This window comes from Onychomys torridus, chromosome X, assembly GCF_903995425.1.
Source record: "Onychomys torridus chromosome X, mOncTor1.1, whole genome shotgun sequence".
Lineage (NCBI taxonomy): Eukaryota > Metazoa > Chordata > Mammalia > Rodentia > Cricetidae > Onychomys > Onychomys torridus.
This window is the reverse complement of record NC_050466.1, coordinates 104,727,780-104,799,868: the sequence shown is the minus strand read 5'-3', so window position 1 is coordinate 104,799,868 and position 72,089 is coordinate 104,727,780. Positions and strand designations below refer to the sequence as shown.

Genomic DNA, 72,089 nt, shown 5'->3' with positions numbered 1-72,089 from the left:
TACTTATTTTTGTTTAGCTTTTTAAATTATTTGGGCCTGAACATCTTTCTCTAAATCTGATATTTTCCACAGAAAGAATTAGGTTAATAAATACATGGAAAAACTCCAAAGGAAAAAAAATTGGAAACAAAAAATAATGCAAACACAAGAACAGTTCTTCTGTTTAAGCAGAAAAAAAGTTCTATTTTATTTTTTAATTTATTGTCATTTATCTATTAACTGTGTGCATGTGTGAAGGTGAAGGGAGATATTGCCTGGAATGGAATTCATGATATTGTAAGTCACTAAGGAAGACAACTATCAGCAAACTGTTTACCTAGCACTTTATATTTAATATATATTAACATTAGAGTGTCACATTTGAGCCAAAGATGAACAATGAATGAATGAATCTGGAAAATTTCCTAACAGAACTGGAAGGGACAGTTTTTTTTTTATTGTAATCATCTAAATGCAGACTGTGTTCTGAGTTTGGATTTCGAACAACATAATTTATTATTTACAATTTTCTTGTTTCTACCATAGTAAAATACAGAATGTTACTTTTATTTTTGTTTAACTTTTTTCTTTGTTAAAGTGAATGGGAAACTGGCTACTGGAAAACCACCATAAAATAACATAAGATGGGCTGGCAAATTGTCCTCTCTCACTTATCTTTGCTCTGTTTTTAAAATTCTATCTCCACTGGTCTGGCTGTTGACAGATTTGCCAGGTTATTCCTGTTGCCTAACTGTCCTGCTTCTGCTTTATGAATGCTAACCAGAGTGACCTTTTCACTGGAGACTTTGAGTGTTCTGAACACCACTTGGACATAAACTTAAGTTGGAATACTACAAAAATTGCAAATGGAATCTCAATGTTTTCTGCTATCCTATATTTTTATGTTTAGGTCATTTTTATGCTCATTTTGATTTATGAACTTATTTTAAATTAAACAAAATTAATAATCAGTTTCCATGATTAATGTATAGATGATTCATTGTAAATGAGATTATGACACAGTGGAAGCTGTGCCTTACAGAAAACTGGGTTTGAAATTAGACATGGTCACTTTTCATCACGTGGAGAGGTGGCTTAATCTCTGTGAATATACATCTATTACTTTCTAAAATGAGGTAAGTAATGAGATATGAATGGCCACACAAAATGTAAAGGAGCCCATTAGAAAGTCTGAGCTCTTGCTCCAGGTCTTTAGCCTTTGGGTGGGAAGAATTTCACTCCTGAGCCTTCTGATGCCAGACAGTCAGGCACCATTTTAATTTTTGGAAAAAGGGTCCTGTGAGATGCACAAGTGGCACCAGACAGATGGAGAGAGAGACAGAACAGTTCTTATCCTGTAGACAGGCATATCAGAAGAGGTGAAAGTGATGTGGACTGAGCTGATGTGGGTGGCTTGAGTGCCACCCATGGCCATGGAAATATCTGTGCCTGGGCTGCTGCCAGGGCCCATGTATGTGTTCTTGGCCCTGAGTAGCCATGGTCTGAGTTGATGTCCATGGCTCCTGTTCCATGGAAGGCCAAGAGGATAGAGCTGTAAAGAGTTGGCCCTGCTCCCTCACTGGCTTCAACACTAAGGAACATTAGTCCTGCCATTTCACCAGCTGAAGCACTCAGGAGGGAGTGTCCTACACCTCCAGGGCAACACAATAGATCTTGCCCTGTTTACAGGGGCAATGGTGAACTGGCCCTGAAGGCATGAGAACGGGATGGAAAGCCACATCTGCCATGTGGTGAGGGAAAGATGCCTCCTCTTACCTCTTGCCACCTGCAGCCTGACAAGAGGTGACCTGACTCAACCTCTCACCAGATGTAGCAGTCAGAAGAACAGGCCCTGTGGCTCCCCTGGACACCACAGTAAAATTGACCCTGTAAACAGGGGCACATGTGAGCCAGACCTGAAGGCAGGAAAGGGGAATTGCTGGAGTATCTGTGGTGTAGTTATTGATGGTAAGGGAAAGATGCCCTCCTCTCTTGCCCCTGTTGCTTCCAAATGGAGAGGAAGCTGACCCTCCCCTTCACCAGCTACAATTGGGAAAGTAAGCCCAGAAAATCATCTGAGAGGCACAACAGAGCTGACACTGTTGAAAGGGGCTGAGGTGAGCCACCCTGAGAACATGAGATCTGGCTCTGCCTCTCATCTGCCTATGGCAGCCTTGCCAAGTAAGAGATACCTTTCCCTCCATTCCTCGGGGCCTCTGGCAGTTAGTAGAGCTGGCCATGAGATCATAAGAGTGGAGAGCGATCCCTGCCCCTCACTAGCTGCAGCACCTTACCTGGGCAACACAGTAAAGCTGGCCCTGGTGGTACAACAGTGGGAAAGCCAACCATGAGGGCAAAAGCAGAATTGGCCCCACCCCTTGCTCATTGCTGCAAGAGGGGAACTAGCCAGAGCCCAGAACCAGGGTTATGAGTTGGCCCACCAAGACATTCAATCCACCTGTGATCTGCTGGAGCACATGAAATGCCCTGCAGACCTAAAGCTGCAGGATCTCCACAACACAGGGCAACAACAAAAATATCTATGAGGAGTCCTAGTGAGGGCACAACATCTATAGTGTAGCAGAAATCAGAGGCCTTGAACCAGACCAATAACTCTTTGCAATGAACACTTGGAAGAAATATATATGGATAAAAATGTTTACTATGTGACTCACTGTGTCACACTACAGCTTCCATGAGGAGATTTTTTTCCCTTTAAATTTAATTGTATTTTTTTCCAAGGGGAGGGTTTGCAAGAGCAGAGGGCAGATATAAAGGGACTGAGAAATTAATGTTATTAAGATGCATGATGTGAAAGACACAAAGCATTAATAAAAAGGAAGTTAAAAAAAGAAAATAAGAAAGGCTGAGCTCTGGAACTGATCCCCAGTACCATTTATACAAAACGTTCAAACTATAATTTCTGTTTGATTTAGTTATTGCAGTCTCCAAGTGTTCATAATAAAGAGTCTAGTAATTATGTGTATATAATATTTATATGTTAAAAATAATTACAAATCTATTATAACCTAGCCAGGTTGTTGGGGGAATTACTTTCAGCATGCTGTGAATATGTGTTACTCTGATTGGTTGATAAATAAAGAATTTGGCCTATGCCAAGGCAGCTTAGAGGCAGGCAGGAAATTCAAAGAGATAGACAGGAAGGCAGGGGACACCAGCAAGCTGCCCAAGGAGCAACATGTAATGGGACACAGGTATAACCACGGAACATGTGGCAATACATAGATTAGTAGTCATGCGCTAATTGAAGATATAAGAGCTATCTAGCAAAAGGCTTGAGCCATGGCCATGCAATTATAATTAATATAAGCCTCTGTGTGTTTACTTGGGGGATGTGAGGGAGAGAGATTTGTTCCAACCCCTGGCAGGCTGGGACAAAGGAAATCTTCCCACTGTATCTGGTGACTTATTTTTCATATCCTAAAGGTAGTGTATGAAAATTGTAAAATGTAAGTGAACAACTAAGAAAAATGGATTTACTATCTAAAATGTAAGGGTTTTCATGCTTTATTTAAAGTGTGACTTAAAAATCAACTGATAGGAGCTGGGCAGTGGTGGCACACGCCTTTAATCTCAGCACTCAGAGGCAGAAGACAGGCAGATCTTTGTGAGTTCGAGGCCAGCCTGGTCTCCAATGCAAATTGCAGGAAAGGCACAAAGCTACAAAGGGAAACCCTGTCTTGGAAAAAAAAAATCAACTGATAGGATTAAGCGGAATTCATGGTGAAAAGAAAATAGATGGTTTTAGCCCAACCCACTCTCTCTTTTTGAAGTTGCTGTGAATTGCACCTAGGCACTGATGGATTCTATTTAAGTGCTTTATGACTTAGCTCTTTGGAAATTTTAAAATAAAATATGTCATTTCTTTAATTAACCAAGAGAGTCTGGAACTTTGTTCATACTACAGTCAAGTTTTGTTATCTCCTGCCTCAGCTTAGTAGCTAATATTAGAGGCCTGCACCACAAATCCCACCTCTGATTACCAAAACTTATGTCAAACCTGAACATGGTATGTAAGGAAAAGGGGACACTTCTTTTCTCCTTTTACCCCAATTACTGATTATTGACACTAAATTCTCATTTAAATATTCCCATTGTTCACTCTCTATTTTCAAAATTGAAAAAGAAAGCACACACGGAGTAGAACAATACTAAAAGGGAGATGTAGGGGGATGGGACAAAAACATGTAAGCCATTTAATTTTGCACATAGATCTACAAGGTTTGATACTTGCTTCACTGGCTTTTGAGTTTGCTTTGCTTCAGTATTTCCCTACTTTGCCTCATTCTTGACTTTTGACTGAATGCATCTTTCATAAGATAGCCCTGAGCCTATAAGAGCAAAGGAACAGAATGTGGTGGATAGAGTGAGAAAATGTCCCCCATAGGCTTAAGCATTTGAACAAGCGTTCTTTAGTTGGTGGCACTGTTTGGGGACATTTAGGATATGCTAGCTTTCTGGAGATAGATAGCTCATTCATTAGGGTAGTCATTGACAGTGTGTGGTTCTGATCTACTTTCAGTTGACCCCATTTATTTTTATCTTGGATTATTATAGACAAATCAATCCCTTTATGTCAGTTTTATCATCTCCACAATGGAAATGAGCATGTTACATATTTGATAAGATTAGTGCAATGATTAAATAAGGAATTTATTTCACATATTAGTAATAATTTGTTTACATTTTATCATGAACTGCTTAACTATTTGGAATGGCTGACCATAGGAAGAAATACACTGTGTATTCTAGTAGAGGAAACAAAAATGAATCACAAGAAACAAGAAAAATACTCAGCAAGCAAAAGCACTACTTACCAAAATCAAGTTTGTGCCTTGGTGCCTCACAATGTAGAAGAGCAGTATGGATTTCAAGTTTGTCCTCTGACCTCCACAAGAAGGAGTTAAACAGTTCCCCTTCCCTCAACAGACACCAGAGCAAAAACCATATACAGGGAAATAAATATTTTCAGAATGTGACCACTAATAGAACTAAAATATAAATTACTTTAAATTATAAATTTTATAGAAATACATAGTATGAATAGAAAATAAATAATAACAGCAATGAACACTGAGAAATTTAGGACTTCTTGAGAACATGACATGAGTATAAAATCTGGAAGAGATATAGATAAACCTGTGGTGATATTTTATTTGTGCTGAAATGTGGTGATATTTTATTTGTGCTTTGATAAATAAAGCTTGCCTGGAGATTGGGGTGGGGGAAAGCCATTTTAAGTAAACAAAGTCAGGCAGCACATACCCTTAATCTGATCACTTAGCAGTCTGGTCTCTGTGTGTTCAAGGCCGTACTAGGGAACAGAGCCAATGTGGTGACAAATGCCTTTAATCGCAGTATCAACCATAGAGACTTGGAGGTCTATACAGACAGGCAGTGACAAGGAAATGAGGTAGCTGGGCTAAAAGCCAATGAGGGCAGAAACAGCATATAAAGGTATGGGTAGACAGGAAGTAGCTCACATTTGGAAGCTGCAAAGTTGGTAAGGTAAGGTTAGCTGGTGGCTCTTCCTATTTCCCTGATTTCTAAGGCTTTCACTCCTATATTTGTCTCGGTGTTTTTATTTAATAAAACCATTTAGAAATTTGTCTACGTAAACCCATGCACATGTGTACATAAAGAAAATTCAAAACAATGAATTTAAGTGGAAATTGTAGATTGAAGTTTCATATTGTTGATTTCTACAAACAAAGAAGAAAATATCGAGTCAGATTATATAATAGGTGATATGGAGAATGAGGTTAAAAATACAATTAAGTACAGATTATGAACATACTCATTAACTTTGATAAGAAGGTTTGAAGGATATAAACAATATAGTAGTATTTTCTATTTGTGTATGATGCTTTCATTCCTCTCAAACTTTCCTGTTTTGTAATTTCTCCCAGTCAGATAATTTAGACTATAAAATCATTAGTTCTAAGGGTTAGTGTGGATATAAGTTTTTTCTCCTATGATAGTGTTTTATTTCTATCATTTATCACATATATGTTCAGTATGACAATTTGAACCATCTATGTAGAACCATGGAGGTACTTTTGTAAGAGCACATCCCTAAAATCTTTTTAATAAAGTTATCAGCTTATAGAGAGTGCCAATTTTGACAGATACACAGTAAGATGAAACCTCATGAGGTTCAATGTGTAACATATCAATTAGTTGAATTGAAAATTATGAACCCCTCAAATAAAAAAAAACATGAGGAATATAGTGTAGTTTAAGGCAAAAATATTTAGTGCTAATTTTATAATAATTTGGAGGTGAGAGAATATGTGACAAACTGAATATATGAGAGCATGAAGAGGTCAATATAAAATACAGTTGGTTTGACTAAAAACAAGACTAAAACACTAAGCTCTTGTATCCAAACAATTCCCATCATAATTACAATTTGTTTACCAGAAGTGGAGTATAAGTTTCTAGTATTATCTTCCAAGGAGCCTCCTTGCTGTAGATATTGCTCTGTATAAATAAAATGCTGATTGGCCAGTAGCCAGGAAGGAAGTACAGGTGGGACAATCAAAGAAGAGAATTCTGGGAAGTGGGAGGCTGAGGCAGAGAGCTGTCAGCCGCTGCCATGACAAGCAACATGTAAAGATGCTGGTGGGCCCCAAGCCACGTGGCAACTTATAGATGAATAGAAATGGGTTAATTTAAGATAGAAGAACTAGATAGCAAGAAGCCTACCACGGCCATACAGTTTGTAAGTAATATAAGTCTCTGTGTGTTTACTTGGTTGGGTCTGAGTGGCTTCAGGACTGGCGAGTGAGAGATTTGTCCTGACCCTGGGCCAGGAAGAACCAGAAAAACTCTAGCTACACCTCCTTCTTTTAACTTTACTTCTGAAGCCTGGGTTAAGTTAAAAATTCCAGTTTCTACACAACATATTAGTTCATCTTCACACTTAGTACACATTTATGAATTGTTTATTTAAATTAAATCCTTTGCAACATGGCCCCTTTATTCTTTGTGTCATTCATTTTGTTCAAAATTACATGATACAAAACTTGAGTAATTTGAGATCAAAGAATATACATGACACAAATAATAAACCAACAGAATAAATGAAGACATATTCCAAGTTAAAATTATTACTTACTGAAAAAAAAATCCTAACTACTCTATAGGGCAGGCTAAAGTGCTTGTGCAGACCCTGACACAATGGATAACTGTAAGGATTTTAATAAACAGAGAAGAATTTGCATTGTAATACTATATAGCATGATTTGACTACTGTAACTCAGCCTTGTCATTTTTTTTGTAATATTCTATGTTGTATGAAATCTAAACTGTCTTACAATAAATAACCCATAGCCATATATTGGGGTAAATGTTGAAAGACCTGAGAGACAAAGGGACAAGCCACTGCCACATCTTACCGTATCTAAGACTTCTCAGCCTGATAAGCCTTTAGTTCCTGTCTTCTCATGCTTTATGTACCTTTATCCACCCAGTCATATAATTTCCTGTCTCAACTTTCCTAATGCTGGAATTAAAGGTGTGTGCCACCACTGCCTGGCTCTGTTTCTCTCCTAGACTGAATCAATGTCATGTAGTCCAGGGAGGCTTTGAACTCACAGAGATCCATACAGATCTCTGCCTCCTGAGTCCTAGGTTTAAAGGTGCGTGCCACTACTGCCTGGCATCTATGTTTAATCTAGTGCTTTGTTCTGTTCTCAGATCTTCTGGCAAATTTTATTACAGTACACAATATATCACTACAATTCTATACATTATAAACAAGGAAAAGAACAGGAAGCCTTAGGCTTAAAAAAAAAAAAAAAGCTCTGAAAATGACTGAGAGTCATTGTAGTTGGATTTTTTTTTTACACTTTGCTCTTTGTGGGCCCACTTCCTAGCTTCCAAATAAATACATAGACACTTAATTTTACAAATGTCTGGCGATAGCTTGACTTGTTTCTAGCCAAATTTTCTTTCTTTTTTAAATTATTTTTCATATATTTCATCTTTACTAAGACTTTTTAAATTCATTTTACATGCCAACCACAGATGTCCCTCTCATCCCTCCTCATGTTCCCACTCTCACCCTTTCCAACCCCCAACCCAACACCCATCCTCTCCTCTGAAACAGTAAGGCCTCCCATGGGAAGTCAGTAAAACCTGGTACTTTAGGTTGAGGAGTTGTCCAAGCTCCTCCTCTTGCATCAAGGCTGTACAAGGTGTCACACCATAGGTAATGGGCTCCAAAAAGCCACTTCATGTACCAGGGATGGATCCTGATCCCACTACCAGGAGCTTCTTAAACAGACCAAACTACACAACTGTCTCACTTATGCAGAGGGCATAGTCCAGTCCCACAGAGATTCCACAGCAGTTAGTCTAAAGTTTATGATTTCCCACTAGCTTGGTTCAATTGCCTGGGTAGATTTCCCCATCATGATATTGATGCCCCTTGCTCATAGAATTCCTCTTCCCTTTCTTCTACTCGACTCCTGGAGCTCAGCCTGGTGCTTGGCTGTGGATCTCTGCTTCCATCAGTTACTGGATGAAGGATCTTTGATGACAGTTAGGGTATTCACCATTCTGATTACCAGGATAGGCCAGTTCAGGCACCCTCTCCACTGTTGCTAGTAGTCTAAGCTGGGGTCATCTTTGTGGATTGCTGGTAATTTCCCTAGCATCATGTTTCTCATTGACCCCATAATGTCTCTCTTTATCAAGATATCTCTTTCCATTTCTCTCCCACTCAATCCTTGTTCCAGCTCAACAGTCCTGTTCCCTTATGTTCTCATCTCCCATCCTCTACCCTTTATTGACCATCTAGTTCCAGTTTATTCAGGAGATCAGGAGTATTTCCCCTTCCTAGAGTCATCCATGTGCCCTCTTAGGGTTCTCCTTGTTAGCTGGCTTCTCTGGAGCTGTGGATTGTAGTCTGGTTATCCTTTGCTTTACATCTAGTATTCACTTATGAGTGAGTATATACCATGTATCTTTCTGAGTCTCGGTTACCTCACTCAGGATGATATTTTCAAGTTCCATACCTGAAAATTTCATAATGTTATTGTTTTTTTTTTCTACTGAGTAGTACTTCATTGTATATATGTACCACATTTTTAATCCATTATTTGGTTGAAGGGCATCTAGGTTGTTTCCAGATTTGACCCAAGTTTCTTAAATTATCCCATCTACCTTTTACCTCTGGGCTTTTACATTTCTCTATTCTATATTCCTTTCTTTACTTCTTAATCCATGGTTTGTAGTGTAGCTGAATGGCTGGCGCATAGCATCTTTCTCTCCTTTTCCTTTTCTTGCTCCTACCTCTTCTTCTCTCAAGCCTATATTTCTTATTCTATTTGTTTTCTCTACCTGGTAGTCCCACCTATCCCTCTCTCCTGCCTAGCTTTTGGACATTCAGCTTTTTATTAGACCAACTGGGTTTTTTAGGCAGACAAAGTAACACAGCATTACAGAATTAAACAAACGCAACATAAAAGAATGCAATACATCTTTGCATCATTAAACAAATATTCCACAGCATAAACTAATGTAACACATTGTAAACTAATATTCCACAGCAAATCATGACTGTTAGTCATTACATAAATACCTTACTTTTCTAGTAAAAAAAAGTATGGAAACTATTCAAGCTATAGTAACCTATGGCAACATAACAATACTTCACAATTAGTTGTTATAAATATATTAACCATGTTGAAAGAATTTCAGACAAATTTTGTTTTTTTTTTTTCTAGACAAAGTTCCCTTTGCTGCCCTGGACTTCTTGGAACATACTTTATAAAACAAGCTGGCCATAAACTCAGAGATTCACCTTTAAATTTCCTGGAATGAGAGGTGTACGCCAGCTCATAAGAATTTAAAAGAAATTAAAAAATGCACCATATAATTATAAATATATTTCCTAATATTGAATTTATATGTTACTATTTTATTAGATAAATATGCCTATAAAAATAAGTATTGTTGATTTTACATATTAGTACATCTATTCATATACATATAATTGTGGATGTGTATATATGTTTAGAAACATGATTAATCACTCAAATAAAATATACACTGCACACCTTAGGATTTTTAATTTGATCTCATTTCAAATTAAAATAATGTAATTCTACATGTGGGTTGTGTATGTAATGGGTTTTTAATACTCAATGATTTTAGTTTTGATCAGTTAATTTCTGTGGCTGTTCCAACTATATATAACCTGGCTGATAGATATTTCACCTAGGAAATAGTTATTGCAAATCTGATTTTTATGTAAGAGCTATTGCAAAAGGAGGAAGTTTTCAAACTCCTTCTCTCATTGACAGAGATTACTTTGTGAGAAAATTTCATTAATATTAGGTGTATGCACAAAAATTGAAGCTTATTGTGTGGTGTTTGCACAGGAAATTATTAAAGAAGAAAATATATCCCCTATTTCTTTGACAAGACATGCATAAAAATTGATTTATTGTAAAGGTGTGCAGATGATATAACTTCCTCAGGGTAGACAAAAACAGAAATTTGATCTCTTTGGCAAATAAAGTCCTATATCATATGAAAACAAAAATGAAGAATTTGAAAAGTAAAGGAACAGAGGAATCACTTTCTGATGAAATAGCTATGTGGTTTTCATTATTTGAAATTATGAATAAATTAGTAGCTTAAATACTTTTCAACTTTCAAAAAATCACTTTGGAAAAAGATTGTGTACTTCTGGAATTTTGTGATTTCATTAATTTATTAATTGTGGAAGGTAAAAATTGCTACTTTTTAAAGCTGTTTCATTTTCCTCTTATGCATGCAGAATGCATACATTTCCTAATTTTGTGCAAAGATAGGTAAAAATAACTATTATTGGACTCAGGCCCATGAAACATAGCAAGGAAGAATAAATGCAACTTCCAGGCACAACTTATAAAAACATTCCAAATTTCCTTGACTTTTGTTCTTCTCCATGTATGATATTAAGATCTGGGATTATTTGGGAGCCAGGGAGTGATAAACTCAAAATCTACATAATTACGGGTTTTGCAAAATGGATGTAAACATTTGTGAATTGGAAGAGAGGGAGAAAAAAATCTTTTGTGTTAAGGCAGAGAAAGGAATAAAAGAGTGGGAATACTAAATGTTAAATTCTTCAAGGCCAAAGTACTTTCAATAAGGATGGACATCGTCTTCACTGGGCTTTTGACCCTCAGATTCATTTTTATCTGATTATGATGAATTTCCACTAGAAATCTCTTACCACTAGAGCCAGGACCGTTTATTGTAACTATGGTAACTGACTCAGGGAATGGCTGATATTGTCAGGTATAGGGGAGAGGGAACAGAATTATTTTAAATAAAGTGTTATTTGTTTAAACATCTGCCCACCGATTCTACCACTAACCCTATATAATTTTTCTACAACTTGATTTTGTTTTTTGCTGTGAGGAAAAATTAATTTGAAAGAGAGGGAAATGCCCAGATCTCTGGTTCAATGACAATCAAATCACTATCATCACTGGCTATCATCCTGGGTGAAAGAAGATTCCATGATTAGGTGAGAATTCTTATACCACAATAGATCTTAATTTGCCCAATACATTCAGTTGAGAAAGCATCAATAGCATTGTAAATGTTACTATTTCAATGATGAGTTTCCAATGTCAATTTTATAATCAATCTTAACCAAATATATTCTACTCTGATAATTGTGGGGAGCCATCCCACCCCAATTTTCCTCAGGGTACTCTTGAGCAGGAGCAGCAGAAAATATTAGAAAGATAGGTAGATAGATAGATAGATAGATAGATAGATAGATAGATGGATAGATAGATAGATAGACAGACAGACAGAATAGACTCAGGAGGGCCTGGATTCTAATCCATTGGGCCCAGAACTTTATTCAAATGGGCTTTTTATAGCAATACCAAGGGGAGGGGCAAAGGACCTACCCCTTGCTACATACAGTCATCTAGACCTTTTCAAACACCTGGTACTCAGGCCCATGGTCCAATCATCCTTTTCTGCAGTCCTGCTGGGTAAAACCACTAGGAAACCTAGATGGGCTCCAACAGACTATACAGTATTGAAAAATAATATTGAATTATTTAAAAATCTTTAGAAGAACATGTGCAATTGTGCAGAAAAGATGATGTTTAACAATTTACTTCTTTGAATGTTAAAAAAGCGGTAGTTTGGACAGACTCCTCTAGCTCTGAGTGGCTCAATTGTTGTAGGTCAGTAGGCAGGACTCCTGCAGGCAGACCAGATTACTACCATCCCCCACTAGACCCTATAACCTACAATCCCCATTCCATCCTCCAAACTCACCAGTCCTCTGAGGTCACAACTGCTCCTTGAGACATAGATTCTGCTGGCTCTAAGTGGACCAAGATCACCCCAGCATCTAGGCTTTAGGCCCAGGAGCACAACCTGTGCCCCCTTATCCCTACCCATTGCAGTGTAGTTGTAGGCCAGCAGGTAGGACTCCTGCAGGCAAGCTGAATTACCAGTATCCCTCACTAGACCATGTAACCTACAAGCCACACCACACCTTGGAAACCCACCCATTCTCTGAGATCACAGCTTTTACCCAAGACATAGACTCTGCCAGCTCCAAGTGGACAAAGAGTTCTGAGTGGACCAAGATCTCCCATTGGAACAAGAGCTCCCACTGGAGAATCCATTGCACCTAAGAAGGCTCCCTCAGACACAGACAGCATTTGCGTCAATTGGAGGAAGAGATGGGTAGAAGCCAGTGCAAAAATACATTCAACAACATAAAGGGCAATATGACATCACCAGAACCTAGTAGTTCTACATCAATAAGACCTGAAAATCCCAATGAGGAAGATGCAGAATTTGACCTTAAAAAATGACTTTAAGATGATAGAGGCCTTTAAAAAGGAAATGAAATATTCCCTTAAGGAAATCAAGGAAAAGACAAACAAAAAATTGGAAGAACTCAATAGACCCCATAAAGAAAGACGAGAAAATGAATAAAAAGCCATCAAACAGATAAAGGAAACAGTTCAAGACTTGAAAATTGAAATAAAGGTAATAAAGAAGACACAAAGGAAAGAATGCTGGAAATTGAAAATCTGAGTAAATGAACAGGGACTACAGATCCAAACATAACCAACGGAATGCAATAGATGAAAGATAGAATCTCTGGCATTGAAGATACAAAAGAAAAAATAGATTGACCAGTCATAGAAAATATTAAAGCCAACAAAGTCATAACACAAATTGTCTATGAAATCTGGGATACCATGAAAAGACCAAATGTAAGAATAATAGGCATAGAAGGAGAATACCACTTCAATGACACAAAATATATTCAACAAAATCATAGAAGAAAACTTTCCCAACATAATGAAAGTAATGCCTATGAATATACAAGAAGCTTACAGAAGACCAAATAGACTGGACCCCTAAAATTTCCCCTCACCACATAATAATCAAACCACTAAACATACAGAACAAAGAAAAATATTAAGACCTGCAAAGGACAAAGGACAAGTAACATGTAAAGACAGATGCATCAAAATAACACCTGACTTCTCAAAGCAGACTCTGAAAGCCAGAAGGTCCTGGACAGACATTATGCAGACACTAAGAGACCATGGATGCCAACTTAGACTATTATACTCAACAAAACTCTCACTCTCCATAGACAGTGTAAATGAAGTATTCCATAATAAAACCAGATTTAAAGAATACCTATTCACAAACCCAGCCCTACAAAAAGCACTAAAAGGAAAAATTCAAATGAAGGAAGCTAGATGCACCCATGAAAACGCAAGCAATAGATAATCTCACAACAACAACTACCAAAGAAGATAAACGCACAACACTACTTCCAAAAATAACAGGAATTAATGATCACTGCTCATTAATATCCCTTAATATCAATGGACTCAATTCAAATATAAAAAAGTACAGGATAAGAGAATGGATATGAAAACAAGATCCATCCTTCAGCTGCATATAAGAAACACACCTCAACTTCAAAGACAGTTACTGCCTCCAAGTAAAAGGCTGAGAAAAGAGTTTCCAATCAAATGGATCTAAAAAGCAAGCTGTTATAGCTTTCCTAACATTTAACAAAATAGACTTCAAACTAAAATCAATAAGAAGAGATCAGGAGGATATTACATATTCATCACAAAAAAATCTACAAACATGTAGTCTCAATTCTGAACATTTATGCCCCAAGTACAATGGCACCCACATTTGTAAAAGAAATATTACTAAAACTTAAATCACACATCAAACCCTACACACTAGTTCAAGTGGGACACTTGAACACCCTACTCTCACCAATGGAAAGGTGTTCCAGACAGATACTTAATAGAATAGAGAAATAAGGAAACTAACAGATATTATGAATCTAATGTACTTAATAGATATTTACAGAACATTCCACCCTAAAACATAAGAATATACTTTCTTCTCAGCACTCCATAGAACCTCTAAAATTGACCACATACTCAGTCACAAAGCAAATCTCATCAGACAGAAAAATCGCAATAACCGCCTTTATTTTATCAGACCACAATGGCTTAAAGTTAGAATTCAGCAACAACAAAAATTACACAAAGACTATAATCTCATGGGAACTGTATAATGCTCAACTGAATCACCAATGAGTCAAGGAAGAAAGAAAGAAAGAAAGAAAGAAAGAAAGAAAGAAAGAAAGAAAGAAAGAAAGAAAGAAGAAAGGAAGGAAGGAAGAAAGAGAAAGAGGGAGAAAGAAAGAAAGAAAGAAAGAAAGAAAGAAAGAAAGGAAGGAAGGAAGAAAGAAAGAAAGAAAGAAGTTACAGATTTCCTAGAATTCAATGAAAATTAATGTGCATCATATCCAAACTAACAGGACACTGTGAAAGCAGTGCTAAGGGGAAAATTCATAGCACTAAATGCTCACTTAAAGAAGTTGGAGAAATCAAACACTAGCAATTTATCAGCACACCTGAAATCTCTATAACAAAAAGAAGCAAGCTCACCACGAGGAACAGATAACAGGAAATAATCCAATTGAGGGATGAAATCAATAAAATAGAAACACATAACAATACAAAGAATCAATGAAACAAAGAGTTGGTTCTTTGAGAAAATCAACAAGATAGACAAGCCCTTATTTAGACTAACCAAAAGGCAGAGAGAAAGCATGCAAATTAACAAAATCAGAAATGAAGAGAAACATAACAACAGAAAACAAAGAAATCCAGAGAATCATCAAGCCATACTTCAAAAACCTGATCTCCACAAAACTGAAAAATCTGAAAGAAATTTGCTGGATAGGTACCACATATCAAAATTAAATCAAGACCAGATTAACAATTTAAATAAATCAATAAACCCTCAAAAAATAGCAACAGTCATCAAGTCTACCAACAACAACAAAAAAGCCCAGGACCAGATGGTTTCAGTGCAGAATTCTACTAGATTTTCAAGGAAGAGATAGTACCAATACTCGTCAAATTGTTCCATACAATAGGAACAGAAGGAACATTACAAAACACCTTCTACGAGGCAACAGTTACCCGAATACCCAAACCACACAAAGATACAACAAAGAAAAATAATTACAGACCAATCTCCTTCATGAACATCAATGCAAAAATACTCAATAAAATACTGGCAGACCAAATCCAAGTTCACATCAAAAAGCATATCCACCACGTTCAAGTTGACTTCATCTCAGAGATGCAAGAATGGTTCAACATATGAAAATCTGTCAATGTAATCCACCATATAAACAAAATGAAAGGAAAAAAAGCATGATCATCTCATTAGATGCTGAAAAAGCCTGTGACAAAATCCAACACCCCTACATGAGAAAGGACTTGGAGATATCAGGAATACAAGGAACATACATAAACATAGTAAAGAAAATTTACAGCAAGCAACAACCAACAACATCAAATTAAATGGAGAGAAAAGCAAAGCAATTCCACTAAAATCAGGAACAAGACAAGGCTGTCCACTCTCCCCATATTTATTCAATATACTATGATGGGGGAATGTCTTTCGGTAGGCTGCAAATATGTGTGGCTCTGATTGGTTGAAAAATAAAGCTGTTTGGCCAGTTGTGAGGCAGAATAAGGTTAGATGAGACATTCTAACTGGAGAGAGAGTGGAGAAAAAAGAGCAGGGACACATCCAAAATCAGCTTCAAGGCAACTGGCTCAGACAATGCAACACCACATACTACTCCAGTCAGGACTTGATCATAATTCTTAATTTTTTCAGGATCCCCATAAAATTATCAGCACCCACAACCAGCAAGAAGTAATGAGAAACTACACTCAAATTCTGAAAACATTGCTTATACATGTTTATTTTTTTTAAAGGGGGTTGGTTATGATAGTGATATTGTGTCCCCCAATATACTGTGCACCTTAATAAACTTATCTGGGTCAGAGAACAGAACAGCCACTAGACAGAAATAGAGGCCTAAAAATGGTGGCACATACACCTTTAATCCTAGTATTTTGGAGGCAGAGATCCATGTGGATCTCTGTGAGTTCAAAACCACACTGGAAACAGCCAGGCATGGGGACCAACACCTTTAATCCCAGGAAGTGATGGCAGGAAGCAGAAAGGTATATACAGCATGGAAACCAGAAACTAGAGCCTGGTTAAGCTTTTAGGCTTTTGAGTGACAATTCAGCTGAGATCAACTGGGATGAGGACACAGACTTCCAGTTTAAGGAAACAAGATAAGATTTAAGGAACTGACAACGTGAGGTGGCTGTGGCTTGTTGTGTTTCTCTGATCTTCCAGCACTCACCCAAATAATACCTGGCTTTAGGTTTGATTTTATTAATAAGACCCTTTAAGATTTGTGCTATGGGTTATATAGGCAATCACTTGCTAACGAAGAAAAGAGGATAGTATAGATATAATAGGATGAAAGGGTAGATTATTAAATCTACTTTTAAAGAACCACAACTTGTTAGAAATATTACACAATGCTATGGATTTTAGTTTATTGGTAAAGTTAGTTGTGTTGTACTGGATGTATATTTCTACTCTTATTTAACTAAATTATTTTGTTTTTGCATCTCATTTGAAATTGTAATGTATAGTTGAGAAATACAGATTAATAATTAGTCTTCTATGATAATTGGACTTATAGTCATGTTAGTTAAGTTTTCTAGGTGTACATAGATATATTTCAATTAGGTATGTAATATTCAAACACTTCAAAGTCCTACAGAATATGGCATTTAAATATTTTTAAAAAATTTAGACCTTCAGGACAGTTAGACATGTCTGTTTCTAGTAGCACCAGTTTACTTCAAAAAGAAAGATGGGCATTGAAGACACACTATATGGAATTTGTCTTCTTCTTGGCAAAAATAGCCATTTGGGCAAGAAATTGTTCTTACCTGGAATGCTTGGTAAAATGTTTAATCTACTGGACATGCAGGACCCATAGGAATGTGACCACTGTACTTTGCTTGGCAAAGTGGTCTTTGAGGTTCCTGCTTCACAGAGGAGACTGTCAGACATTCTACAGAACCCAGAGGAAAAAAATGACTGAGAGACTAGATCTATGGACTAAATATAGATGACTCAACATTACAGAGGAACTTTGGATAACTGTCCAGGCAGACAGCTGTCTCTTTCATTTCCAGAATATTGAAAGTTGCTTACAATGCATTCCTTGTTTACTTACAATGCATTCCTTGTTTACTTAGGTAAAATTATATCCTTCTGGGGTCTTTGATGTAGTTAGAGACTAACTACATAGTCGTAATTTTCCTTGCTTATAATAAAAGATAAATTATATATGAAACCTTTGACTCATAAATATAGGACAGATAGAAAATTGTTTCTTTTATTTTACAAAATACAAACAGACTAGATATTATAACTCTAATTCTTGCTTGATAACTGTTTTGTTATATGTAATTTTTGTAGGTTAAAGTTAAAACCTTCCTTTGTTTAGATAGAAAGGGGAAATGATGGGGGAATGTCTTTCTATATACTATAAATATGTTTTGTTCTTCTTGTTTTTTATATAAAGCCATTTGTCCTATGGCAAGGCAGCTTAGAGGTAGGCAGGAAATTCAAAGATAGAGACAGGAAGAAGGTGGAGGAATACACCAGTGAGCGGCCCAAGGAGCAACATGTAATTGGATGCAGATAAAGGCACGGAACATGTATAAATACATAGATTAATATTTATGGGCTAATTTAAGGTATAAGAGCTAGCTAGCAAAAAGCTTGAGCCATGGCCATACAGTTATAATTAATATAATCTTCTGTGTATTTACTTGGGGGATGTGAATGGGAGAGATTTTTTCCCAACAGCCAGCAGGCTGGGACACAGGAAATCTTCCAGTTACAATACTACTTGGAGTTCTAGCTAAAGAAAAGAGACAACAAAATGAGATCATGGGGATAAAAATTGGAAAGGAAGAAGTCAAACTTTCACTATTTGCAGATGATATGATAGTATACATAAGTGACCCCAAAATTCTATCAGGGAACTCATACAACAGATAAAAACCTTCAGTAATGTTGCTAGATACAAGATCAATTCAAATAAGTCAGTAGCTCTCCTATATACATATAAATGGGCTGAGAAAGAAATTGGTAAAACTTCATCCTATATAATAGCCACAAATAACATAAAATACCTTGGGTTAACTCTAACTAAGCAAGTGAAAGACCTGTATGATACAAACTTTAAGTCTCTGAAGAAAGAATTTGAAGAAGATATCAGAAAATGGAAAGATCTCTCATGCTCAGGGATAGGTAGGGTTAACATATTAAAATGGCAATCCTGCCTGGCAGTGGTGACACACGCCTTTAATCCCAGCACTCTGGAGGCAGAGCCAGGCACATCTCTGTGAGTTTGTGGCCAGCCTGGTCTACCAAGTAAGTTCCAGGAAAGGCACAAAGCAACACAGAGAAACCTTGTCTTGAAAAACCAAAAAAAAGCAATCTACAGATTCAGTGCAGTCCCCATCAAAATCCCAAAACAATTCTTCACATACCTGGAAGAAACAATATTCAACTTCATATGGAAAAACATAAAAAAAAAACTAGGATAGCTAAAAGAACATTGTACAATAAAGCCACCTCCTCTGGAGGCATCAACATCCCTGACCTCAAGGTCTACTATAGGGCTATTGTAATTTTTTTTTTAAAGTTTGATATTGGCATAAAAATTTACTTGTGGACCAATGGAATTGAATTGAACATCCTGCTCACCTATGACACCTGATTTTTGACAAAGAAACCAAAACTGAACATTGGAAAAAAGAAAGCATTTTCTACAAATGGCAGTGGTATAACTGGATGTCAGCATGTAGAAGATTGCAAATAGGTCCATATCTATCACCATGAACAAAACTCATGTGGATGAAAGACCTCAACATAAATCCAGTTACACTGAACTTGACAGAAGAGAAAGTAGGAAGTAGTCTTGAACACACTGACATAGGAGGCCACTTTCTAAATATAATACCGGTATCATAGACACTGAAAATAATTAATAAATGGGCCCCCTGAAATTGAGAAGGTTTTGTAGGGCAAAGGACATGGTCAATAAGAAAAAACAACAGCCTACATAATGAGAAATACCTTCACCAACCCCACATCTGAAAAATGTCTGATCTCAAAGATATATAAAGAATTCAAGAAAGTAGGCATCAAATACTGAACAATCAAATTTAAAAAATGGGCTATAGAGCTAAGTAGATAATTGCAACACACGCTGACTTCCTCCCAGGGCGGAGCCCTGGGTTGTTTACCACATCGGCTCTCCCGCTCAGATGGTGCTGACTTCCTCCCAGGGCGGAGCCCTGGGTTGTTTACCATATCAGATGGTGCTGACTTCCTCCCAGGGCGGAGCCCTGGGTTGTTTACCACGTCGGCTCTCCCGTTCAACTCCGCCCAGTAACAGCAATGCACCAATCCCAATCCGCCTAGTGTATCAGGCCAGCAGAGCACGCCGACATCCTGCATAAAAGCCCATCAACTGCCGTGGGCGGGGCCCCTCACCTCCAGCTCTCCCTCAACCAAGCAGCGCTTCAATAAACCATGATTGGAGAAGAATCCCTGTGTCGTGGCTTTCTTCCCCGCTGGCCGGGGCTCCCGCAGCTGGTGCCGAAACCCGGGAACCTCTCGCATTCAGCAGACACCGGTGAGGGGCCGAAGAAGGATTCAGAACTCCACAAGGAAAGCGGCCGACGTCGGGTAAGTGTCCTCAGGTATGATATATATAATTGGTGGAATTAACCCTCCTTTGCTTGCAGTCAATTTTGTGTTTTTGGTGATCATTGTGTTGCTCTGCTGTTTCTGGCGGAGACTAATCCACTCTTGTCTACAAGGGGGAGAAGGTATGGAAGCCATAAAACAAGGGCGTAGAGCACTAACAGATCACCAAGATAGCATGTCAGAGGCTGAAAGTGGAGAAGGGGGTATAAAAGAAAAACAGGAGGACAGTCATAAGCAGAGGATGAAAAGGAAAAAGGAAGATAAAAGGAAATCCCCAGAAAGAAAAGGGGAAGAAAAATCTAAGCATGTAGAACCTTCAGCACCGCTATATCCGCTGCTGGATGAATTTGCCGCCATGCGGCTCTCAGAGGAAGAGACTTCAGAGGAAGAGATCTCTGAGATAGATGAGGAAGACCTAGAGGAGGAAGCAGCTCGATACGAGCAAGACAGATATGGCCCACTAGGGTACAGTAGTTCAGGAGCTCCAAAACAGACTCCTCCTCCTTATGTTGCTTCTGCTAATGGCTGCCATTTCATACAAGGAAAAACATGGTCCCGGTTAGCGTCAGCATTTCCGGTATTTGAAGACCCACAAATGGGAAGATATCATGAGCCAATTCCGTATACACAGTTGAAAGATCTGGTAGAAGCAGCTCGAAGTTATGGACCTAACGCTGCATACACTCTGACTCTATTGCAGCGGCTGACCGCTCAAGCCATGACCCCCTCCGATTGGACAGAAATTGTGCGAGCCTGTTTAAGCACAGGGCAGTATCTTGATTTTAAATCTATAGTTACTGATGCCGCCCAGGTCCAAGCTAGACTTAATGCTCAAAATCAACAACCTCATTGGAATGCAGACATGCTACTAGGACAGGGACAGTGGACAGCAAATCAAACAGCATTTCCACTGAAGGTTTATACGCAAATAAATCAGATACATTTAAGAGCTTGGAGGACGCTCCCTAAAAGAGGAGAGGTGTCTGGAAATTTAACTAAGATTATACAAGGACCTAATGAGCCTTTTTCCGATTTTGTGGCTCGCATGATGGAGGCAGCAGGAAAGATTTTTGGGGACGCTGAGACCGCTATGCCGCTTGTACAACAGCTAGTGTATGAGCAGGCCACAAAAGAATGCAGAAGGGCTATCACCCCATGGAAAGGGAAAGGGTTAGAAGCATGGTTGAAAGCATGCAGGGAGATTGGTGGACCGTTGACTAACGCTGGCCTTGCAGCTGCCGTCTTGGCAGCTACTCGCGGTGGAAGAAATCCTGGTGCATGTTTCAAATGTGGCATGACCGGACATTTAAAAAAGGACTGTAGACAAGGCAATAAGCCGGCTGCCAACGCCCCAAGGATGCCTGGTACATGTCCCAGATGTAAAAAGGGAAAACACTGGGCAAATGAATGCAGGTCAGTTAAAGATATTAACGGCCAACCAATTGGAACAAATACAGCAACAGCAGGTCCAAAAAACGGGATGCGGGGGCCCCCATCCCCAGGGCCCGAAAGCATATGGGGCAATCCAAGATCCCAACATGCGGCCTCCTCCAACATCAGGAGAGCAACCTCAGGCTCCGCAGGGTTGGACCTCCGTGCCACCTCCGGATTGGTACTAACTCCCAGAATGGGAATACAGGCAGTGGAAACAGACATGCAAGGACCTTTGGATAAGGGAACAATAGGATTGATAATTGGCCGCTCATCTAGCACACTTAGGGGTCTGATGGTTTTGCCAGGAGTAGTGGACCCTGACTATACAGGGGTCATCAAAGCCATGTGCCACTCTCCGCTAGGTATCATTTCCATAGCACCCGGAGATCGCATTGCTCAGTTGCTAGTGTTAAAGTCTAATCATGATAGATTCCCTGCTAAAAGTCAAATTAGGGGAGAGAAGGGATTTGGTTCTACCGGAGTAGATCTTGCCTGCCTGTCTTTAGATCTCAATAATCGACCTACTTCCAAAGGCTTTAAAGCATTTACTTCTCAAATGCAAGTAAATCATAAGACTGGATTACCATACAATCCACAAGGTCAAGGCATTGTTGAACGAGCCAACCGCACTTTAAAAGAGTTGTTGCAAAAACAAAAAGGGGGAATTGCAACACACGCTGACTTCCTCCCAGGGCAGAGCCCTGGGTTGTTTACCACATCGGCTCTCCCGCTCAGATGGCGCTGACTTCCTCCCAGGGCGGAGCCCTGGGTTGTTTACCACGTTGGCTCTCCCATTCAACTCCGCCCAGTAACAGCAATGCACCAATCCCAATCCGCCTAGTGTATCAGGCCAGCAGAGCACGCCCACATCCTGCATAAAAGCCCATCAACTGCCGTGGTCGGGGCCCCTCACCTCCAGCTCTCCCTCAACCAAGCAGCGCTTCAATAAACCATGATTGGAGAAGAATCCCTGTGTCGTGGCTTTCTTCCCCGCTGGCCGGGGCTCACCACAGATAATTCTCAACAGAAGAAGTTCAAATAGCTGAAAGACATTTAAGGAATTGCTCAACATCCTTAGTTATCAGAAAAATGCAAATCAAAATGACTCTGAGATATCATCTAACGCCTGTCAGAATGGCTATGATAAAATATACTGATGGCAACTTATGCTGGAGAGGATGCAGAGTAAGGGAAATCAATCTTCCTCAAGACCCACCTTTATGCTCAATCATATCACAAGGCCACAAAGCTCAACTATGTTCATAGCAGCATGATTTGTAATAGCCAGAACCTGGAAACAACCTAGATGTCCCTCAACTGAAGAATGGATAAAGAAAATATGACATATATACACAATGGAGTACTACTCAGCAGTAAAACAGAAGGACATCATGAAATTTGCAGGCAAATGGAGAGAACTAGAAAATATCATCCTGAGTAAGGTAATCCAGACTAGTAAGAACAAAAACAGTATGAACTCACTCAGAAGTGGATACTGGATGTAACACAAAGGATAACTAGACTACAATTCACAGCTCCAGAGAAGCTAGCTAAGGAGGGAAACCCTAAGGGGGACATAATGGATCACCCTGGGAAGGGTAAATAGCTGAGACCTCCATGAGCAAACTGGGAGTGAGGGGGAGCAATAAAAGGTAGGGGATGTGGGTAAGATCATAAGGGAACTGGATGGTCAAGCTGGAACAGGGACAGAGTGGGAGAGCAAGGAAAGAGATACCATGATAGAGAGAGACATCAAAGGAACAGGGTGCTAGGGAAGTTCCCAGGAATCCACAAGGGAGACCTCATCTTATGCTACTAACAATAGTGGAGAAGGTACCTGAAATGGCTTACTCTGGTAATCAGATTGGTAAATACCCTAACTGTCATCATAGAATAGATACTTCATCCAGTAACTGATGGAAGCAGAAGCAGAGATCCACAGGCAAGCACCAGGCTGAGCTCCAGCAGTCGAGTAGAAGAGAGGGAAGAGGGATTCTATGAGCAAGGGACATCAAGATCATGATAGGAAAACATACAGAGTCAAACAATCCAAACTAGTGGGAACTCATGAACTGTAGACCAGTAGCTGCAGAGCCTCCATGGGACTGGACTAGGCCCTCTGTGTAGGTAAGACAGTTATATAGCTTGACTTAAGGGGCCTCTGGCAATGGGATCAGAATCCATCCCTGCTGCATGAACAGGCTTTTTGGAGCCCAGTGACTATGGTGGGACATCTTACACAGCCTTGGTTAAGGGTGAGGGGCTTGGATCTTCCTCAACTGAATGTAATAGGCTCTACTGACTCGCAATTGGATTCCTTGCCTTGGAGGAGGTGGGAATTGGGGGTTGGTTGGTGGGGAAAATGCTGTGGGGCAGAAGTATGGAGGAGAGTGATATCTGTAGTTGGTATGAAAAGTGAACGCAGCTGTAGCACTCTTGGGCATATACCCAAGGAATGCTCAATCATACCACAAGAGCATTTGCTCAGCTATGTTCATATCAGCATTGTTTGTAATAGCCAGAACATGGAAACAACCTAGATGCCCTTCAACTGAAGAATGGATAAAGAAAATATGGTACCTATACACAATGGAGTACTACTCAGCAGAGAAAAACAATGACATCATGAGGTTTGTAGGCAAATGGATGGATCTAGAAAAAATCATCCTGAGTGAGGTAACCCAGACTCAGAAGGACAAACATGGTATGTACTCACTCACAGGAGGATACTAGATGTAAAACAAAGATGACTAGACTGCTACACAACTCCAGGGAGGCTATCTAGAAAACGGGACCCTAGGAAGGACACAGGGATCACCCAATGACAGAGAAATGGATGAGATCTACATGAACAACCTGGATGACAGTGGTAGTAATGAAGGGCAAGGTTTGAGGGAAAGAAAGCTAAGGGGAGCAGGAGATCCCAGCTGGATCAAGAACAGAAAGGGAGAACAAGGAATAACAGACCATTATAAATGAAGACCACATGAGAATAGGAATAAGCAGAGTGCTGGAGAGGTCCCCAGAAATCCACAATGATACATCCTCTGTAGACTGCTGGCAATGGTGGAGAGATACCCTGATCTGACCTAGTCTGGTGATCAGATGGCCAAACACCCTAACAGTCGTACTGGAATTCTCATTCAATAACTGATGGAAGTGGATGCAGAGATCCTCAGCCAGGCCCCAAGTGGAGCTCCAAGTGTCCAATTGTCGAGAAAGAGGAGGGACTATAAGATTGTGAATTGTTGAGACCAAGATTGCAAAAAACACAGGGACAAATAGCCAAATGAATGGAAGCACATGAATTATGAACCAAAGGCTGTGGAGCCACCAGCTGGATCAGGACCTCTGGATAAGTGAGACAATTGAATAGCTTGAACTGTTTGGGAGGCATCTAGGCTGTGGGACCGGGACCTGTCCTTAGTGCATGAGCTGGCTGTTTGGAACCTTACACAGGGACACTTTGCTCAGCCTGGAAGGAGGGGACTGGACCTGACTGTACTGAATCCACCAGGTTTAAATGAATCCCCAGGGGAGTCTCGACCCTGGAGGAGATGGGAATGGAGCAGAGGGGATGGGGGGGAAGGGTGGTGGGATGGAGGAGGACAGGGGAACCCATGGCTGATGTGTAAAATTAAAATACAAGCATAATAACAGTAAAAAAAGAAATTCAAAAAAAAGAAAAATGAACAGAATATTTTTGAATACTGAATAAATAAATAAATAATAAAGCTGTAGTTTGAATAAATCAGAAAAGATAATGTTATTGAACTTGAACCTAAAGTAGAGTGCTACACAAAATGTCAGTAGTTAATGATTTTGATTGAATGCATAATATAAGAATAATATTTCAGAAAAATACTAATTATGATTTAATAGACAATTAGTGTGATATGAGATTATCCATTTGTCAGGCCATTTACCAATACTGAGTAGAAATTTCCGAGAGTATTATATGTCATTATTACTTTATGTTATATTTGACACATTTTAATATAAATGAAAAAAGTTTTAAATCACAAACTTTGGCAATTAGGGTATTTTTCTATTACATTGATTTTTTTAAGCTTGAAGATAGTTTTAACAGAGGATAAGAGAAAAACAATAACAACAATAAAACAGCAAACTAATATAAGTTAGGTGAAAAATCATGGCAGCCACCAGGAGGAAAGAGGGAGGAAAGTCTCATGTCTTTTAAGTTAGTCATAGAATAATAGAGTTACCAAAAGTGAAACTTTTGGGGGATCTTTCTTTGGCTCCCTAGTCCACTTGTAATCCTATAAGTGCTCTATCATTGCCAAAGTATATTTCATTCTACTGTTTCATGGCCTCAATTTTGAAAGATTTAAATCAATCTCAATTTTAAATCACCTTAAGAACATACCTTATGAATTCATAATTATACATAGATTTCAATTTTATCACCCATTTTGGAAACATTTTATCATGTTGAATTCCTATAGATTAATTAATAAACCCAAGACTTATTCTAAAAGTCTAATTAATACTTGCCTGGAATTATTGTTTGCAAGAAAATGAGAGGATTATTCCTGTTAAAATAAATCATTTTAACTTCATAATGCAATAACAAGCAGCCTTACTGCATGTAAATACATTAAAATGATACATACTTCTTAAATTTACTTTTTTTTTCAGAAAAGTAGAAATGGCAGGTAGTCATCAAGTGCATCATAGAAGCCATTACAGTTTTCTTGAAACTAAGGAGTTTATATAGGTTGCCTCTGACATCAGTTTTGTATGGTTACGAGTCATGGCTCTTTAAGTCACTTATTGCATCATAACTTCTCATGCATTACACTCCCAGTGGGAAACAGTACAATTTTTTGCAGTTATGTATAACTTCTATAAAATTGTCTTAGGTATATTTTCTGGATTAGTAGTACAATTTTCAGCCAACTAAAGTAAGCTTCTATTTTTTTTGTCTGATACTGAAAAACAGAGACTGATCCTAGGAATGATCCTTAAGAATGAATTTTGTCTCCTTCACCGCAGCAGGAAGACTGTAATATATTTTACCATAAACCTATCCAGTTTCTGTGACAGATTTATGCAATATACACGTTTATGATTTGAATGCCTAGGGAAATGTCACAAAATTCCTTTCTGAACTTTCAAACTCTTAGATAGCATGTCATGCAATCAGAATTCAATTTCAAAGTACAGTCAGAATTGACTAGAAGTATACCTGGTCTGGTGTCAATGACATTCTTACAGATCTTGACTACATATCCCAACACATGCACACACACACACACACACACACACACACACACACACACACACACACATACATAAATACAGTGTGCAGATTTTTTATACCATGTGTATTCTCATCTTATGGAATCAGTCCTTAATTTTAAATTTTATGCTATTTTTGTAAGAAATTCTCCTCATCTTTGTTATTTTCAAATATATTTCTTCACAGGAATACCATCTCCATTTCTTCAGAATGAGAAGAGATTTCTCTGAGTTCCTTCCTAAGGAGTGAATTTCATGACTCTGCTAAGATAAACACCTTTTATTTGAATTATGAAGCTAATCTTTATGGTTGATTTGATGAAACTTTAGGTAAGTGGGTGGAATCTACTTCAGACTACAACTGTAGTTTACTGATTTCTAAACAAGCAATATCTGTGGTTTCCTAAGATAATCTCACCTATGAGAAAAAAAAAGATTATTGTCCACTGTATGATTTTTTTACCAAGACATAAAGTATGATTTGATGTTTTAAATGAAGAGAGAATGCATTCCTCATTTAAGTGTTATGTCATAAATATTTTAGAAATCTATAATAAAGTCTCTGCGCTCCTTCTTAGAATGCAAGTGATTTCATTACCGTATTTCTCATTGCTGTTTTCTTGGACATAAAGTCTCTAAAAAGAATTCCAATGATGTTGCCAATGGCAAAAAAAATCTAATATGTAAACAGTATAGGTGTTTTTATTATCAAATTGAAGTCGACATTGCCAATACTAATTATATTGCTCAATTAGTAATATGGCTTCAAATTTATTTACATAAACTTTCCTGGAACTCATATTTTCAAAGTATGGTTTAAATCTAGGTTTTAAGAAGAGAAGGAAAACTTCAAATAACAAGAAAAGATTGCATAGTTTGAGATGATTGGTTGAAACAAATAAGTAATTAAAAATAATATGTTAATTCTGGGTCCTTTTTTGAAATGAAATGAGGAATTCATAAAATTAAACTTTTATAAATTATTTTCATTTTATTATTTATGATAAAAATGGCATACACAGAAAATTGGTTTTACTTTTCTCAAACATATATTATTTATAAATATTTTCTATTTTTCAAATCATTGTTAGACTATATGTTTTATTTTATGCCAAGAGCATGTTTATTTTCTTTTATTAAAGATTTATTTATTTATTTATTTATTTATTTATTTATTTATTTATTTATTTATTATGTACGCAGAAGAGGGTGCCAGATCTCATTACAGATGGTTGTGATCTACCATGTGGGTGCTGGGAATTGAACTGAGGACCTTTGGAAGAGCAGTAGGTGCTCTTAACCTCTGAGTCATCTCTCCAGCCTGCATGTTTATTTTCTAAATTAAAGATACCTATTTTTTTTTCATGAAAAGTTATACTCGTGTATGTACTTGTGTAATTTCCATAAAATTGAAAAATACAAAAAAATAACTTGATTTCATGCCTCAGAAATTTCTATAATGTAAATGACTCAAGTCTCTGAAATTAGTGTTTATTGTAAAACATTGTAACAAGATCTATAAAAACACTTTAAATTTTCCATTAGCTTCTAGATCATTCTCATTTTTGACTACGAACAGTAAATGACAATATTATCCATATAAAAATGAACGGAAACTAATTTAATGTATGTCTTAAGATCTTTAACATCTGAAAAAAGTGACTGAACATTTTTTTTTTCTAAATTTGGTATAACCTTGAATTCTATAGTTTTGAAATAACAGAAGGAAACCTCCCAGGAGAATAAAAAAAACACAAGGAGGCTTGACACCAGCAAATCTGTCAAGCAACAGACAAAGCAAGATACAATTTGCACTAAGATTCTTACAAGGAATAGAGCTGCAAATTTTGTCAAGTGTGATACCTGTGAACAGTAGGAGGTCAGGTTTAAAAATGTAAATCAGGCTTGGTTATATATGCCCCTGCTGCTTAAATTTGGATATTTCTGTGTGCACAGAGCCATTTTGACATAATTATCTTATAGTTATTGACTTTTCAGATTAAACAATACTATTTTCATCATTTCAGCCTTTGCTTGTGGGTACCAGTTTATTAGCACTGCTGAATATATTAGTACATAGTAAATAGTCGCCAATGTGGAAGATACCAATTCAACTGATTCATGGTTAATGATTTGTGTTAGGTGTTATCTTCAGCAATGGGACAATGTTGTCAGTTTGGGGAAAACAACCAATTATGTTGACAACAGCCTGGTTTGTTTGGGAATTCCCATGGGACTCCTTTGGCTAACAACTCAATTAGTGGTAATCCAATTCCAATACTGAAAGCTCTCTTTGGGGACATTTGTCATCATTTGTCAATTTTATTTATACCACCTTCACATATGTATATATTTTATGAAATTTCTACTGTAATATGTTTCCATAATATCCTTAAAGTGCACCCAATTTTAGCTGTCTCTCCTTATGTTCCCTCCCACAACCACTCTCACTTACCACTCCACACATGACCATCCCATTCCAGCCCACCTCATCCATCCATAGCTACCTATTCATTTCCCTTTCTTAATGATATCTAAGTGTTCCCTCTAGTAACGTACTCTATACCAACTTTCTGTGGTTCCATAAATTGTAGTTTGATTATCATTGTCTTAACATACATATACACATATAAGTGATTAAATACCATATTTGCCATTCTGGGACTGGGTAACCTCACTCACGATGATTCTTTTTTAGTTCATCTATTTACCTGAGAATTTCATTTCATTTTTTTAGTGGCTGAGTAATACACCATTGTGCAAATGCACCACATTTTCTTCATACATTCTTCAATTGAAGGACATCTAGGAAGTTTCCAACTTCTATCTGGCAATTATGAATAGAGCAGCCATGAATATACTTGAGCAAGTGTCTCTGTGGTAGCCTAAAATATCTTTGTGGATATATTCAATAATTGTAGATTTGATTTTGGGGTAGATGGACTCTCATATTCTTAAAGAAACATCACAATGATTTCTGTAGTGGATGTACAAGTTAGCAGTCCTTCAAGCAACAGATATCTGCCCCCCTTACTCCACATTCTCACCAGCATGAGGGTTCACTTGTGTTTATTGTTCTTAGACACTGTGACAGGTGTAAGATGAAATCTCAAAATAGTTTTGATGTGCAATTTACTGATGATATTGAACATTTACTTGAGTTTCCTCTTGAAAATTCTCTGCTTGTTAAATTGACTTATTTGTTTTCTTGTCATATTGTTATTTTAACTTATTTGTAGATTTTAGATATTAAACTTATATCAGATGTGGAGTTGGTAAAAAAATATCTCCTATTCTGTAGTTTGCCACAATTTTTGAATGATGGTGTTCCAGTGTTCAGAAACTTTCAGTTTCATGAGATACCATTTATTAATGGTTGATCTTAGTGGCTGTGCTAATGGTGTTCTGTTTAGGAAGTTTTTCCTCTGACAAGGAGTTCAGGGCTCTACTTTCTATTCTTTCAGATTCAATGTATCGGGTTTGTGTTATAGTCTTTGAGTTGAGTTTTATACAATATGGTAAGTATGGATCTATTTGTTCACTTGTCTAGGCAACCATCTGGTTTGAACAGTTCCATTTGTTTAAGATTCTGGGGTTTTATTACAGTGTGTATTTTTGTATTTGTTATAAAAATCCAGGTATCCACTTATGAATGAGTACATACTATGTTTGTCTTTCTGAGTCTGGGTTACCCCACTCAGGATGATATTTTCTAGATCCATCAATTTGCCTACAAAACTCATGATGTCATTGTTTTTCTCTGTTGAGTAGTACTCCATTGTGTATATTTATCACATTTTGTTTATCTATTCTTCAGTTAAAGGGCATATAGTTTGTTCCCAGGTTCTGGCTATTACAAATAATGCTGCTATGAACATAGTTGAGCATGTGCCCTTATTTTATGAATGAGCATTCCTTGGGTATATGCTCAAGAGTGGAATAGCTGGGTCTTGAGGAAAGCTGATTCCCAGTTTTCTAAGGAAGAGCCATATTCATTTCCAAAGTGGCTGTACAAAAGCTTGCGTTCCCACCAACAGTGGAGGAGAGTTCCCCTTGCTCCACATCCTCTCCAACATAAGCTTTCTTCAGTGTTTTTAATCTTAGCCATACTGATGGGTATAAGATGGTATCTCAGAGTCGTTTTGATTTTAATGATGATTAAGGATGTTGAGCAATTCCTTAAATGGCTTTCAACTATTTGAGCTTCTTCAGTTGAGAATTCTCTGTTTAGCTCAAAGTGGATACTAGATGTAAAGCAAAGGATAAACGGAGTGCAACTCACAACTCCAGGGAGGCTACCTAGTAAAGAGGACCCCAAGAAAGACACAGGGATCACCCAATGACAGAGAAATAGATGATGAGATCTACATGAGCAAACTGGGAGTGGGGGGTAATGGAGGGCAAAGGTCAGGGGAAAGAGAGCATAGGGGAGCAGGAGGTCCCAGCTGGATCAGGAGCAGTGTGGGAGAATGGAGAGAGAGATACCATGATGAATGAAGATCCCAGAGGAATAGGAAGAAGCAGAGTGCTAGAATGATCTCCAGAAATCCACAAAGATACCTCCACTGTAGACTAGTGGCAATGGTTGAGAGAGTGCCTGAGCTGACCTGCTCTGGTGATCAGATGGCCGAACACCCTAAATGTCATGATAGAACTCATCCAGTGTCTGATGGAAGTGGATGCAGAGATCCATGGCCAAGCCCCAGGTGGAACTCTGGGAGTCTAATTGGTGTCAGAGAGGAGGGATTGTATGAACAGAGATGTTGAGACCATGGTTGGTGAAAGTACAGGGATAAATAGCCAAACTAGTGGAAGCACATGAACTGTGAAACAATGACAGAGGAACCCCCATAGAACTGGACCAGGCCCTCTGGATAAGTGAGACAGTTGATTAACTTGAATTGTTTGGGAGGTCCCCAGGCAGTGGTGCCAGGACCTGTCCTTGGTGCATAGGCTGACTTTTTGGAGCCTGGTGCCTATGCTAAGACACTTTGCTCAGCCTTGTTGTAGGGAGGTGGGGACTGGACCTGCCTTGGCTGAGTCTGCCATGCTGGGCTGACTCCCCAGGGGAGACATTTCCTTGGAGGAGGTGGGAGTGGAGGGTGGATTGGGGAGAGGGCTGGGGGTTGGGCAGAGGGAGGATGGGGGAATCTATGGCTGATATGTGAAATTACATTTATTATAAAATAAAAAATACTATATAAGAAAAAGAAAGAACTGTAGGCAACTAAAGAATGCTGAGAGCAGGAAAAATAATCTTCCCCAGGAAAGACCTTTGCAACAGGTTATCGCATACCTAGTGGTCAATCTGAAATCAAGTACATATAAGAAACATTTTATACACTGTACATGTTGTACTTATTTATTTAGGAATGAAAAATATCAGCTATTAAAGAAATTATGGACATGGAGGGAGAGAGGAAGAGACAGGGGAGAGCTTAGAGGTAGGAAAAGTAAGGAAACAAATGATGTAATTATATTATAAACCCTTTTAAAGGTTTATTTTAGTTTATGTATATTATTTTTGTTTTTTTCTAAATGTAAATATGTGTCCTTTGTGCATACAGATGTCAGAAGAAAGTATTGAATTTCCTAGAACTGGAGCTTTGGTTAATTATATTTTAATTTCAAACAATAAAAAGTAATTAAGAAAAAATTCAGGTATCCATAGGTATGTAGATTTATGTTTGGATCTATAGTTTGATTACACTGATATTTTTTTTTCTGTTTTTGTGCCAGCATTATGCTATTTTTATAACTATAGTTCTGTGGTACAACTTGAGATTGGGGTATGTCCAGCAATTCTTTTAATTTTGAGGATAGTTTTAGCTATCCTAGATCTTTTATGTTACCATATTATTGTAGTTTGAATAGGTATAGCCATCACAGACTCATGTGTTTAAATGCTTGGTCTATAGGGAATGACAGTATTAAGAGTTGTGGCCTTGTTGGATTAGGTATGGCCTTGGTGGAGAAAATATATTATAGCAAGGGCAGCCTTTTAGGTCTCATATGCTCATTCTATGCCCAGTATGGTATATACAGTCGTTTTCTGCTGCCTGTGGATCAAGATGTAGAACTCTCAGCTCCATTGCCATCATCACATCTGTCTATATGCTGCCATGTGTCCCACCATGATGACAATGGACTATACCTCTGAAACTTTAAGCCAACCCCAATTAGATGGTTTGCTTTATAAGAGTTGATGTGGTCTTGGAGTCTCATCACAGGAATAACTAAGACAGTTGATCATCTCTGTGGGCTACATTGTTGACTTCATTTTTATATTTTATTATTCTTTAGATTTAATTTATTATTATTATTTTTTTTTTGTTTTCAAGCATATAACTGTGACTTTGGTCTTTCTAAGTAAATGCAGTAAAGACTGAAAAAAGTTTCATTATGCATGTATTTTACCTGTGTCTCCAAGTGTAATTTATTTGATTTTCATTTTATTCAGTCCCTGTTTTCTAGTATTTATTTGTGATACATGATGTAATAAAGTATCTCTGTTTTAAACAGAGACTTTCTGATATGTTCATTCTATGTAAGCTCACTTTACTCTTAGTAGGTAGAGGGATGAACTGTATGATTTTCATCTTTTGAAATCTGCTGAGGCCTGTATGATCATATTTGTTGTATAATTGTTAAGAATCTGCATTCTGAAGATGTTTATCATAAATTTATATGTTATATGTACTACTATAATAATTAAATTCAAATCTTTTATATTCTTACAGATTTTTATTTCTGTATTCCTTATCTAATACTGAGTAAGCTGTGTTAAAGCCCTCACTATAATTAGGGATTTTCATTTATCTTTCTTCCTTCCATTTTCATAAAATATAGCTATGTATTTTCAAATTCTAACTTCATGGATCTGTTGTTTTAAAACATGCATATATTTATTATTTTTCTATGTAGTATATGTAGGAATATTGTTTTAGAACAGCAATTCCTGAGGTTGGGGATTTAGCTCAGTGGTAGAGCACTTGCCTAGCAAGTGCAAGGCCTGGGTTTGGGCCTCAACTCTGAAAAAAAAAAAAAAAAGCAGCAAGTCCTCGGGTCTGGAGACATGGTTTAAGAGCCCTGGCTGCTCTTTCAGGGAGGGGAGCTTAGATCCAAGCACCCACATTTTAACCATCAGTAATTACAGTCCCAGAGGATCTCAAGTGACACTAGGAATACACATGGTGCTTAAACGTATGTAAAGGTAAAGCACAAAACATGTGTAAAATAAAGTTAAATTTTAAAAATCACAGGGTTTAATATTGTTAGGAGAACTCTACCTAGTAATGCTTATAATTTTAATTAAGGCTTGGAAATAGTTTGATAAACATTTCCAAATTTTATTTTTATCTTTTGCTCGCATTTCGCAAGTACTTTCTCCCAATTCTCATATAGGCTAATGTTGATTTTTTCATATATATCTTATTCCATGATCATTTTTGGCTTTCAGAAAATACCTTCTTGGTCAAAATAGAAACAGATGTCTCCTACATAAAAAACTAATGACAATTTTATACTGCCTTATTTGTGTTTTGACTATTAGTATCTTTTAGTTATCTTTTATTTCTTTTTCTTAATTTTAAAACTATTTCATCATGAAAGTTCAGATAGTTGCTTTTTGTTTTCTAAATTCAATAAGTAATTTTCAGTATAAAATCTGTTGTTGAAAAAAATATCTTTTGTACACTACTAAATAATTAGTGGCTGGGCTGTGGTGGCAAACACCTTTAATCCCAGCACTCGGGAAGTAGAGCCAGGTGGATCTCTATGAGTTCCTGGCCAGCCTGGTCTACCAAGTGAGTTCCAGGAAATGCACAAAGCTACACAGAGAGACCCTGTCTGAAAAACAAACAAACAAACAAAAAATAGTGTACTTTATTGCTTATATTCATATCCTAAATGTATTACAAGTATGTTTTCAAAGATTAACTATGCTTATAAAGCAATACCCACATTCATTTTAATTATATGGAAATTACATAGTATTTATTTAATGGTGATGGATATCAAGCACTGTTAAACATGGTGGCCAATAGAAACTCTAGAACCAATTGTGAGAATTCTCTTTTAAATGAGGAACTCTTAAAATCATAGGTAGTAATATATTCAAGTTTTGCTAAATTTCAATAATCTTTAGAAAAGCTTCTCACTAAAATAAAATCTTTTATCTTATATAACAAATTACCTTAAAGGAAAGTATATCAGCTAGCAGTAATAAATTAAATCATGATTTATGAAGTAAGATTTTAAACTACCAAATAAGGCAATGACTCATTTAGGAATCTCTATATGAGTGTCTTTGTCATCACATAAAACAACACTTATTGCTATAATTTTAGAAAATTTTGTTAACAATATTGGCATATACATATGACATACAATCATGAAAACTACAAGTGTGATGAAATAATGTTTGAGAAAAAGCACCACAATAACCTCAGTAAGAATTGAAAACATCTTGATTTTAATACTCAAATTTAAATTTGTGTTTATATAATTTAGATTTTATGCAGATTACTAAATATGTTGAATCTAAATTATTTCATTTATAATAATTGCAAAATACATTTTTAACCTTCAATTTTCTTATTCAATTTTGTCTTCCAATCTTAGATTTGGCAACAGAAAAATCATGAAAATTAATTCAGTAAGAATAACTTCCATGCAGAATCTCAAGCAAGTTTAAATTTTGCATGAATATCACAAAATACAGAATTAATTCCATGTTGAATATTTGTATTACATATAATATGGATACATCTTCTTTAACACTGTAATACAATTGTCTATAATTATTTGCATGCTCATTTTCCTGGATTCTATTTATTACTTATTATTTTTTGAAGGTAAATTGTTTTCTGAGTAAGTCAAATCACCTTAACAATTTATATATTAGTTATAAACTAAGACAAGTAGAAATTTATAAAATTATTTTATGTAACATTTAGGAAAAACTCTTTAAATTCTATTTCACTTTTGAATTTAATGAAACTAGTTAACAAATAAATCTTTAGGTTTTATTTATAAATTAGTATCAAAAACATTATTAATACTAATTTAATCATGTTGCATTAATTTCCTATGCAATTAACTCAAAACTTTTGTATTTACTCAAAAGCATTTAACTTTTATTCTTTTTATATAATTTTATTGTGTCTAATGGAATTTAATGAGGATATTTTAAACATCATCAATAGATTTATTCATTTTTTTAAATTCAATAATTAAAATCTATGAAATTAAAAATACTGATATGACAGATTATAAAGACAGTGCTCTGTTGCCATGCTACCAAATTCAAAACCTTAAATGTAATACTATACAACTTATTTCACTCTTAGTGGTTTTTTTTTCCTTATATGAAAAACAAAGGCACCAAATTTCTACCCTCAAATTGTTGTGAATAGTCAATTAACATACTCCATGCTTAGACTTTCGCCGGGATCATTGTAGGAATGACATATTTTAGTAGTGTTTTGATTTTATATCTTCTTCTATCACCTACCAGTTTTTGGTATTTTTGTATCTTCAGTGATTATTTTGTTTACAAAATTAATACATCAATAAAATAACTTTAAACATCTACAATATTATGCATAGCAAAAGGTATAAAGTAGAAATTATTTAGGATAGTAGACAAAATTTAGACATGGATGTAATAAAAATAAAGATAGATGTGGTATTGTGAATCTGCAATCCCATGTTAGAAAGTACAAACAGAAGGATCAAGATTTCCAGACACTGCAGTCTACATACTGAGTTTGAGACTAGCCTGGATGGCATGTATAAAAACATTTTAAAAAATTGCAATAAACTCTTATGATTACACAGTAAAAGAGATGTTACCTGCTGTGGAATGTTCTGTATGCTTTGAAAATGTGTTGATCTGATTGGTTGATAAATAAAATGCTGATTGGCCAATAGCCAGGCAGGAAATATAGGCAGGATAAGCAGACAAGGAGAATTATGGTAAGAGGAAAGCTGAGTGAGGAGATGCCAGCTCATGATCCAGGGAACAGCATGTAATGGCACATAGGTAAAGCCTCAGAAAACATGGCAACCTATAGATTAACAGAAATGGGCTGAATTTAAATGTAAGAAATAGTCAGTGGTATGTCTAAGCTTATGGCCAAGCCGTTTTAATTAATATAAGCTTCTGCGTGATTATTTTATAAGCAGCTGCAGGCTCCTTGGGGCTGAGCAGGAGTGGAGAAAACTTCAACTACACTTACCCTTACTGTGAAAGATGAGATAGGATGTTTGAAAAAAACTGCTATATGCAGTTGTGATATCAGATTGGGAGCAAGGCTAATATTAACATTAAGAAAACATAGTTGCCCATGAAAAGTTTCTGAAATTCGATTTAGAAATTTGTCAGTGTTTCAGAGCCAGCCTGCCAGTACTCAGATTTCTGCCTAAAATTGTAATCTGGTTATTCTATGTGATTTAGGGTGTGTAGGTATACAGCAAAAGAAACATTTTTATAAGTCAACATGAAATATAAAACAATTAATGATAAAAATGGTCACACTTTAGCTGTTTGAACTCCCAATATAAATTATTTTCAAATTCTCTGTGAAATCACACTGAATGTCAAATATTTTGACATTTTATTTACTTAAAAACTTTGACTCTCTTCTCCATCCATTCTACAGCTTTTTTTCAAATTATCTTTGCTAGACTTCTAAAGAAAACAAATTAAAACATAAACACCTTTGAATTTCAATGTCTAAAAATCATGGGGAAAAGTCTTAAGTTGTAGAAAGTTTCTTTTAGAGAAGACTGTATTCCAGATGTCTTAACTGTTAATAAGCATTTCATAATCTCATAAAAAGTGCTTTTGAGAAAACAGATGACTAGTTTGCCTAAGTTTATAAGATCACACTTTCATTTTCCTCCTAGATAGTTTATAAATAGTAAATATCTTGTTTCAAATTAACACATTCTAATAATTGAGGTAATGTTATCTTCAAACTTTTGTTTTTCTCTTCTATGCTGATCTTGTGTGAGAAATTAGGTAGCTCTTAAGTGGATGGATGTATGAGGATCTAGTTAAAGTAGCTCATATTTCACAAAGTATTTCTTCTATTTTTTATATTTATATATTTTTTTAAATTTCTGAATGAGAAGAATATTGAAACAAATAACTTTATTAAACCTGAAATAGAACAATATGCTTACTAAGGAATCTGATTGGCCGTCTCCCAGTTCTACTTGTATAAAGTTTATTTTTGCTTCAAGGCAAAAATACTTTCAAAGTATTAGTGAGTAAGGATAACACAGTTCTGAAAACACTTCTAGTAATTTCAGCAAAATATCTTGCAAGTTTGTATGCTAAATGGACGGAGACCACACTGACAGTAATGACCTTAGCAATACTGACAAGAGAAGTAGCTTCTAAAGCCTAGTGAATTCTTGTATAGAATACGAAAGTGTCCACAGTTAAGTTATTGTTTAGTAAATATTAAGGGTATACTACATTTTCTGTCTTGTGATATTAATTTAATCATCATTGATATTTTAATTTTAAATGTTTTCAAGCTTCTGAATTTAAATATAAATTAACATACATAGTAATTGTATTAGCCAGGGATCTCTAGAGTATCAGAACTTATAGCATGAATCTCTCTCTCTCTCCATATATATATGTAATTTATTGGAATGGCTTACATGTTATAGAGCAGCTAATCTTACATGGCTGGCTGTGAATGAAAAGTCCAAGAATCCAGTAGTTGCTCAGTCCACAAGGCTGAATGTCTCAGTTGGTCTTCTGTATATGCTGGAATCCTAAAGAAGTAGGCTCTAATGCCAAAGAAGGAAAAATACTCCATCAAGGTAAGGGAAAGCAGGCAAATACCACAGCTTTCCTTATAGGTCCTTATGTTGAGTTTCAGCAGTAAGTATAGGCCAAATTAAAGGTATGTCTTCCTGCCTCAAAGGTCTAGACTAGAAATGGATTCACCCATCTCAAAACAAGCAAACAAAACAAAACAAAACAAAACTCTCACAGGTATACCCCCCCCATTTCTGGATGCTTAAGTCCATATGTATTAAAGTTGACAACCAAATTTAGCCATCATCATAATGTATTTTGTTACTCAAATGTATTTTTAAATTATGTATATTTGCTTTTGGAAAATTTGGTACACAGTTAGTCGCACCTTTCTACCCTTCTCATCTCCTGTATATCCCCTTTTATTCCCACTCTTTCCTTTTCAACAATGATTGTTGTTTATATTCTTTTTGTTTTGTTTTGTGTCCCACTGACTTTAAGGCAATCAATGTGACCATGGGTATGGAAATATCCACTGTAGCTTGATGATCTCACCATGGATGTACAACTGAAGGCAATAATTCTAGCTCCTTTGGCATGCATTCATATCTAATAGTACAATGAAGAATAACAGGATCTCATGATCCCCTCCTCTACCCATGACTGACTATTAATTAGCCAGTCTTTTATAGATCCAATGCAGGCAAACTTAGCTGCTCTAAGTTAATGACTATAGGGACTAAATAATGCCCAGAAGACAGTGTATCACAGTCTTTATTTTTATTATTAATCTGTGGGCTACACATTTGATATGTTTTTCCTATATGCATTATCCACTGTTGTTCTTTACCCTTCTCTCTTAATATACTTTCCTGTCCCCAATACTCCCCTCTTCCATTCTTCCATCCTTATTCCAAATTGTTCTCCATTATGAATTCATGAGACATGAATTTCACCATTTTAGGTAGGCTGTTTGACCAGCTAGCTCTCAATATCCACATGTCTCCACCCAACATTACTGGAGTTAAAGATGTATCTGGCCATGCCTGGAATTTATGTGAATGCTGGGGATTTGAGCTCAGGTCCTTTGCTCATCCTCTACCTAGTCCAATATCCATGTATACCTGATGATGATATATCAATAGATGTGAAATACTGGGTTTAATTATGAAAAATTTTGATCCATGTTTCTTGACAAATTTTATAGCAACTTGAGTCTATGAAATTGTGCTTTAAAGATGTTTCTTTGTTCATAGCCCTTTGAGAATGCCTGTTTTTTACTTTTTAAATGTTAAGTTTACTTCACTAAGGTATTAATTTGTTCTAAGAACACTTTTAGATTTTCTCTGTGTTAAATGTGTGTTCATGGCATAAATAATCATGGACTTCCTATAATGGGCAAGTCAATGGTACTACCAGCATTCTAAAAGGTAACTACCTGGATGTGGAGGGATGCATGGAGGAAAAGTACACAGCCTGATTTTAATAAAAAGTTCAGGTAATCACATGCACATTTATAATGACACTGTGATCATCCTGCTTGTTATACTCTGCAGCTCTTAAATTTGAGTAAAAATACTGCACTAAAAAGTAAGAAGTTTTCATCTATGCAGGAAAGTTCCTTCTGTACAACATGAAAAATTTAAAGATATGATGTTAGCATGTCATGCTCATTGTTGAAGGTTTGTTTGCTTTGCTTTTAGTAGCAGTTGACCATGTTTTGTTATTTGTTATTGTCAGGTCCTCACTCAAAAAATATTCATTATCCTTTATTTATTTGTTTGTTTGTTTGTTTATTATTTAATAGCAAAGGCTCATGACAGAGAAGTAAGTTTGGGCCAAGAAGAACAAAGTTCAAATTTCAGCACAATTTTAATTTTTGAATAAGCTATATAATGCAACCAGTAAGATTTTACATTAAATCTTTTTTTTGAGACAGGGATTCTCTGTGTATCTTTGGAGCCTGTCCTGGGAATCTCTATCTCTGTAGATCATACTGGCCTTGAATTTACAGAGCCAAGCTTCCTGGCTTTAGTCCTATATACCACTTCATTCAAACACAGAAACTTTTCTCCCATGGTGTCCTTATTGGACTAGAACTCAGCTCTTCATTTCATAAGAAAGAAGAAAGGAAATCCAGTGTATGCTGCACCGAGAAAGCCTATTACAACAGTACCACATAGGCCTTTCTGAGTGCATATAATGCTGCCATCTGCATCAAATGATAGACATGGAGATATACTAGCTACTATTGACTCTGTTTAATTTTGGTCTTGTTTTAGTCTGATTTGTAAATACTCTTTCATTATTCTCCTCATGTGAATTGGGGATGCTTATCCTTCATTATTGTATCTTGGAAGTTGTAAGGTTTTTGTTTGCTTGTTTATTTCTTTTAATTTTAGTGGAAAGGATAACTGAGCTTGCATTGATTCTCAAACATCACAACACAGGAAGAGTAAAAAAAAAAGAGGGCTCTTGAAATGGACAACATAAGTCTGCAGTATTAAGTATACATGAGATTTGGTTTTCCAAGATGGGAATGTTGTGTTTGAATGTGTTCAGGAAAAGTTCATACTTTACAGGCTCATCACCAACCTATTTCATTATTATGTAGTGGCCAGCCTTTCAGATATTGACAAAGTAAGGGAAAGTTACCTAACAGACAGTGTACCTTGAAAGAGACATAATTATTTTTCTTCAATTCTTCTCTTGGCTAGCTTTTATGTAGTAAGTGTGTGGCTAGCTTTTATGTAGTAAGTGTGCAGCTCCCCCATATATTTGCACTCTTTTCAGAAGCATAACCTCATCACACACTGAGTTGTGATAAGGCCAAATAGTTATAAAAATCTCTGAAACCATTACCCAAATAAAACTTTTCCAAGTTTATAATTGCATGTCAAAATAACAAAATGCTAATCAGTATTATTGGGTTTCATCAAAATTAAAATCCCCTCCTTACCCAAAGACATTTTCAGTAAAGTAAAAAGGCAATGCACAGGATGGAAGAAAAAATATGAAAATCAAATAACTTATAAGAGTATAGCACTACTCACATGTAACAAAAAACACTACAAATTCATAAGAAGTAAAAAACTGTGACAGAAATGGACACAGGACTTGAACAGAAATTTGTCCGGAGCAGATATACAAGTACTCAAAATTACAAGAATAAGTTGTTCAATGTACTGAATTGCTAGATCAGTCATTATTTTGTTTGCCAGGCAAGCACAAGGGCCTGAATTCAGATCCCCATAGTCATATAAAAGTCGTGCATGGCAATCCACATAAATAACACCAGAAGTGCAGGGTGTGGGGAAGAGATGGATTCTTGGACTCACTGCTCAACCAGGCTACCCAAATTGATAAATTTGTTGTTCAATGAGAGACCAAGCCTCATAAAATAAGGTATATAGAGCTAGTGTAAGATATCTGATGTGGAGCTCTGGCATACACATGCACCAATATACAAATGCACATAAACCTACATACATATATACACACACCCAACCAAATACACACAGACATGACACAAACAGACTTGTAAGTAAAAAGGAAACATGACTAAAAATCACAAGATGCTACTTTGCAATAATTAAAAAAATGAAATAAAATTTAACAAGATGTATTTTGTGACTGAACATTTTGATTTGTACTTATGTAACTAAGATGACTAAAAATGTCACACATATCCTTAGAACACTATTGTAGATAACAATCACGAAGTGAGGAAATAATTAATATATATGAATAAATACAGTTATTACTATTGATTATTATTTAGTCATTATAGATATAGATATAGATATAGATAAATGTAACTGCACTTGCTACAACATAGATGAACTGAAAAAGCAAGTGCTAAATGAAAGTAGCCACAGTGAGCAAGAAAAATTTTATATGATGGAATTAATATTGAATGTCTGGAAAGGAAAAATCCATAGAGATGAAAAGTACATTAACTTTGTTCAAAATGTATGATGATGACAGTGAGTTAGAGGAACAATGAAGTTATACATGATTAGTATTGCTTTTGGTTTCAGAACTTCTAATGCTTGTTGTATTAGGTATTTATCTCATTGATGCAACAAAATACCTCATAAATGCAACTTAGGCAAAGAAGGATTTAATTTTTGTTACATATACGTGGAACCTAGTCCACTATGGCTGGTACATTATGGTGACAGTAGCACAGCAGAGTACACGGAAAGTGTGATAAAACAAACTGAGTTTATGATTATTAATGCTACATAACATTTTGCTTAAAATTTTTTCTTCATTAATAAATCATAAGTGAACCAAATTGTTTAAATTGGGGAAAGTAATTAATTATTCATAAAATTTTTAACAACAAACTGACTTTCCACAGAATATTAAGATATAATGAAAAAATGTTTATCATTTATGACAGGTGTTACAGGCGTTCCTGTTCAGTGATTTGGACAGGTTTAATTTTCATGATTTTTAATGACTGCTCATCAAATGCAAAATCATTAAAGTGTAAGCAAAACAAAAATACACATCTTTCTTTATATAGACTTTTTTCTTTGTTTGATTTTTTTTATATCTGTGGAATTTAGTGTTTTTTCTATATATTGATATAGTAATATAAAAAATTTAAGTGTAAGTCAACAAAAATTATCCCTCACAATTTGATTAGATTTTATGTGATATGAGCAATTCTCTGCATTTTATTTTAAATTTCAAAAACTTTAGTATTGTTTTCATAGCAAGATAGCTTGAATATTTTATATTGTCTTATTTTACAATATTGTATTTTTGGCAGGTGTCAATCATTGTCATCTCTTTAATTCACAATAAAATAGAGTGGATGTATATGAAAACATCCTAAAAATTAAATGATTGTTATATTCTGCTAAATCTACAGAATTTCTTTGTATTATATTGTCCTATATTGGGGGGAGGCACAAATAATAAATAGTGAGTTCATACCCTTCCTTCATAAAAAAGAAAAACAGAAACTGAAGGTTTTTTGTTTTGTTTTGTTTTGTTTTGTTTTTTACTTCTTAGGATTCTTCTCATGTCCTTGTCACTGGTAAATGCAAGTATTTAACATTTTACATATATTTGTTACCTTAACCCGAGTCTCTCAGCTCATGCATATGAAGTTGAAAAATATAATGTACAATTGAAAAAAAACCTTTTTATTTTCATCACATTTTTATTTATTTACTTGCTAACTACACTTATACATTTTTATTCCTCTCAATTGAAAACTGGTGGCAATCATGTTTTAGATTATTTTTAGGATTTCTGGTAGATATAGTGAGGAAAATCCTCTGGCATGTAGCTTCATTTAATAGTGGGAACTGTCATGTCATATTTTCCTTTCAACTTGTCCTTCCCAAACTCTTTTAATTTACTGATGCATAAACAAAAAAAAATGTCTCTTTAAGCATCATAGTATAAAACAGCAAGATGGCATTAACTGTAGAAAATTAACATTGTTTAACAATCTCTTTTACATGGGAAGGATCAATTGTTATTAAGGTCTAGTAATAAATTTCTAGCAGCTGTTTCCTTATATCCCCATAATTAAAGAACTCTCAGTTAATCAAGAGTAGCTGCTACTTAGGTCTTCTTTGTATGGATAAACATATCATTATTTACCTGTAAATCACATTCTTAAAGTGTAAATTAGTCAGATAATTTAAGGCCCTGTATAAATCTTGTCACACAATTGGCTTGTTTGAATTAAATATTTTCTACCATTAACCTTAAAACTCAAAACAAGTTAAATTTCACAAGCTACTCAGAACCATTTGTTTCATTATCTTGGAGACACCCGTCAAGGTATTAACAAAACTGACACTGGCATTTCATAAATTCAATTTCATTTCTTTATTCTCAGATTGTTTTCACTCTAAGTAAATGAGGCAAAACAAGGCTAAAAATAGACAATATAATACAGAAAACTATCATGTAATAATTCATGTCAGCTATATCAGTTAAATAGCCACAAAATGAGTCATGAAAATTTACACAGACACACAAGTGATATTATGATATTGAATATTGCAATCAACTCATTTCTATAACTGTAATTAATTTTCATGAACAACTTGACAGATATAAAGGATGTCATCAATAAATTTAAGTGAAACAATGGTTTCCTTGAGAAAACATTGTTAAAATTAAAATAAAATTATCAAAAAATGTTGTAGAAATCTTTATTATGTGTACATCAATACCCACACATATTTCATAGAATGTTCAGTCCAGAAAACAACCCCAAATCACAATATTTTTAGGTTTGAATGATTAAATGTTTTAAATATGTAGAAAACCAAAGTAAAGGCTCAATGCAAGATGGCACTTTAATCCTAGAATTATGAAAGCAGGGGCCAGAGGATCTCTGTAGATTCAAGACAAGCCTGATCTACAGAGCAAGCTTCAATATAGCCGGAGTTACATAGAGACTATTTTTCAAACAAGCAAACAAACAAAGTAAAGAAATGAATAGCAAGTAGCAGTTAGGTAATAACATCAAATGAGGCTCTCATATCACCAAAAAAAAAGGACAAAAAATAAAAAAACAAACAAAACAAAATACACCTAGGCAATCTTGTTAAGGCAATCAGTAGGAATTTCAAATTGAGAGCCTCAGATGGAAAAGACATCCCTTTGAGTGAGGCTTCCAAATAAATAAAAGAACAAATAGCAAGCAGCAGATAAACAGCAAAATACTATCAACTGACAATACTTAAAACATTCAAGAGAAATTAACTAGGCTAGACATGCTAAAACAATCCAGTGGGAGTTCTTGATTGGGGATTTGGAGCAGAGAATTTTCTGTCTGTTAATGAGTTCCTGAGTTTTCTGCCCTAACATGAATATGTTTTTAACATGGGAAGGAATACAGCAACCTTTCTACAAAATATTTTACCTTCTAGCAGTTCTCAAGGGTGAAATATTTTTAATACCCTAAGCTGCTTGTCATTTTTTCCATCTTCAGGCTAACAGAGCAAGGGAGAGAGTCTAAATCAAGACAGGGAGTATTTGGGGATATTTGAAATAAAAGTGCTTGATTCTGGGTGTCAGAGCCCTCCTTGTTCCAGAGTGATCTCTCAATAAGCACAGACATTACCTGTTATCAAAAATAATTTATATTACATTTGGCTCTTAAATTTTTTATATCTTGTTATAGGACATCTTTGCGTTTATTATAATAAAAAAGTGGACTGCAGTTAGTATGAATACAAAGAGTAGACTGATTTAACTAAAAATTGGTTAGTTGTAAAAACTATATTGTTTTGTAGAACCATGCCTGTTTTTACTATTTGGTTACCTTGGTTATCACTTGTCCTTCTGCAGAATCTTTTATTTACCATTTTCAATGTTTTTCACCTCACAGTTTTAACAGACATTTTTACAGTTTTCTCCCTCATGGTCTAACAAATGTCTGAAAATTACCAGACATTACACGCCAACAAGAGGTGGCCAAAATTAAATGACCTTGAACATTGAATACTCTCTACACACAAGAAAAAGCAGAGAGCCAAAGATCCTTATGTGCTAATCCCATAATTACATTTTGAATACAAAAGACATTTGTTCCCCTGTTGTTCTGAGGCCCAGGAAAAGCTGCGTTTGGGCAGGTGAGGTTTGGTATGGTTTGTTGTTGTTGTTGCTATTTATGTTTTTTTTCTTCTTCATCATATTCCTTTCATCAATATCGGTATTTATATTCTCCATTTCAGTATTCTATATGTCGGAGACTCAATTTGGCCCTTCAGTGACAATGGCTGATATATTCTTTTGTGTGTTCATTTTCCCTTTATGCTTTTGATAACTGTTATTTATTTGAAATCAAACAATTTTGCAAAGATCTTGCTGACTATGCCAATTATTTTCCATCTGCATAAGACCCACTTGTAGTCAAATGTTTCTCTGATCCTGCAAGAGAAACTGAGAAATTGGGCTGAATTCTCCCTTCTTAGGAGATAATTCAGAAACCCAGAAGAGAAGCTGATACCTTAAAGCTTCTGGTGCACTCTCTTCAGGAAGTGGTATTTGTTATTGCAGGTGTATCTTTTGTTTGGTCACATAGGTATTAGCCTTTTATGTGATGATATTTCCTTGAATTGTTCTCGCCAACTCCTTGACCAAAACTGTTTCCAGGAATCCTCAGACTGAAAGCCTCTGAGTCCTCACCCCTGAGGGTCTCAGTTGAACTGCTGCTAAAAAGCTTATAGTTCCTGGTTCTCATGCCTTATATACCTTTCTGCTTCCTGCCCAGCTCTGTTAATTCCTGTCTGTCTTTACAGACCTCCAGACCTTCATGGTTAACTAATGTTGGAATTTAAGGCAATTGCCACCATACCTGGCTCTGTTCCCAGTGTGTCCTTGAACTCACAGAGATTCAGACAGATCCCTGCCTGCCAAGTGATAGGATTAAGGGCCTGTGCTACTGCTGTCAGTGGTTGCCTTTTTCCTGTCATCACCAGCTAAATTTTATTGGAAGATACAGTATATTGTGGGACACAATATATCACCACACTCACTATTGCATGAAAAACTAAAATATTATATGTGGCAGTAAAGGTTGATTAGTGGTTAAAATAAATTTAGCCTCTTCCAATCTTCCAAAAGACCCAAATTTAGTTCCCCAATCTCCTGTTGGGTAGTTCACAGCTATGTATAACTCTATCTCCAGGTGTCCAGTGCCTTCTATGGATACCCCGACATGTGTGGTATGGCAATTACACACAAACACAATGACACACAAAAATACATAATTTATTTCATTTTTAATGTGAAAGTTCAAATAATAACAAGCAATATTGTCAACTTGAATTCTTACAGAATGCAGCAAAAGAAACTGGGGAAGCACTGGTAAGGCAGAGAGCTGGCATTTCCAACTAAGAACCAGGGTGGATCAGCTCTCAAAGACTCAATGGTTTTATTACCCATAGCTTTCTGCTATTCCCCTTTCTTTTTTGTAATAAGCCCAGGAGAAATTTAAAAGACACTAGAAATAAGCATACTTAAATCTGGGAAAAGGAGACCCTCATTGTTTACAGAATCTACTCTCAACAAGCAGAAACAACACATGAAAAGTCACAAATATAATTCATATTACACAGAATTATATATAAATTCTTAAATTGGACATTGGAATATATAATGTCTAAATTTAGCAGATATTTTTTAAGGAGTATTCAGGAATAAAAAAGACAATGCTTGTCAATATCCAATTAAATCTTCATAATCACAAGTACTATGACAATAATACAGTGTAATCCTAGGAAATTTTCTCATATATGTCTTTTCATAAGAGCTTTATAAATGAAGGCAGATATGAATTATTAGTTAACGCTATACCTTAAGCAGCATTACATTGGAATACTTTCTACTTCACACCAGAAATTCAGCTCTCTCCAAAGTGATTTTTATTCTATGTTCTGTACATACTACAAGGATACTAAGATTTATAATGATTTTTGTCTTACTCCAAACCTTTTGATTTATAAATAAAAACATATTAAGGCTTTCAACAATAACTGAGTGGTGTAACTGAAATGGTAGGGATGTTGATACCCTTTATGGACCCAAATATAAACATTGAGAAATTACTTCCAAATCCATAGAGAAATATGTCTTCCATGAAATGCAATGTACTAACATGAGTGTGTGAATTAAGATCCTAATTGTGCCATTGGTTCAATGTACTTCAGTTTTCTTCTACATAATGGGTATTACAGTATGTACCAAAAAGAATGTTGAGAAAAGTAAATGAAAGAATATATCCACAATTGTTGGAAGAACTACTGAATCACTCAATGGGTACTTTGCTTCTTACCAATATGATACATATCAATAAGTCTGCATAAAACCCTGGCAGAAAGTACATTCATGGTGGCTACAAGCTCACTTGTAACAACCTTAATATTTTAATTTCCCTTTCTTTCTTCTTTATATAAAAGCATGATTTACAGAATCATAATATTGTTCCCATTTTTTTACTAATTGTGTGGTCTTACACAGTTATATCCACATAGTAGTTTTATTGAATTGACTAATGTTTATATAAACCCCATATACAGATTTCTTACACAATATTATTTATCCACCTGTGAGAAAACATGATCCTTACTCTTTGCAGTATCAAATTTATTTTCAGTAGTTGGGACCAAACATCATTTATTTTCTCTATACACAATGCAATTATATTGCCACTTTTTTTGCAGGAGAATCAATTAGTGTGTTGCTTGTAGCAAAAGTAAAAAATGGGCTTTATTAAACCATATCTGTTGAATATTGAATTAGCAATATGAAGATCATCTCTCAGTGCCATATTAATACTATTAATAACAAAATTATAATTCTCATTTATTTTACATATACTTGTTATTGGGTAGTGTTATAAAATTAATACACAAACAATACCTATGCATAGTAACCACATACAGATCCATTTGCTGAAGTCATATAACAAAGTTAGGTATGCGTATTCTTTCTTGTTAATAATAAACATTGTGTTATGATACTTGAAATGATGGCACTAATTTTCGACACCATTCTTGAGTCCATTCTTTTAGCAGTGTAATACAGTCATAATCATAGTCACAGTTCTCTAGAGGAAGAAAATGAATATATGCCAAAAGGGGTGTAGTATATTGGATTACACTGTATAGTCTGAGTAGTACAACAATGGCTCTCTCATACTAGAGACAAAGACCTGGTAGTTCTTCAGTTCACAGAGCTGAATGTTTCTGTGGCCCTAATCCAGTTATGAAAGAATAAGTTTCCTGGAAAGTCTCTGGTGTCTAGTCCTTGTTGGAGCCCAAAGGTAGGTTCTGATTAGATCGAAGGTATGAAGAATGAGAAATAAATGGACAAACTTGTTATTAAGCATGAAATAAATTTTCTTTCATTTTTTATCTAGGATGCCACTGGAAGGTGAAGCTCTTATTTAGGTTGAGTTTTCCCATTTCAATAAAACCCCTCACAGGAGTAATCAGAAGCTTGTTTTTTATTTGATTCCAGATTTAGTCAAGTAGACAACCAAGATTAACCATCAGGGTCATGTAATATATGTCTTTGCTTCTGAAAATTGCCATATGACATGCTAGTAAGATATCTGTTTATAAAATGTAATCAGATGCTTAAAAATACTTGTCACAAAGTTCTTTGTCCCTCTTTGTCTTCCATTATTACAATGAGAACTTTCCCAGTATATCTTGACAAAGACTTGCTGTCAATTCACTGAAAATTTAGTAGTAACAGCCACTGTACTTCAGGCCATCCTTGATCCATGAACATACAGGTGACTCTCAGGCATGTGAACAACCTAAGTATCAGCAGAATTTCAAACACTTACCACACCGTACATGAGGTCTTTGAGCATGTACTAAGAATATTAATCAGACGGAGTCACATTTTACTAAAACCTGTATGCTTGTAAATTAAATATTGCCTGCTTTCTAATACGTGTAAGAATTTGCAAACATTCATTATGTAAAAGTGTTGAAGAAACAGATAATTGTAAACATGTTCAAAAGTACTATGAGGTTAATAGGATATGAAGGTAAACTACAATAGGACACCAATTCTGTCTAGGTCCAAAAAAGATCTATTACAGCAAAGGAAACACATTGTAGTATCACTTCCAAGAGTATGACTATGGAATTTTTTTATAGTATTGTAACATTTTTAATAATAAAATTAGCAATCATTGTCTTCATAGAAATAGCTGAAGATATTATTTTGCTCTTTTTCATTTTTCATATATTAGAAAAAATATCTCTGAAAATTATCTGGCATGTTATGTAACAAATACAATGATTTAAATATGAAACAGTAATATTAATGCAAAATGAAGATGTATTTATTAAATGCTATAAATTATCACTTAATGGATTATTAAAGTTAAATCAAGAATGTTTCTGCACAGAACTCCCATCTGGACAAGAGGTGAGTACCTGGGGTTATAGTCAGAGAGGCACCCTCCCCTAGGTGCCACCCCTGGGCACCAGCCATCCCAGGAAGACGTGCCCAACTTGGCCCCAGTTTCTGGGCATTCAGCGGGCATGGTGAGAAGGCTCCCCTTTTCCAAGACTGCGGGCAGACCCTGCAATCTCCACACCTTGCCCCCACACCCATCAGCCTGAAACCCCAGCCACTTCCTGAGATTCAGAGACCAGCCCCCAGGTCCCATCCACCCTAGGAACTCCCATCTGGACCAGAGGTGAGTGCCTGGATCAGGAATACAGGGAACAAACCTAAACATAATGAAGGCAATCTACAGCAAGCCAACAGCCAACATCAAATTAAATGGAGAGAAACTCAAAGCAATACCACTAAAATCAGGAACAAGGCAAGGCTGTCCCCTCTCCCCATACTTATTCAATATAGTACTGGAAATTCTAGCCAGAGCTATAAGACAACAAAAGAAGATTAAGGGGATACAAATTGGAAAAGAAGAAGTCAAGCCTTCCCTATTTGCAGATGACATGATAGTATACATGAGTGACCCCAAAAATTCAACCAAGGAACTGATACAGCTTATAAACACCTTCTGCAACATAGCAGGATACAAGATCAACTCAAAAAAATCAGTAGCCCTCCTGTATACAATAGACAAACAGGCTGAGAAGAAAATCAGAGATACACCACCATTTACAATAGCCACAAATCATATAAAATACCTTGGGGTTACTCTAACTAAGCATGTGAAGGACCTATATGACAAGAAATTTAAGTCCCTGAAAAAAGAAATTGAAGAAGATGTCAGAAAATGGAAAGATCTCCCATGCTCATGGATAGGCAGGATTAACATAGTAAAAATGGCGATCTTACCAAAAGCAATCTACAGATTCAACGCAATCCCTATCAAATTACTGACACAATTCTTCACAGACCTGTAAAGAATAATACTCAACTTCATATAAAAAAAAAAAAAAAACAGGATAGCCAAAAGAATCATGTACAATAAAAAAAACCTCTGGAGGCAACACTATCCCCAACCTCAAGTTCTAATATAGAGCTACAGTAATAAAAACAGCTTGCTCAGCCTGGAAGGAGGGGACTGGAGCTGCCTGTACTGAATCCACCAGGTTTGAATGAATCCCCAGGGGAGTCTTGGCCCTGGAGGAGATGGGAATGGAGGGGAGGGGCTGGGGGAAAGTGAGGGCGGGGCGGTAGGGGGGAGGACAGGGGAACCCATGGCTGATGAGTAAAATTGAAACACATACAATGAATTAAAAAAAAAAAAAAACAGCTTGGTACTGGCATAAAAAGCAATATGTGGACCAATGGAATCGAATTGAAGACGCTGACATTAACCCGCACACTTATGAACATATTATTTTTGACAAAGAAGCCAAAAATTTACAATGGAAAAAAGAAAACATCTTCAACGAATGGTGCTGGCATAACTCGATGTCAATGTGTAGAAGGCTGCAAATAGATCCATATCTGTCACCATGCACAAAATTTAAGTCCAAGTGGATCAAAGACCTCAACATAAATCCAGCTCTGAACCTGATAGAAGAGAAAGTAGGAAGTAGTCTTGAATGCATTGGCACCAGAGATCAGTTTCTACATATAATACCAGTAGCACAGACACTGAGAGAAACAATCAATCAATGAGACCTGTTGAAACTGAGAAGCTTTTGTAGAGCAAAGGACATGGTCAACAAGACAAAGTGACAGCCTACAGAATGGGAAAAGGTCTTCACCAACCCCACATCTGACAGAGGGCTGATGGGGAGGACAGGGGAACCCATGGCTGATGTGTAAAATTAAAACACAAATCTAATAAATAAAAAAGGAGAAAAAAATAGAATGTTTCCTATACACCAAAACAGTCACTTGAGATTATTGCAAATTTATTATATGAGGAATTCACAGAAGATAATCTAATGGTATTTCTGTGTAATGAAAAGGAACCTCTTTCCTTTTGTAATTAAAATAGTTTACAGATTATGACATTGATTACTTCAAAACTAAAGTTTACTTATACTTTTGACATTAAATATGGCCAGGTAATCCATTTCATTCAACAAATATCTGTTGACGTCTTTATGAAAATGGACAATCTATACAAAAGTAGCCAAGAAAAGATATTGCTGAAGATAAATAGCAAAAGGATAAAATTAAATGTTCATTGCTTACAATTTAGTAAAATCTGTAAATTCTATCATGAAGAGTATATGCATTTATGTACATTACCCAATATTATATGCACAATAACTATGGAGAAAAAGGAATATATTTTACCTCATGTTAAAAGTCAGTGAGTATCTGTATTATGATATGAATTTCTAAAATCATTATATTTACTCTATATCATAAACTAAGCACAAACCCAGTTCTCTAATTCCAGCATTTTGTGCTCATTGCTTTGCTAATCATTTTGTTGTGATTATTGCCTGGGGAGAAGTGTTTTTTAATAGACATTTACATGCTAATTTGCTGTGTCATAGAATACTAAGACATTTGTTCAAAAAATATTCTGGGTGCATTTGTGACATTGGATCTGGGTATGATTAACATTCGCAACAATAAGTCTAAAAAAATTAAAGTGTGTTCATTAATGTGGACAAAGCTTTATTCTGTCAGATGACTGACTAAAAGAAAGAAAGAATGACTCTTCCATGTGATTTGGTACACAATTTTTGTTGTTGTTTGTTGGGTTTTTTGTTTGTTTGTTTGTTTTTCAATTCAACATGAAACATTAGAAGTAGGTAGGCTAAATACAGACCTTCAGCTCTTTTCTGCTCCTGAAATTTAAAACTCCAGTCTCATTCCCAGCTCTGTAAAAGAACACAAACTGCAGCCTTACTCTGTCTCCCACCTTCATTTTCAGTAGATCTTCCCGTTCCAACCTTTTTCTCCTCACTTGTTGCTTTGTTCTAGTCCCAACTCAAGGAGGCACTCCTTAGAAACCAAATATCAGCATAGAGAATTAAAATCTTTTTAATCCCAGATGCCTAGATGCCAATATAAAACCACAGTCAATAAGAGCTAGGACAATATGTCTCTACTAGAGCACAGCTGCCTACCACAGCAGGCTGTCTAACATAGATGAGGAACACTTTAAAGAATTTAAAATAGCCTTTTGGAAGATGATAGAAGTCCTTAAAGAAAGACTGAATACATCCCATTAAAAAGTATTTGAAAGTACAGAAGACAATAAATAAAACCATTCCATACAAAAATAGTGGAAATAGAATCAATAAAGACAACTCAAACTGAAGATAATCTGGAAATGAAAATTTAGAAATGTAAACAGGAAACATAGAGACAAACTTCAAAAACAGAATAAAAGAGTTGGAAAAGATAATCTTAGGCCGTATTCTGTAGGTTGTTGAAGTGTTTGAAGATTACCTATCTACATTATATCTCTGTATGACCTTGAAACATATATAACATGACTAAAAGTTTGATTGTTATATATGACTATTAACCTGTATTTTTAATTATCCTAAATAATTTGCGATAATAACTTCAAGGACTAGAAATTTACATGATATTGTTAAATGAGCTGCATAGGTACAATACCCTAAATAGGAGTATCAACATATATGCACTACATTCTAACAAAAATAATCTTAAATTTGAATCAATATACAAAATCCCATACCAATGTAAAATATTCAAGAGTAGTATTTGCTTTTTTTTGAGAAGTAGATTCAATAATTTACCTGTTTCTCCTATTATTTCTATATCCCCTCTTTCATTTTTCAGAACATGATCCCTCAGTCTAATATCCTTTGCTTAGTTTTTTTCTGACCCTTACCAATGACAACTTATAATCAACCCTCCTAAACAATAGCAACAGCCTAAAACCCAATCAAACGACCAAAAAATACCAACACCCCACCTCTTGGGAATGTGAATATTGTGTTCTTTAGACTGCTTCCTGTTGTTTGAGGGCACTTAGAAAATTGGGATAATGGTCAAATCCTGGCTAGAGTAGGCTGTGAGGCTGAACCCTCTCAGCCAATATCCTTGAAGCTCTTCTGGATACAGAACTCTGAGGAAACTCTAACAGAAGCATTCTAAGAGGTTGAATCACCTGGACCATTCATTTTCATTGGTATTTGATCTCCTTGCTCTGAAAACATAAACTTTCAAGGTAACATGTATATTTTCATTAACACATGTATGGACTATGCATTGTATACAAACCAGACAAAGATGATTTTTTGTTTTACATTTGAGTAGGTAAAATATATATCACCTGTCTTAGAGATTTTTTAAGTTTATTTTTTTATGTCTATAGCCAGGATACTCAGATCTTCCCAGGTCAAATTTGATTGTTCTTTGTCTGGAAGGAATCTACAGCGTTTCATTTCCTGTGGAAACAAAAGCATAACATTTTTCCCAATGCAACATATTGTCCAACTTCCATTTTGAAGTTAAGACTTTTTTTGTTTGTTTGTTTGGTTTTTTTCGAGACAAGGTTTCTCTGTGTAGCTTTGTGCCTTTCCTGGAACTCACTTGGTAGCCTAGGCTGGCCTTGAACTCACAAAGATCCAACTGTCTCTGCCTCCCGAGTGCTGGGATTACAGGCTGACAAGACATTTTTAAGATATACATGTTGGTTAAATTTAGCAATTTTCATATTCCAATGTCTCTCAACAGCTCTCTTTGTTCATTAACAGTAAAAAAATTCAGACAACATAGTAACATACAGAGTCCAGACTTATTTCCTATCTCTATATGGCTTATTATTTTTATTACTTTATTCTTTCTTTAAAGACTTTACTTTCTACTATTAGATTATTTTTTCTTTGACTCTTTATAACCATTTTTTTCTTTAAGCCTACACACATTTTTAAATACACTGTAGCCTGTTTGGAGAGATTTTTCCCATCTGAAGCTGCTTTACTGTGTATCTGAATCCTTTTCTGTCTGAATGAGCAAAACCTTAAACATACCACATGGCTTAGCTCATGGTGCATTGGTGGCTCAAGCACTCAGGCAGCTTCCTAGTGACTTGTATCTGTACTGTGGCTGGCATGAAAGACACAAGACTAGGAAGCCACATTTGGCTTCATTTTTGTGTACTTAGAACCCTTTCTAAGCTTTCTCTGGTCTTATGGGGATATATGTTGTTGGACATTGGGTGCCATTTGTAGGCAGCTTTTTCTGTCCTAACAGCCAGCTTCCAAATAACCACATAAAGACTTCTGACTAATTATAAAAGGTGAGTCGATAGCTTAGACTTGTTACAAATTAGTTTTTAAATCTTAAAATAACCCCTATTTCTTATATAAGGTTCAACAGATGACTTAGTACCCTTTCTCAAGACAGAATATTCATCTTGTTTCTCTCCGCCTTTCTTGGCAACTCTGTCCTTCCCAGAGTTATCTCTCTCTGGTTCTCACACCTATATCTCTTCCTGCCTAGCTATTGGCCATTTAATACTTTACTAAACCAAACATAGTGACATATATTCACACAATATAAATTAATATTCATTCCACAACATGAATTGAAAAAATTCAAAGTATCTTTTTCTTCAGATGATATAATAGTATACATAAATGATCCTAAAATTGTACCAGGAAACTTGTGCAGCTTATAAATATATTCAGCAGAGTAAATGAATATAAAATTAACTCAAAAAATCAGAGAAAGATATCAGGAAAACAACACCTTTCAAAATAGCCTCATATAATATAAAAACTTTGTATTTGGTTCTGTTTTTCTTATTTAATAAGACCATTTAGAATTTCATCTACATAGGTTATTGTAACCAAGCAAGAAAAAGACTTGTATAATAAAAATTAAGATATTGAAGAATATATCAAAAAATGGAAACCCCCCCCCCCACGCTCGTGAATCAGTAAGATTAATATAGTAAGCATGGCCATCCTACTGGAAGCAATCTGCTGATTCAGTGTAAACCTCATCAAAATTCCAACACAGTTTTTTAAAATTCTTCAAACAAACAATTTTGAATAATGAAAGAACTGTTAGAGTTATCATCAAATCTGATTTTAAATTGAACTACAAAGGTATATTTATAGAAATACTATGACATACGTTTTTCAATGGAATAATAAAGTTCCAGGGATAAATTCACACACATTGGAACACCTGATTTTTTATTTTAAATAAAGCCCAGTAATATACACTGGTAAAATGATACAGTATGTTCAACAAATGGTGCTGATCAAACTGGATGTCTGTATGTAGAAGAATCCAAATGGATCCTTACTTTACATACTCATCATTGTGCAAAAACTCAAATTCAAATGGGTCAAAGATTTCAACATAAAACCAGATACACTGAACCTGATTTTAAAAAAAGAAAGTAAGGAATAGCCATGAACTCATTGTTACAGAAGAAGACCTTCTGAACACAACACAATCAGCACAGGAACTAAGAACTATGATGATGATGATGATGATGATGATGATGATGATGATGATGACAGATAAGACCTTATGAACCTGTGAGTTTTCTGAACTGCAAAGGAAAAGGTCATTTGGACAAAGTAACAACCTACATAATGGGAAAATATATTTACCAAGTACATATCAAATAAATGGCTAATATCCAAAATATATGAAGACCACAAGATATTATATATATAGGAATCAAATAATCCAGTTGAAAAATGGGATACTAATATAAACAGAAATCTCCATACAGGAAACTCAAATGGCTGAAAAATAAAGTAATATTCAACCCTGTTAGCTGCCAGGGAATTGAAAATCCAACTACATTGAGGTTTCATCTTACACCCTGAGGAATAGCTAAGATCAGCAGCAACAAATTGACAGCTCATGCTGGTGAGAAGGTGGGATAAAGAGAACTGTCATCCATTGGTGAGACTTAAAACTTATACAGTCACTATGGAAATCAGTGTATTAGTTCATCAAGAAGATGGGGATTGATCTGCTTCAAGATTCAACTATATCACTCTTGAATAAATACCCAAAGTATTCTTCATCCTATCATTAGAATCACTTGCTCATCCATGTTTACTGCTGCTCTAATCATAATAGACAGAAATTGGAAACCACCTCTATGTCCCCCAATAAAAGAATTGATAAATAAAGTTTGATATATTTACACAATGAAGTATTACTCCCCTGTGAAATAAATGACATCATGAAATTTGTAGGCAAATAGATGGAATGAGAACATAATCATCCTCAGTATGGTATGGTAACCTAGACCTAGAAAAACAAATATGGTATACATTCCTTTAAATGTTGGCATTAGCTGTTAAGTCAATGATAACAAAGTTACAATGCATTTAACCACAGAAAGTAGGTATAGAGTAAGGGACTAGAGGGGATAGATAGATCTCATTATGGATGGGAAATAGTTTAGATATTTATGGATGGATAGGTAGCTGGAATGGGAGGATCAAGTAGGGAATGGGAGGGGAAATGGGATTGTGCAAGGGGATACAGGGAGAGACAGCTAAATATAATGGACATTTGAGAGTCAGTATTAAATCCTATTAGAGTGGAAACTTTACAAAATTTATGCATATTTGAAGCTGATTTAGATGAAATTGCCACATAGTTGGGGAGACAAATCCTCAAGCAGATGTCTGTCTCTTCTGGAATTGGATTATCTCTAATTTAGGTGTTGGCCAAAGGGGACCCTTGAATATGCTTAAACAACCCAGGATGTTGCCCAGACTATAAGTTGCTCTCCACAAACTGACAGTAAGACCCCACTGTTAAAGACAATAGCTACACAACATACAGATGTTGATCTGTTGCCTACATAGTGACTTAATTCCTGTCCTTCACTATCTTTGGTAAAGGAAATTTACTCTGCACACTATCAAAATAGAAATATGAACATCAAGCCAATCACACACCCTTTATTTACAATGGTGTACTGCCTTAAAAATATGCTAGGGCAATGGTTGCACTAAGCTTGTGATAGTATCCAACCAATAACTTGTTTGATGTTAGGCCCTCTCCACAAGGTGGAAGCTGTATCTGAGACTGCTTGCATGACCAAGAAAAAGAGACTAGTTACCCCAGAGACCTAGGGTAAAGACAAATACTATTGGCCTCAAAACAAAAAGGTTGTGTTAAAATCACTAATGATATTCTGTATTATGGCCTTGTGCTAGATAGGGATTTCTTTGTTTTTTTTTTGTTTGTTTGTTTGTTTTGTTTTGTTTTGTTTTTTAATTCAACTTTCATATATTCCATCCCAACTACAGTTTCTCTATGTCAATATGACTAAGCTAAAGTAATCTGAAAAGAGGGAACCTCAATTAAGAAAATGCCTTCGTGAAATAAGGCTCTACACAAGCCTGAAGGTTGTTTTCTTAATTAGAGATAGTGCTATCTCTGCACTGCTGGTCCTGAGTACTGTAAAAAAGCAGGTTGAGCAACCAGTATGTAGCATGTCTCCGTGGTCTCTGCATCAAATTTGTCTTAAGTTTCCAGCCCTGTTTGAGAGCCTGTCCTGACTTCCTTCAATGATAAACAGAGATGTGTAAATGTAAACTGTCTAAACCCTTTCTACTCCAACTTGCTTTTGGTCATGGTGTTTCATCGAAGCAATAGTAACCCTAACTAATACAGCCATCATCAGAGAACATTTCTCCTGCAGCAGATGATAACAAATATGGTGATCCACATTCAGACATTATGCAGAGAGTGAGAGCCCTTGGAACATTCATCTCCAAATGGGTATCTCCATCAAATCTCCATCATCTAAGCTCAGGGAGCCCCACTGAAGAGGTGGAAAGAGTGTATGAGCCAAAGATGATAGAAGACACCAAGAAAACAAGGCCTTCCAAATCAACATGAGCAAAGCTCATAGCAAAGCTCATATGAACTCATAGAGACTGAAGCAGCTTGCAAAGGGCTTGCACAGGTGTGTATCAGGTCCTCTGTGTATATATTGTGGCTTCTAGTTTGGTGTTTTTATGGGATTCCTAGAGTGTGTGAATAGGCAGGTCTCTGTTTCTTGTGCCTTATCTTGGTCTCTTTTCCTTTTGTTGGTTTGTCCTGTCCAACTTCAATGTTATAATTTTTGTTCTATCTTATCATATTTAATGTTGTTATATTTTTTAAAATTATTAATACCTAGCTACTATGAAGAAGATTAACAACTGTATTGTCACTTATGCCTGCTATGAGAGGAAAATCAGTTTTCTCCAATAGAGTGTTATTGGGTGTATCCATCACTCCTGGCCAGGTCTTGTGTTCAAGAGTGGTTAACCAACATATAATGGACTCTACAGGTTTTTAATTGGCCTTGATTTGGTTACAATTTAGTGGTTTTGTTGCAATTATTGTTTGCATGGGTTTCTGTTTACTTTTAGGGTGTTGTTTTATTTTGTTGTCTTGGTTTATTAGGTGTTTGTTTTGAGAAGGAACTTGAAGTTGGGTGGCTAGGGAAGGGGAGAGTATTTGGAAAGACTTGGTGGAGAGGGAGGTTATGATCAAAATATACATAAATTAATGAATAAATAATAAATATTGAAAATAATGAAACATGGACTTTCCTCAAATCTTGAAACTGTGATCTTTAATAGCAGACTTTAACCAATGGCACCTGGATTTTAAAATGGAAGTGCTAACTGTAGGGCTAATTTCTTGGGACTACTCAGCTTCCATTAGTATGTAGGACAATTGCTTAAAATAAATTTCTCCCTCAATTTTCTGCCTTCACTGATACCTCTCTCATCGTAATAACATAAGCCAATTCCTTTAAGTGAATCTCTGTCTCCTTTCTCTTCACCCCCTGTATATCTCTCTCTCTCTCATTCCTGTATTTGTATATGCACATAATATAAATGTGATTTGTCTACTTCTCTGGAGAACAGTGAGTACTCATTACTTTAAAATATACTGATATTTTATGTGCTGCCAAGAAAGACATAAATTTTCACTACTAGTACTATGTCACATATGAGTTGATCATATTATTTTTCTTTGCTTTGAAATATATTTCATTTCTTCCCATCACTCAAAAATTTCCCCTGCATGTAACTTACATTGTTTTGTTTATGTTAGGTAGTAATCTCTTTGGAACAAACTAAGCAAAAAATGTTACTGGGGCCGTTAATGCTGAGGAACCAAATTGTGTTGTTTCTCAATTTCTTCTCTCTCTTTTTTTTTTTTGTGTGTAGCTTTGCACCTTTTCTGTAACTCACTTTGTAGACCAGGCTGGCCTCGAACTCACAGAGATCTACCTGCCTCTGCCTCCCAAGTGCTGGGATTAAAGTCATGCGCCACCAACACCCTGCTCCTTTCTCAACTTCTTAAAAAAGCCGGGCGGTGGTGGTGCATGCCTTTAATCCCAGGACTTGGGAGGCAGAGGCAGGCGGATCTTTGTGAGTTCAGGGCCAACCTGGGCTACCAAGTGAGTTCCAGGAAAGGCGCAAAGCTACACAGAGAAACCCTGTCTCGAAAAAAACAAAAACAAACAAACAAACAACAAAAAATAACATAATGGTGTTTAAAACCAGCCAAGCCAAAAATCTAAATAGAACAAAATAATTTGATTTCAGACATGGACAGTGTTAATCTTAATTTCAATTTCTGTTCTTTATCTGTCCATTCTTATATTCATAGCATTGAATTACTGAAATGTAATGATGTGGCTAAGTGCTGTCAATTGGAAATATCTAAAACCATGTGGATAAGCTCAGATCTCAGGAAAGCATCTGGGCTACAAGTAGATTGATTGTCTTTTTCTGGAGTGGTATTTGTTTTAAAGTATCAGATGAGACATTGGTTTGTAGTGAATCATCACTCATTTCATGCAGTATTATTTTTTGAAAAAAAAAAACTAATTATTTACATAGGGTACATTTTTATTGCAGCATTGTAAACAATAACATAAATAATATCAAAAAAGTAATATTAATGAATTCTAGAATAATGATAACACTCCAACTTTAGTTAACTCACACTTCCAACATTGGAGTGGTTCAGAGATCTGTTTGAATGTATTTCTATAACACTTGGGCTTCAAATACATTATCTCTTGCTCCTCATTGCTCTTGTCATAAGGTTCAGGACAGAAGAATTAAGGTCAGAAAGGATAAAGGAGATAGCTTCTACTGTGAGGTTTTATGACAGCTCCTTGCCTTTACCACAGGCCTTGAAGAAAACATCCATTATCCCTCTTAAGCATGACTATGCACATCTAGCTCAAAGTCACTAAATCCTTTTGTTTATTTTGCCAACAAGTCCTCTTGATTAATGTCTTCTTGTTACTTGGTAACTAAGATACACTCTATTAGTTCAGTTTTAATCCACATAGGAGGAAGAGTAAAAGTCAGAATAGATTATAGTCATCATTAAAAGAGGTGGCATTCCAGGTATGTAGTGATTGCTGTCTAGTAAACAGAAGAGGATACAAGGATAGAAGATAAATTCTACATTTTTGTATAAAATTCTTGATGTTGAATTTCCTAAGACTAGAAAATGAATTATCGTTCACATTTACCAGAATGCTATTAGGAATTATCTTTTACATTTACCAGAATACTATTCTGAGTAAGGCACACATTTATAATATTATTAGACATAGTGTAGAAACAAACTTTGAGAGAAACACTGGAAACCATTATTTATTGTCATTACAATTATTGATGAGACATAAAGCAAAATTATAAAAAAGTGTTAAATAGATCATATCACCAAATGAGAATCATATATTTGATATTATTTCAATAAAAGCCAATAATGAAATTGCTTGGCATCATGAGTAATAACAACATTGCTACTTATAGTGAGAGAATATGAAGTTTTATAGGGATTCTTCATTCACAATTGAAATTATGAGGCTGGAAAGATAACAGATAAATTGATGAAGTGCTTTCTTTGCAATATCTGAACAATAAATTTCAGTCTCATGACACGTATAAAAACAACAGCCAAGAACAAAAACAGCCAAATGTGGCATGGAGTGCTTGTAATTGCAGAGATAGGGACATGGGTTAAACTGGTTGGGTGTGGTTCAGGCCAGTCTGCTTAGCCGACTTGGTGGGACCTGCATCCCAGTAAAAGAATTTGTCTTAAAAAAGGTGGGTTAATTAACGAACAGTCAAATTGAGGTTGTTCTCTGCCCTAAACACACACACACACACACACACACACACACACACACACACACACACACACACGGCACACATGTTAGCATGCACACACAAAAATATAAATCATAAGCATATACTACCTAGATATGAACAAAAACTACATAGCTTCCAGACAACCCATAGAATCTTTGCATGTACTTACTGTATATTAAATACAATATATAAGTTCTGTTTTCTATCCATTTTTTCTAACATTTTATTGGTCAATTAAATGTTTACATAGACCTATGAATTAAAAAAATATTCACACTTGGGAGACAGAAGCAGGTGGATCTCTTTGAATTCAAGTCCTGCCTGGTCTACATAGTGAGTTTTAGGACAGCTATGGTTACACAGAGAAACTCTGTCTAGACAAACCAAAAAAACAACAATAAATATTATAAATATATATTCAATATAAAATAATAAAATATTATCTTTAACTAATATTATTATTATTAATAATATTATTATTGGAACACCTGTCTTTCAACTAATTTTGTTCATATGACTTTGGCATATCTCATGTATAGGTACTGAAAATTTCTCATTGGCTGAACAAAAACAATTACAAAACGCAATGGATTACAAATTTCACTACTACTTCAAAAAGAAGAAAATATGTAGAGAGCAAAAACAGCATGTTAAAGTATAAAAACTGGGATATTTCTAAAACCTCCCTTGTTAAAGGGATAGGAATTATGTACATGAACCATGACAGTCATTTAATATTCACATTGAAATTTTCAAAATCTTTGTCTTTGTTACATAAATTTTTTAAAACTTTATCAACTGTGTCAATTTGAGTTCCTTGGCTAATGCATAAGAATTGGGAAAACCTACATTCCTTCTTTAAAACAACAAAAAAAAATCCAGAAAGATTAAATCCTGAATATCAACAAGGCCTCTTATATTTGTTAGACAGCTGAGGTCACTGAGCAAACTATTAACCTCACAGATGGAGAGAATCATATGTAACAAGAATCACAGTTTGCTGAGTGTGTAAATCCATAGATACAGCTAACAATTTCAAAAACCTTGAAGTATAACTCAGACTTGTTTAAGACTTGGGAGAGAACAAAAATACTTGTAAGTTAATTCTGAACATTACATTTCTTTCTTTACTACTTTCTTTTTTTTAACTTGCTCTTTGGCTTGATAGCTCTAGGATGCATCTTGTGTTTTAAATGTTAGTATCACTATCATTGTGCATACATGCTTGTTTCTCTATTTATTTTATTTGCCTGTGGTCCTGGGTTGTACAGAAGACCACCATCCCTAAGCCAGAAGCTATCTCCAATTGACAACCACTTGCAAATGACAACTTAGTTTTCTCCCATGCAGTCTCACTGTGAAAGAATACTAGCATTAATGGTTCCTTGTCTGACAACGTGTTGTCAAGGCTTTTTTAAAAGTTTATTTTATTTTATTTTTATTTTTAATTTTCTTTCCTTTTCTTTTCTTTCTTTACTTGTTTATCTATTTTTAAATCTACAGGTTTTGTGTATATATTAGGGCTTACAGTTTTGTGTTTTTATGGGATTCTTGAATGTGCAAACAAGTGTGTCTCTGCTTCTGTATCTTTTTCTTGTCCCCTTTCTTGGGCTCTTTTCTTCTTGTATGTTTGTCATATTTCTATTTTTTTGATGGCAATATTATACTATATTATATTATATGATATTATATTATAATACATATCTTTTCTTAAGAAAATTTTTATTCATTTTACATACCAAAGACAGATCCCCCTCTCTTCCCTTCCTCCACTCTCTAGTCTTTCCTCCCACAACACATCCCCCATTCCCTCCTAATGCAATGTAAGGTCTCACCTCAGGAGTCAGCAGAGCCTAGTACATTCAGTCTAGGCAGGTCCAAGCCCCTCCCCCTGCACCAAGACTGTGCAAGGTGTCCCACCATAGGTATTAGGCTCCAAAAAGTCAACTCATGAACCAGGGATGGAAGTTATATTGTATTATATTATATTATATTATATTAATCTTCTAGATCCCTGTTTGTTTTCTAAGGGGAGACAGAAAGGAGGGTGGATCCATATAGAAGGGGAAGTAGGGAGGAAATATTAGTAGTCTAGTGAGGAGAAACAGTAGTCAAAATATATTTTATGAAAAAAATCTATTTTCAATAAATTAAAAATAAAAAAGGAAGAAAGAAAGCAGGCCAAACTAAGCATAAACAAGCAAGCCAAGAAGCAGTGTTCTTCCTTGGTCTGGAATTCAGTTGTTGCCTCCAAATTCCTTTGAATTCTTGCTTTGGCATCCCCTGATGATGTACTATAACCTGTAAGCTAATCTCTTCCTCCTCAAGCTGCTTTTGGTCATTGTGTTTATCATAGTAATTGAAAGCATAATAAGACAACATGTATATATATATATATATATATATATATATATATATATATATATATATATATATATCTGTACTATCCGACCCTTTTGCAGAACCAGAATTATGTATTTATCTTTCTGTTAAATATTTTTCTAGCAAATATGTCAGACAAGTATTAAGAAAATCGGTAGAAAAAGGAACCTAAAGGCTAAGAAAGATGAAATACATGGGACTTTTGTTTAGTATGATAAAAATGAAGTAAAGAACTGGAAGCAATTCATAATTACCATCTTTGTTTTTATTATTTCAAGGATTTATAACATTTGTTGATGAGTATGTATATGCGTGATTGTGTGTGCATGCTTGGGGAAGGTGTATGTGTGGCAGTGGGGGGCTATGTGCACATGAACAGGTAGGGGCTGAGACCAGAGGGTTCTGATTCCTATAGCTGGAGCTATAGGTGAATGTGAGGTGCATGCTGTGTTCTAGGAACTGAATTCAGGTCCTCTGGGAGAGTAGACCCTGTTGTTAACCACTTAGTCATTTCTCTAGGTATACATTTCTTCTCAAATAGCTTAAAACATGTAAATATAAGCTTTTTTGCACCACTCTCTCATGAGCCAGCTCTCCCATGCAGTCTAGTCTTGGTATGAAAGTCAGTCCCAGTCTGGCCTCACCCTTCACCTACTATTTGGCTTTCCTGTCAAGATGCCTAATGAAGTGCACCATGGAGTTCACCTAATGAAGTGCACCATGGAATGCACCTAATCAAGTGCACCATGGAGTGGAAGAGGCAGAAACACTCAGCTCATGTATGTTATCATCAATCCTTTTTATTCAAGCCAAGAAAATTTCCTTCTGGTGTTGATCTTTAATGTTTCTGATGCCTTAGATAAGATTCACTATGAAAGCCAATCCTTCAAAGTTCAACAGTGATAAAGAACTGAAAATTGACATCATTCTCGACCCTCAGCAGTGTACCCTGACTTTGTTAGACACAGGAATTGGCATAACCAAGGCTGATCTCCTAAATAAATTGAGAACTATTTCTAAGTCTCGCACAAAGGAATTCATGAAGTCTCTCAAGGCTGGTCCAGACATCTCTATGATTGGGGAGTTTGGTATCTGATTCTACTTAGTAAATCCACTGACAGAGAAAGTGGTTGCTATCACAAAGTACACTCATGCTGAGCAGTATGGCTGGGAGTCTTCTGCCTAGATCTTTCAGTTGGTTCAGACCGTTGTGAGCTCATTGGCTTGGATACCAAAGTGAGACTCACCTCAAAGAAGACAAGACAGAATACTTAAAGAAGAGAATCAAAGAAGCAGTGAAGAAACACTCACAGTTCATAGGATATTACCCTTCACCCTCTATTTGGAGAACAAGTAAGAAAAGGAGATCAGTGATGATGAGGTAGATCAAGGAGGGGTGAGAAAGAGAAGGAAGATAAGGATGATGAGGAGAAGCCTAAGACTGAAGATGTGGGATCCAATGAGGAGTACAACAATGGCAAAGGTAAGAAACCAAAAACAAAGAAGAAACACATGGATCAGGAAGAGGTGAATAAGACTAGCCTATTTGTACCATACACACTGATGACATCACTCAAGAAGAATATGGTGAAGTCTAGAAGATCCTCCCTAATGATTGGAAAGACCACTTGGCAGTTAAGCACTACTCTACGGTTGAAATTCAGGGCATTGCTCTTCATTTCTTGATGATTTCCCTTTAACCTTTTTGAGAACAAGAACAACATCACATTGTATGTCTGTCATGTGTTTATCATGGACAGCTGTGATTAGCTGGTACCTGACTACCTCAGCTTTATTTGTACTTTTATTTTTTTATGTGTTAAGTGTATATGGATGATTTGTTTGCATGTATATCTATATACCTTATAGTACCTAGTGCCTACAGAAGCTAGAATAGTGTATCCGATCCCCAGAGACTAGGGTTATGGACAGTTGATAGTGGCCTTGTGGATGCTGGAAATTGAATCTGAATCATGTGGAAGAACAGCAAGTACTCTTAATGGCTGAGCCATCTCCCTAGCCCAGGAGAACTTTTAATGTTAAGATATAGTAATATTTAGCCTGTACATTTGTATCTGACAACATTTTAAGTTTGTATTTCAGTACTGTGCAGACTAGTGCACTATAAGTTACTCAGCAACTCTTTCACATTGGTCAATTTGTTGAACGTTTTTAAAATATAAAGTTATTAAACTAAATGTTTATTTATTTATGTATATAGATATTTTCTCTGTATGTATGCACACAAGAAATGGTAACCAGACCCCATGGACTATAGTCATCTGCAGTTATTAGCCCCCATGTTGGTGATGGGAATTTAACTCAGGACATTTGGAAGAGCAACCAGAGCTATTAACTGCTGAGCCATCTATCTAACCTTCATTTAATCTCTTTTACATTATTTTTTACGTAATTTTATTTATTCTTGAAATGGGAATACAGTAATTGCTGATCCATATAGATTGTATTGAGGAAGATGCATGTCACTAAGCAACAAAACACAATATATGGTCAAAAATTTTCTTGTTAGAAGTGTTATAGCTATAGTTAGTATAGTTTTATATAAATAAAATCATAATATAGGATATATTTCTTTTCTCTTACATAACATTTTTAAATGTATTTATTTACTTACTTTATATATAAACCCCAGTTTTCCCTCCTTTCTCACCTCCCATCCCCTCCCCCTGTGTCTCCTCTGCCACCCAAAACCATGCCTTTTCTGTTTCTGTTCAAAAGGGGACAGGCATTTCATGGGTATCAACAAAGCATGCCATATCAAGTTGAGGTATGACTAAACACCTTTCCTTGTCTTTAGGCTGGGTAGGGCAAACTGGTATGATGAATAGGTTCCCAAGAACCAGCCAAAGCATTAGGGACAGCAAGACCCAGCAATACCACTTTGGACATATACCCAAAAGATTCTCAATCATACTATAAGGACACTTCCTCAAATATGTCCATAACAGCTTTATTTATAATTATCAGAACATGGAAACAACCTAGATGCTCCTCAACTGAAGAATAAATAAAGAAAATGTGGTACATTTATACACTGGAGTATTACTCAGCTGTTAAAAACAATGACAGCAGGAAATTTGAAGGCAAATGGGTTAAACTTGAAAAAAAAAATCATCCTTAGTGAGATAACCCAGACCTATAAAGACAAACATGGTATGTAGTGAATATAATAGATAAGTGAATATTAACTGTAAAGGATAACCATGCTACTATCCACAGACTTACAGTGGCGATGTAATGACAAGTGCCCAAGGGGAGACACATAGATCTCCTTGGAAAGATGAAATGGAATAAACCTCCAGGGTAGACTCAGGGAAGATGGGGATGGGAACTTGAATATTTGGGTTGATGGGTGGGTGGAGGGAGAATCTACTGAAAGAGATGACTGGAAATGGGGAGCATTCAGGGGCTAGGAAGAAAACTGGTGTAAGGGAATCTCCCAGGAATCTACAAGGATGACCCTATTTAAGACTCCTAACAATAGTGGTTATGTAGCCTGAACTGGCATCCTCCTGTAATCAGATTTGTAAATACCTCAATTGTCATTAGAGAGTCCTCATCCAGTAACTGATGAAAACAGATACAGAACCTACAGGCAAACATTATACAGAGCTCTGAAATCCTGCTGAAGAGAGGGAAGAAAGATCATAAGAGCCATAAAGGTCAAGGATATCACAAGAAAATCCAAAGAAACAACTTACCTGGCTCATAGGAACTCACAGAGTCTGAAGCAACAACCAGGGAGACTGCATGGGACCAACCTAATCCTTCCACATATATGTGACAGTTGTTTAGCTAGGAGTATTTGTGGGACTCCTAACAATGAGTTCCTCAACTTCAATTGTGGTGTGGTTGACTCTAAGGACCTGCCCTTGAATACCTCTGGAAAAATGCTCCAGTGGATCAAAATCCTGAATGTTACCCCAAAAACATTGTGAAGAAGTGCCTTGAGCTTTTTTCTGAGTTGACTGAAAACAAAGAGAATGACTAGAAATTTCCCAAGTCATTCTCCAAGAATCTAAAACTTGGAATCCATGAAGATTCCACTATGAGCACCTCTCTGAGCTCTTCAACTATCACAGCTCTTGGACTGGAGATGAGATAACTGCCCTTTTTGGATATGTGTCTTTCATGAAGCAGACACAGAACTCCATCTACTTTAACACTGATGAGAGCAAAGAGCAGGTGGCCAGCTCTGCCTTTGAGCATGTGCAGAATCGGGACTGTGAGGTGGTGTATACCATTGAGCCTATTGATGAGTACTGTGTGCAGCATCTCAAGGAACTTAATGCACAGAGCCTGGTCTTGCTGATTAAGGAAGGCCTGGACCTACAAAACCTAGGAAAAACAAATAAAATGGAGGAGAGCAAAGCAAAACATGAGAATCTCTGCAAGCACATGAGGGAGATCTCCAATAAAAAGGATGAAAATGTATCAATCTCCCATAGGCTTGTGTCTTCACTCTGCTGAATTGTGACGAGTACCTATAGCTGAACAGCCAACATGGAGCATATCATGAAAGCCCAAGAACTTGTACTCAACTCTACAGTGGGTTACATGATGGCTAAAAAGCAACAAAAGATCAATCCTGACTAATCCATTGTGGAGATCCTATGGCAGAAAGCTGAGGTGGACAAAAATGACAAAACTGTCAAGGACCTGGTGGTGCTGGTGTTTGAAACTGCTCGGATTACTTCTGGTTTCTCAATTGATGATTCCCATACCCACTCCATCCATGTCTACTGCATGATCAAACTAGGCTTCATTGATAAAGATGAGGTGACAGCAGAGAATCCCAGTGTTGCTGTTCCTGATGAGATTCCCATTCAAGGGTGTTGAGGTGATGAGAGAATGCCTCTAGAATGGAAGAAGTAGAACCATTGGAAGCCCATGCCCTTTATTATAGTTTCTCTGTGGCTACCCATGCAGCCTTGACTCGACCTGACCTACCTAGTACTCTGTTCTTGTCTAGAGGGTTTTTTCTGTTCTGTCTTTGTGCCTTAAGGCAAGAAAATCTCCCACATAATAGCAGGGATACATATTGTGTATTGTTGTCTTTTTGTGTTTCATTTTGTTCTGAAATTAAAAGTATGAAAACATTAAAAGTATAAACATAAATAAGCAGTATAAATAATATAAGTCCCAGGTAAATAAAAAATTATGGAATGTGAACTACTCCCCCGTCCTTATCCAGAGGAAGCTGGGTCACTGATTTATCTAAATGAATACTTCTATAGCTATTTTCAAAGTTAGGGGCACTAAGATATGCCAGTCTACAAAAACACATGATTTTACCATGTGATATCTACGACATAAGGTTTTGTAAGTGGTCTAAGCTTTCAATGTACCCAATAATACATCTGAGACGGAAAGCAGTTATTTTTTTCTGGTACCTAACCAGGACAAAACAGTATGTAGTTTAGTTTCTTTGCTTAGAAAACAAAGAAGATTTAATATCATTCCTGTAAAGTCCTAAGGTACCACAAGGACTTTGCCAAACAAATCCAACCTATGTAATATTCATCCTCAGGTGGCTGAAATCGGTGAAAGCAGCTAAGCTAGGGTCCACACTGGCGTACTGCGCATACGCAGGTGGGCTTTGTGATGTCATTGGCTGCCAGCTAACTAAGCAAAAGTTTTCAGAAGCACTTGGACACCCGACCGCCACTTTTGCTCTCCTAACCCGGGTTGTGTTGTGCGCTTGATTACCAGTGGCCAAGAAGTTTCAAGACGAAGCAGAGCGCCTACAGGCAGTGGAAGTGCCAACCTCCACACGTCTATGCCTCCATTGGGTCTGGATGATCTGTTACTTATGCCTACCATGGTGGCTTTGGCCTAATAGTGTTGGATATTATCAGTTGACCCCACAATGCTTCTGTTCTTCAGGCTGTCGTGTAGGCTGGAAATCAACCTCCCCTCTTTTTATGTCATAACGTTCAATGTGCACATGCAGATTAAGATTGTGCTGCGCTGAAGGCTGTCCCTTAACGGAAGGAATCACCCCAGGCTCAACAAATCGAAGACCTTAAAACATGACTGGTAGAAAGACCCCGATCATCAGCCTGGCAAGAGTGAAGAGGAGCGGAGGAGATGGACTTAACAAATTATTATACAGCTTTAAGAAAATAACACCGAAGAGAAGCCTTTGCCCAGCAGAATTGCCTTTGTCGGTGAGTCAGCCTTCAGTTGAAGAAGAAAAAACGAAGACTATCTGTATGGAATATCTTGATGCTGAGGAGTACCTTGACTTTGGCAGTATTTTAGAGAGAGACTGTCTAAGGAAATGCCATACAAAGCTAGAGAGCCATGGAAAAGAGAGTCTCAATGAAGAACCTGAGTGTCCAAATGACCAGACCAAACAAAATCCTAAGAAATGGGAAGATTTAAGTATGATCCTATCAGGTGCTTATTTTGATGGGTCAGATATTGAGTTAGAATTGCCTTGCCCACATTCTGAGGTGTTCACAGCATCTTATGCTTGTCTGAAAGTTCTCCTGAAAGATGAGACAAGATGTGGGCTCTATTATTTGTGACCGTTTAAAGTTCATGATGTCAGGGCAAGTAATAAATAAAAAAAAAAAAAAAAACATGAACTACAGATAATACTGGGATTTCTTGCTGTATTGACCTTTCATATTATCAGTCGCTTCTGTTGTAGTTGAGAGACCAGCCAAAGAAGACAAAAAATGGGTTATTGTAAAACATCCTTAGATTTTTTTCTTTCATAGTCATTCAGTTACTGCATTGGTTTGTATGACTAGACAAATACTACTCCTTGATATGGAAAGAGATTTTGATCATGCTGTGTTTTATTTGTGAGAAGGAGCTTATATGGTTCTGTGAAAATCAGAGGTTGATGTTGGCTTTTTTTTCTTCCATTGCTAGTTTTCATTTTGAGACAGGATCTCTCCCTGAACCTGGAGCTCACTAATTTGTCAAGGCTGGGTAGC

The 72,089-nt window shown here is 36.1% G+C and overlaps 1 pseudogene; it reads left to right on the top strand.

Annotated features, from left to right (window-relative positions):
• Positions 1–20,566: 20,566 nt before the first annotated feature.
• LOC118574761 lies at positions 20,567–70,844 on the top strand (annotated as a pseudogene).
• Positions 70,845–72,089: the final 1,245 nt, after the last annotated feature.